At 32.2% G+C, this 72,089-nt stretch overlaps 2 protein-coding genes across 3 annotated transcripts in view; one reads left to right on the top strand and one right to left on the bottom strand.

Moving 5' to 3' along the window:
• LOC123710887 (myrosinase 1-like) overlaps positions 1 to 11,518 on the bottom strand; it is a 16,364-nt gene extending 4,846 nt beyond the window's left edge. The window contains exons 1-8 of one of the 2 annotated variants that reach the window (XM_045663174.1): positions 10,812 to 11,518; positions 9,885 to 10,015; positions 8,648 to 8,816; positions 6,415 to 6,685; positions 5,961 to 6,096; positions 5,544 to 5,641; positions 4,592 to 4,723; positions 485 to 658 (exon numbers count right to left, since the gene is read on the bottom strand). In XM_045663174.1, coding sequence (XP_045519130.1) covers positions 485 to 658; positions 4,592 to 4,723; positions 5,544 to 5,641; positions 5,961 to 6,096; positions 6,415 to 6,685; positions 8,648 to 8,816; positions 9,885 to 9,939 — 1,035 coding nt within the window. In that variant the 5' untranslated portion in view covers positions 9,940 to 10,015; positions 10,812 to 11,518. Of the gene's footprint in view, positions 1 to 484; positions 659 to 4,591; positions 4,724 to 5,543; positions 5,642 to 5,960; positions 6,097 to 6,414; positions 6,686 to 8,647; positions 8,817 to 9,884; positions 10,016 to 10,363; positions 10,420 to 10,811 lie in introns of those variants that run through there. The other variant, XM_045663173.1, reaches the window with a different exon arrangement.
• An 8,638-nt stretch (positions 11,519 to 20,156) lies between these two features.
• On the top strand, positions 20,157 to 44,324 carry LOC123710603 (disks large homolog 2-like). Its single transcript, XM_045662623.1, has 11 exons — positions 20,157 to 20,161; positions 25,056 to 25,309; positions 34,068 to 34,147; positions 36,496 to 36,678; positions 38,682 to 38,762; positions 39,057 to 39,257; positions 39,537 to 39,672; positions 40,136 to 40,205; positions 40,388 to 40,622; positions 41,046 to 41,200; positions 43,435 to 44,324. Exons 1-11 carry the CDS (start codon positions 20,157 to 20,159, stop codon positions 43,436 to 43,438), a joined length of 1,404 nt encoding a protein of 467 aa, XP_045518579.1. The 3' UTR covers positions 43,439 to 44,324.
• Positions 44,325 to 72,089: the final 27,765 nt, after the last annotated feature.

The raw sequence follows: 72,089 nt of genomic DNA, 5'->3' as shown, positions 1-72,089 counted from the left end.
ATATTTTTCTCCTTGACGTCTGTTGACCGTATAAACGGATGGTAGTGGGTACGATTAACCCAATAACTGTTTCGGGTTTAAAGATAATAAGTGAAGAACATCCTTAAAACACTACTCGAAAAGTTGGTTGATTACTTCATACTATATTGTCCAGGCTGTGCACAGTTTGATTAAAATATTTTATAAATAAACATAGCTTACGTTACTCCGGGACAATGTATAATGGTTTAATTTTTTTCTAAATTACTATAGATTTTGAGTTTATTAGTTAGAAACATACAAAATTCTTTCCTCATTATAACATTAATTCATATAAATAAAACAAGAATCAACAATGAATGAAGGCATAAATCTAAATCAAGCATAGAATATGAAAGTGATATTTGTATGCTTCTGTATTACCATGAATATAATACCGAAGAAAACTTCTCCGTATAATATTGCTATGGTATTTCTTAAAACAAGTTTATAAGAATTTACGTACTGCAAGCCATGGTGCTCCAGGTATCGGCCACTTTGGGTCCTGTTCCCCTTTAACTCCTGTATCATGGTCTAATGATGGTACAGCCCACCCGTCTTCCATTAAACTCGAGGATGCTAATATTGATGTATAGTGATTTAATCCGAAGAAATCGGAGCTGCCTCGTAACATTTCTACCTGAAAACGATAAAGTTTCGTATTAGACTAATTTGAGGAACATTTTTATATATTACTATCTGATTATTACATACATATTGTATCTGATTATATTATATTATATTAGTATTGGGTAATTTGAATTCTAAATACATCTTTGCTTATGTGTCCACTCTAGATAATGATTCACCTCGTAACTTATAACTGCAAAATTTTGACTAACATAATTTTATTTGGATTAAGTTGTATTAATAGTGAAAAATTATAAGTAATATCTTTACAAAAGCAATGCCTAAGTTAAAGTTAGTTTAAAGGCCGGCAACGAACTTGCGAGCCTTCTGGTAATGCTCGTGGCACTTAACATCAGGTGAGTTGTCCTGCCTCTTTGCCCATTGTTATATAAAACCATATTAACTGGTAACGAAAACGTAATGTATTATTTAAGATTGATGTTTAATGCAATAGACAAACGTGTAAATCGGAATCATTAAAGGCTTTATTGCCTTGTTATTCAAGGTGCTTAAAACTATTTCAAGGCTGCACACCAATCGAATAACTATGATCTCAAAGGACAAAATTATGTAATACGATCATTAGTTGCATAAGACTATAAAAAACGTTTATTTATCCAATTAGCTTAAAAAATGTATTGATCATTTCAATTTGAACCTAATGACGGCCAGATCTTTTACTTGAGACGTCTCAGGCCCGACCGGCAGCGAAATAGCTATTGTAATATAACAATTCAGATAGATTCTTTGAACAATTAATAAGTTCGAGTTGTCATAAACCAATTCGACCAAAACTTTTTTGATATATACGCGCGACTGTTTGTAACTGAGTAATTTACTGACGAGTTTATTTCCGACTATTAACACGTGGCATTTGCATAACTTAATGTATTTTATTTATATTTTCTGTAAGAAAGTGATTTAGTCTATGAAGTACATAATTTTTATGTCCGATCCATGACGTTTATTTCACAGTACGAACAAGTATAACGGTTTGCACACAAAGTAACAACCATTTGTTTGAAGTCTTAACAGCTTTCGAGCTGAGAATAGTTCGCTTTTGCTATTAGACTAACACAGCATTTATAAAATAGTTATAATAAATTTAGCGGAAGTAGTTTAATCCTCGTCCAGTAAACTAAATAGAAACTGGACAAAGTACACATAAGTATTATTCAAAATGTCATCCAAGTTGTTCCTAAATGCATCATGGTTGGATCGTGTTCGGCATAGCACCAATATTAATATGTTGATCCCAAAAACACACATATCTTAAACCATGGTCCATGCCCCTCTATAGGAGTTTTTAGTTTTGTTTACCAACGATTACTCACAGAGCAACTCGGGACCAGACCAAGACGGGATTGTCACTAAATCATTATCCTATACAGATATAATCTGAATTAAAATAAATTATTATTATTGTATGGACACATAGCACTTGCATCAGCTTCGCAAGAAAAAATTAACTTTATTATATAAAATTTTTTGGTATATGTAAATTTTATTAAGAGTCCTTTTAGAATCTTAAAGTAAAGTATCAAGTGATTTTCAGTTAATGTAAACTGTTAAAGTAATTAAAAAGACCTTTAAGTAGCGTCTTTAATTATTATTCCTAAAATTTTAGTTAATTTTAACAAGCTTACGGAAAATATTCAAAATATAAATCATTGCAGCATGTTTTATCAATTTTCTCCAGCCGGTGTGAAGTGAAACATTCACAGGTTTTTGATAAATAAACGAAAGAAAAATTAATATTGATTACGTCAAAATATGCACCTTTGGTATTTACGTGGACACTTTTAATAGTGGCTACAGTGGTACTAAATTGGTATAAATTTACCTAATCCATAAATTTCATCCTGAATATATATATATAATATTCTAGTGGCATATTAACCATTATTTTTTACCAAAAAAACTGACCAAATGGTGGTGGACTGTCCGACTTATAAAGCTTATCTGACACGCTAAACAAGCACAGATCGCAGGAAGATAAATTCTGCCACAGAAACGTCAAATAAATCAGTAAGTAAGATATGAATAGTACAAGAGGTGATACTGGTCCCGCCGGCTAGGGCTCCGACTTGCCCATAAATATCATGTGGATATTTCCGTAGTACTTGTCTCCCGGGCCTAGCGGGAGACACTGTGTGGTTTAAGTAAATAAAGTCCCTTTTTAGGACATTCCCGTGTGTGAAAAGACTCCTACGAGATACTAGATTTTTTTACAAAAACTTGGTACTTACAATATACAATAACAGTTAACCCGAAATCCATATAAAAAGGGAAATTCATGATTGTACTGCCAGAATTTTGAGGATTAAGTATCGCAGGCTTAAGCCACTACACCAATACTGCTAAGACAAATACACGATTACCTAACAAATTATTGAATGTTATTGTAAGACATGTCATGTTACATTCTCCCGGATATCTAACATTGATCTTGATTTGACATTCCTTAGTTAGAAGCAAAAAAGGCTATTTAAATAAACAAAAAAGTCTATACATTATATCCTCTGGCGTTTTTTTTACACGAATTACAATAAGTAGTGGTTGTTGTTATGTTAAATTAGTTGTATTAATGTTCTAAACTAATTCATAATACGTTCATCTAATCAGTTCGGAATTCTACATTCTGACTTATCAATTTTTACTTAAAACCTTTAAACGTGTTTTTAACAGTTTAAAAAAAAAAGGTTGTGGCGTCACTTGTTTATTTATTATTTTATTATTAAACTTTTAAATTTAATTTACCCATATAAAATAAAATAATAAATAAACAAGTGGCGCCACCACCTTTTTTGATCTGGGCCTCAGATTTCTGTATCTGTTTCATGATCATTTATCGATCTAATAGGCAAGTAGGTGATCGGCCTTCTGTGCCTGACACACGCCGGTGACTTTTTGGATCTAAGGCAAGTCAGATTCCGCATTATGTTTTTCATTACCGTTTGAGCGAATGTTAAATGTGCACATAGAAAGAAAGTCCACTGATGCACAGCCGGGAATCGAACCTATGACCTCAGGGATGTAGGTCGCACGTTGAAGCCACTAGGCCCACACTGCTCTAATGTTCTCAAAAACAAATGCAATATTAAAACAAAGTGTTAAAAAAACAAGTGAAACTCTTGTTTATAACCAACTTTCGATAAAGGACAACGCTTTCGAATGCCAACCTTAGTTGTGTATTCCATTTATTACAAGGTAATCACAGATGCTAAGTAAATGTCTTGATACCAGTCATTTCCACAATACCTAGGGCGATAAGTTAGGCCTGACATATATCGTATGAATACACGTGTTATCTGATGGATACTTGCTTTAAGTATACAAGTTTCCCATATCTACCGGCAATAATATCCCCGGGTTAGAGATCAAACTAAATAATTTTCTGCAAGAGCCAAGAGGGCTCAGAATGATACATATTCGTATTCCGCGAGGTATTTCAGCCAATTTACGTAAAATCATAAAGGTATTCCTAAATGCTATTTATACATTAGAGGAAGAATCCTACAACTATTAGTGAAAACTGTAAAAACCCGTGTATCGTGTGAGACAGATGGGGGGGGGAGGTCTTTGATTTCCTTATTGGGTGATTAGGTCAACAGTAATTATTTAGTTTTGTATACATTGTGTATGCTTGAAACCGAAATTTCGAGGATGCCTACAAAAAATTAATTCGTTTATGTATTATTATTTTTGACAGATTTGCTTGCTTTTGCTGACATTTGGGGGGATGTGCATCAAACCTGCTTACGTAACATTCGAAAGGCCCCTTTCATATCATATCTCAGAACAATTAATTTGGATTACAACTTTTAAAATCCCAGTTAAACCCTTAAGGATATAAAGAGCGATCTTGTGATAATTAGGCGGGGGCTTGCCCGACATGAACATTCATACGGATCTATTAAATGAATACCATACATTCACTTACCTCTTGCGGTGTGAAGACCGGCAGTCGTGACCTTGAAAAACCCTGACTGATACTCAAGTTGTTAATCCGTTCACGGACAAGGTCTGGGTAATTCCCTTCCTTTGAATAGATCGGATGGGCGTACTGACCCAACTGGAAATAAAACGAGATTTTAATATTATAAAGTAAATTGTTTAGAATGTATGAATATATAGCCAAATAATTTTTCATCTAATTTCTTGCAGACGAGGCCATAAAAATCCCTAACGAGGAACCTACTCCTCCAATCAAGTCGTTGTACAATTGTTTTTCATATTTTATGTATATAATAGATGCTACAATTGTGAAAAAACAATAAAATTAAATAAACCTTATGGATGGGGTCGCGTAATGTTAAATTCTGTTGAAGTATCTGTCATTTTGTGACTAATTAAATTTTTGGCTATGAATTATAAGGTATACTATAGTTTTACGTTTAATAAATTATGAGCAATGGCCGGGTTAAACCGGTCGAGTTGTGTACGTAGAAAAATCGTAGCGAATCTGGCATATATTAGACATAACAAACGACGACATATGTGTTTATTTCATCAAATTTTTTTTTATAAAATAGGTGGCAAACCGACAGGAGGCTCACCTGATGTTAAGTGATACCGCCGCCCATGGACACTCTCAATGCCAGAGGGCTCGCGAGTGCGTTGCCGGCCTTTTAAGAATTTGTACGCTCTTTTTTTTTTAAGGACCATAAGTCGAATTGGTTCGGAAATACTTCAGTGGGCTGGTTCCACATAGCGGTGGCGCGCGGCAAAAATTGCCTTGAAAAACGCTCAGTCGTGGAATCTATATAATATCTATGTAATAAAACATGATTAAAGATGCAGTCTGAGTCCAAGATGCATATATGTTTTTAGCGTCTTAAAGGTAAATACAGAAACAACTTAGTTATTCACTAATTGTTATTAAAAATTCCTACCCTCATTTGAAGATATCTTTCTGCGGCGGCAACATCGTCGGAATTCTTTTCGTCTTTGGGTTCGGCGAAGAAAGAATCCAGTGTAATTCCAATTATACCTGCAATGAACGCCTCCTTTTAATACACGCACGTCAAATCATAAGCATTATATACATTAAGGACTAAAAACTAAAGAATTTAAGGAGCATAGCTAAAATAAAGAATATAAATTTAGGTACTTCATACAATCCCAAGATTTAATAATATATTTTAGCGACTAGGTCTTTTCGCTTAAAAAAAAATTTTGACTCAGATAGAGCCAACTGGCGCTAGCGGCTTGTCAGAAAATTAGCATAAAACAAATAACTATTGTTTACGTAATAAAAACGAAGACGAATTGGTGTAACTTTTATCCTCTTACACGTTTATAAGTTTTACCTTTTTGGTAGGGTTTGAATTTTTTATCATATAGATGATACACCCTCGCGTGTCCCAGCAACATATAGTGGGAGCATAAATATTCGGCGACACCTTCAAACTTTACAGCGGGCACGAAGTAGTCGTTCCCGTAACCCTAAAAATTTATGATATTGTTTATTCAGGCGTGTTCCTTAAGCTAGCTATATCTCTATCCCTGAAGATGGCTGATCGACCTTGGCGATGCCGAGATACGTATTCAAATCTCGTCAATTAGTCTTTTGTTTTGTCGAACAATAATGGATTGACTAAAATAAGATTTAATAACTATAGACACTATAGTATAGTAAGTAAGTAAGTCACACACATGCTTCACAAGACTGATGGCCATCCTCGTAATGGAGAGGTACCAAAAGAAAAAGACTATAGTATCGTAAAATCATCTGATATAATGATAATACATAACACTACTTACATGATAACAGTGGATATGTATCTCATTAATCGTGGTCCAATATTTGACGACATCACCGAACAACCTGAATGCAACCCTCGCGTAGTCCTCAAAGTAATCAATAATTTTGGGATTAGCCCAGCCGCCAAGATCCATGAGAGGGGTTGGGAGGTCCCAATGGTAAAGGGTTACAACAGGTGTTATGTTTGCTTTCAATAGACCTTCAAATATCCGTCTGTAGTATTTAACACCTTCCTCGTTTATATAATCATCTGTTCCCTTTGGTAGAATTCTAAAAAATATATTGTATTGTTTTAGTAATTTCACTGCTTTTGATCTATTTTTTTACATTGTAATCAGTTTTATAGCTAATTGCAAACATTATTGTTTGTTATATTATTTAATACAGTCTTAACAATATTCTTAACCTATATAGTAATAATAATTATTATAAATATAAAACTACAACAAATTAGGTTTTAAGGTTAATTTTATAAAAATTCAACCATTGATAAAAAATTATGTCAATTTAATATTACAAAAATAAAAGGTAAAGTTTTAGCACAATAATTGGTATGCAACGGTAATCTAATTAGACCCAGTACTACCTAGGTCTAATTAATAATACCGAGAATAGTTCATTTATGAAGATTGAGTAACACGTGTGTTAATTTGGGCGCGAATTTGTGTTATATTTTCTTTAATTGCACAGGTTTGATAGATGTGTTTACCACTGCCATAGAATATGAAAATAACTTTTACCAACTCTTCTCCATCATCATCCGCTCATTTATTAGAGAAAGAATATAAAGAAACTTAATAGTACTATATAAATTCAATACAAGAAACTCGTATTTACAAACTTTGAAATATAATATTATAGAGTGGGGTGTTTACGAAAGACGATTCCATAAAAGCACTTTGGCATTAGCGAAACTTAAAACGAATTTCTCTTATGTAATGGTAAATTCAAAAGCCAGGTGAATTCAGTTGATATACTAGCAAAACCCTAAACAGATATTGCCATGAATAGACTTGTTATTTCTTTATATGGTCATTATATAAATTTGTTCCGCATTTTGCAACAGGCAATGTTGATTTCGTAAAAACTAAAGAAAAAAAAATACTTGTAAAAATGAGCCACAAAGTTATAAACACTACAATTTTTTATAACTTTTGTTTATTTTAAGAAAAGATAATGTGTGCAAATGGATATATACACTGTTGGCGCAATGAATCACATTTTTAAATGCTTTGCTTTGCATTCATGTTTTATATTGTAATTATTACTACAACGTGAGACCACTGTTCTAACATGTCTGACGTTGGGATCTAACATCCGGGAGTCGCTTTTGTAATGTTTGATTGGTATTTGTCAAATAAAAAAACGGATCAAGTTGCTCGGAAAGACATTGAAACGAAGTGCATAGTTGCGTATATGTTTTACTCACAACCATTTGGAGGTATAACCAAAAATAAAAACGTTTACGTAATATATGAGGTATTTATCATTGAACGCTTCCTCGCATGATTTCTAAAATGAGTAACTGTTTTTTGTCCTTATGTAACGTCTTTATTTCTTACGTTTACACATAATTGTTAATTTAAATTGTAACTTGTCTTAGTTGTGTCCAGCAGTCGTATTTAGTTTAATTAAAATAATGCTAAACGAAGTTAAATTTTTGAGCTTGAGCTGTCCCAACAGTTTTATTTATGCAGTTGTTGGTATTATCTACGTATATATTTAAAACCCGGGTGTGAGCATACATAACATTAGAACAACTATTATTATTGTTTGGATTATAAAATAAATTATCATGCATTTTTATGTTTTACATTGTAGTTTTAAATATACTTAAATTACTAACAAAGACGTAATCTCTCGTTAATGGAATACTTCAAAAATGTATCTACTTATGAAAACAACATAATATAATCATTCGTGCTGGTAAATAATTTATAAACCAATGATATCCTTTTTATTTTTGATTGTTTTTTATTACATATATAATAGCAGGAGAGTTCCAATTAAAGAATTTGTGTTGGATAGTCAACTAATCGAGAATTACTATGTAATAATGAATTATTATTATAATGTAAAAATTCACCCTTCTTATATATGTATAAGAATGGAGTTAAAGAATAGTGTATGAGTTATAGAACCACGCAAGTAATTTCGCTAGAATTATATTCGTTAACTCGAGGGACGTCTTAATATTATCGGAAATATAGCGTGACTAAAGGTTAATTGTACCTTGGCCATGATATAGACAGACGGTAATACTTTACTCCAAGGGATTCAACCATAATTATGTCTTGTTTATATTTGTGGTAGGAATCAGCAGCTACATCGCCATTTGACTTGTCCAACGTATAATCTGGGTGCTTGTGTATGTAAGTGTCCCACACACTTTCACCTTTGCCTGTATTGAAAGTATTATGTTACAGGAAGCATGAATAAATCAAGAATGAAATTAGTTGAGTTTTTTATTAATATCTACAAAATGATTGTAACCGAAACACTTGTATACTAAAGCGAGGCTATACAATTCACGTTGTCATTGTGGCATTGTTTTCTTATACGTATTAGAGGTGTGTCTCCGTTTTTTTATAAACACTAAATCAGTCTTATTGCAGGAAATTTAACAAAAGTACTTACAGTCTTTAGATCACAACGTTAAAACACTTTCACAAAACTAGACCAAATAGTACTTTAGTTAAGAGTTTTTTAAATAGTAGGAAAACGGAACAGTCCACAGTACGCTAGTACATATATTTAATTGAATAAGTTTTACATAATGAAAACATAAGAATTAAATTAGGTATTTTATTCCACTTTTTGATTAACTATATATATAAGCAACTTCACGCTTTATTGTAATTTTTTTCATATTTCAATATGTATATTATTTGGTAGTCTTTTAAATTCTTCATAAATAAACTTATTATTTTTTAATATTTATTCATGATTCTAAATAGATTAGGTGTTATACTAAAATATAAAGCCCACTAATTTTTAATCACCATAACAACTCAGGTTATAACTGCTTCCTTATAGACATTTTTGTTGCAAAAAGCAATCATAAGTTTTGTCTTATTTTTATTATTTAATTTATGCAAAACATAATCAATATAGAACGTTATCATATATTCAATAGTCTAGTCAAAAAATTATCAGGAAACAAAAAAGCATCGTATTGGTTAATTATACATTTGAATTAAAAACAATTACTATTCGTCCTTGCTCTACATTAAAATTCGTATCATATAATAAATTAAACGTAGAAACAATAACTAACCTTTTTGCAATAATGTGATACCTCTAAAAATCACTTAATCTTTAAACTATAGATATATGTATCGCTGTCAAATATACAACATGACATATAAAACATACATTCACCAGTGAAATCAAACATGAAATTCAAAATTAGAAATATCAATTCCTTCCCTGCCAACAGTTCTAAATCAATATTGGCTTAAGTACTCACCCCCAGCATTCCAACCACCTTCTATTTGAAATGCAGCCGTTGCAACTCCAAACATAAAATTGTCTGGAAACGTATAGTTGCTCAACCCAGATCTCACTAGCGCGCTCACTCCATTTGCTACACACAGCAGGCTGAAATTTACATATACTTTCCATTTATGAGCTTTTTAAATAATTTTAAAATGGGGATTTTAATCCTGCGAATTTTTGTTACATAGAAATGAATATGAATACGTTATTAGCGCGAATAAATTCATACCGCGCGTTTTATCCTTGAGTTTTTTTTATGGTATCACGATTACATTAACGTTATTGTTATAAGTGATAAGTTTATTATGAACATATTATACAATTATTTATAGACACTTTGTTTCTGTAGTGAAGAAAGAAATACTATCATAAACAATACCACAGATTAGATTAAAATACTAAATTAAAACACCAAAATACACATCACAAAATTAAATAATATTTATGAACCTGAAGCACGTTAATAGAGCTCCGCTCTGGGCGACTCGACACAGGCTCTGCATTTTACTAACTAAACTAAGATAATGTCAATCAGACAATTTAATTTAGCCGCCAATAACCTGACCTTCGGGGTTCCCCTTAAGCCTCTATAAACGGTACGACAAAACCGCGCGACAGTTCCACAAGAGACTGTTTGATTAATCATAAGTCATGCACGCCTTCAGGCAAAATTTATTTATTATAAACTACCCTCAACCTAACAGAAATATAATGTAGAAAATCCTATTAATTATATTGCAATCTTCCTTAACCACAAAAATAGATGCTGAGAATTAAAATTAAATCACGTAAAACTTTGAAAGTAATTCATTGATAGACGTTTATCACTTTAATTTTTATATTAGATTTACCTATCCATAACCTTTGAAATTATTAGAATGACTTAACTTGCACATACCCACGAAGTGTATTCTGTTATTGAAACGCACTGCATGAACCGCAGCGCAGCGTCCCACCACGCACTGCAGGCCGCGAACCGCTTGCCTTGCCACTTGTTACTTCGCAGAGTTCAGAACTTGTACCGCTAGCCTTATTACATAGCTTCCGCATGACACGGTATTTGGATTTTGTAAGGCACATATATAAAAGATCATATTACTATATGATCTTTTAAAAAATCCTCTTACGAGTAAACGCGATCCGTATCGTTGAGGAATACATTCACATTCCTCTTACTTGTCACTAAAAACTTTTATCTTGTAATTATAGTGATTTCTTCACTAGCACCACAACTTTGGCAAAATATATCAAAAATGTCTTCTACTTTGACACCTGGCTGATTCGGTCTGAACTCTCAATGCCTTAATCATAAAAAACGTGAATTGGCGTCGCCACCGTTTCCATGTATCGGCTCTACTGTCTGGACTCCACATTTAATTCTAACGCTGTTCATGTGTGTCTCGTTTTTCTTAGGTAATTTTAATACTGATAGTCCGATAATTGTATTGAGATGACACCTCCGTGTATGTAGCAGATTCAATGTAATGACTAACATTTAAAGACAGTTTAAACTATTTAAATCAAACCTGACGAGGCGCATTCAGACCACAACTGATTAATTATCAAATACCCTCATGTACACATAAATAATATTTTAACAAATTTCACCCTCAATGAGCTAAAATTCTTTTCAACGCGAGGCTAATAGGCGATGTGAATATCATGCAAGTATTTTATTACGCCTAATTTAAATCATATATTATATAAAACGAAACGTTTGACATATATCCTAATTAATATTATAATTTTGCTTAATGTTATTAATTTTTATTCTGACATTTTGATTTAAAGTGACACAAATGATAGAAACCGTTTGACATTTGAAAATCGAATATAGTCTATACGATATGAGGTTGATTTGTTGTCCACTTAGCCAATGAAATATGAAAAAGGTAAGGTTGTTTTTTTTTATAAATACTACTAGATCTTTTTTTATTTAATGTTGGCATGTACATGTTTAATTTGGTCTTAAGAGCATTAATACATCATATACCAATTCGACTTAGAGTCCTTCAAGAAAAGAGCTTACTAATTCTTAAATTCGCGAGCCCTCTAGAGTTTAGAGTGTCCATGGGCGGCTGTATAATTTATGATATTTACTATAAAGTTATGGCTGGTAGCCAGTAGAGCCAATGTTTCGTAACTTTGTACTTACTTGAACTTCAACCTTAACCTTCTATAACATGCACGTATTAAACAACTTCCTATTTTAATTTAATTTAAACTCGGACCACATTATGACCTTTAATTACATATACGTACTTTTAACGAGATGAAAATGCGCTTACTCACGCCCGCGCCATGGATGTCGGATTTGGGGATGGATTATGGGGCTGGGTCTACACTCAAATTCCTCTGCTGTTCAGAGATGACACACACTAAAAGCATCTCAGCCCTTCACACGGCCTTACCATGGGTTCTCGGAGTTCGCCAGGTATTCTACCCACGAATAGTAATGTTGTCACTGACCACTTGTGATTTCCATTCTCAGCCAGACGTATTGATACATTCTAACCTACACAGTCTCCTTTACAGTTCGATGCCCTCTGCATACTATAGAAATTCAAAAGTGCCCGTCATGTTCCGTGTTAGCACTCGTCCAGTACCGTACAACCCAAGCAAAGGCCGACAACTAATTTAAATGAAATTAAAACTTGCACTTGAACCGGGAATCGAACCCGTTACCCCTCATCTAGCAGCCATTTAATAAGACCTAGATATATGAGGTCTAATATATGCGAATGTAACATAAATCTTATTATTATATTCGTATATGTTGTACTTATAAATCGATTTTTTTTATTAAAAAAGGTTCTTGTTTATGCCAAGATTTACTAATCCATGGAACCTGGTACTGACATATATCCATGATTATGTAGTTTTGCAAAGTTAATAATGCTAGTCCAGAAGCGGATAATTGTAACATTACAATGTTAATCTATAATTTGATACAATACGTCTATTTATTTAAGCTACTAATTACAGGGTAATAATTGTCCGATACACTTTAAATGCATTCTTAGCAGTGTTGAAATTAATCAAATATTTATTGTAAACAAGTACTTAAAGCTATAATTAAATATATATAGTAAACGCTACTACGTTTACAAAGTTTCTTTAAACAATTTATTTCATTTATTACAAATGACTGATCAATTGGTGCATCTTTCGAATATAATAATAAAAATAAAAGCCTTTTAATTCTTACCGCTTATAAAACAAGAAGTTAGACTTAGATATTTCACTTACATACAATTATTAGTTTTGTTAATAATTGAGTTTGTATCCTAAATTTACTTGTGTTAGTTTTTCCTTAACCCTATACAATTAAACTATTATTCTTCATTCTATATGTAGGCCTCCTCCAAAGACAGCCAGTACTCTCTAGATTGGGCTTCTTGAATCCAGTAGGAACCAGTTTTTTATGTCACTAGATATTCTTCCGTTTTTGGTTTAACAATTTTCGCATTCCAGTCTTCCATGAGTATGAAGTCTTAATATGATATATCAATCGCTTTGTTTAGTGTATAATAGAAATTGTCAATCTCGTCCTTGTTAGATTTTTCCGTAGGGGCATAAACTTGTATTATTGACAACCGCGATCTCGCGAATATAATCAGTAGAAATCATAATTATAGAGATCAGATCAAAGATTTGCAATATATGTAGTAGTTAGTTTCTTTAGCTAAACATATATTATTATTTATATTTTATTTATTTTATTCTATATTTTATAAAACAGGAGGCAAAAGGGCAAGAGGCTGATCTGATGTTCTGTCATGGACACATACATTGCCAGAGGGCTCGCAAGTACGTTGCCGGCATTTTAAGATTGGATACGAATTGGTTCCGAAATACTTCAATGAGTAGCTGGTTCCACATAGTGTTGCGTATGTCTTGAAAAAGGCTCAGTTGTAAATTCTCCCATATGTTTTATATACAAAGTATATTTGTTTAAATACTTAAATCGTTTAATTAAGTTGCATTAAAAATATTTTATTGCTAATAAAGATAGCGATATGAAGCGACGACTCTTACAATTATAGACGAAATGAATTGTTTTCCTACAGATAACATCATCCAATATCTTACTTTTAAATTTGTGAAAATACAATGAATCTGAATAAATTTTGTAATACCAAATTACCAGTAATAATAATATGAGATTATATCGAAACCACGTGCTGACTACTTACACACTAATGTTTTTATTTTGAAGTTAATTTAGTTGCAGAGATCTAACTACTTTCTTATTATAATGTACTTATTTAAGAACTACATTATTATTCTATATTCTAGAAAATTCCTATAAGTAAAACCCAAGTCATAGCCAACCAATTGATAATGAGAATTACCGGTCTCGGATGAATATTGCTTTATTTTCAGTGGTTATAATGTTCGATGTACTGATTAATTTACAGGCAAATGTTTGTTGTTTGTATTTATTGTATCTACCACCAAGAAGATACACTTGATGTCCAGGGGCACTACCTAACTTTCCTCAAAGAGCGTTGTTTTTTTGAACGAACTCATCTTTACCGATTCCTTACTACAATAGCTATTGTATAACAGTAAAGTAATGACCCGTAAATAAACTGAAGTTAGGGCTTGTAGTTTTAGTGCATAAAGTTCGTCCTTGTCTACATGAGGTCTGATATCTTTTTCACAGAGCGTATGGAAGCGATCTTGTCATGGCAACATTTTAGATGAAAATGTTTTTGGTGGATTACCAATAATTGTGTGGAAAAAATGAGGTCGTATTAATATTACGACACTCAAAAGCCGGGTGCCCGTGACGTTCCCTCACGTGGGTTGGGAATAAATCAAAGGTAAGTGCGAAGGTAATGATTTATTTCAACTCTTTGGCCCGAGTCTGATTTCTTTATTCTCCGAATCTATTACGAAATTATATGCTTACAGTACAGTTAATGTGTATTCTATTTTTTATATAAGACGAAATAAAAAACGCGGAAGTAGGTCTTATAGAATGTTATCTTAATCATTGTAATTGCGAGTGGGCACTACCTACTTCCTTATTATTACTTATTGTTACCAACGCGATTGGACTTCATACATGGAAAGTCTAAAAGATAAAAGTTGATTTACATTTGAATTTACACAATACATTAGTAATTTAAATTATAGTAAATATATGGTATAAAAAACAGAGGAATTTAAAAAATCATGTTCAAAATAATAGTTTTGTTAAAGAGATAACAGCAATTTCTGCTGCGCACCATTACTATGTGGAACTAGCTGTCCACTGAAGTATTTTCGAACCAATTCGACTTAGGGTCCTTCAGGAAAAGAGGGTACTAATTCATAAAAGGTCTGCAGTGCGCTTGCGAACCTTGCAGTGCGAGTGTCCATGGGCGGCGGGGCGGTATCGGCTACCTTTTTGCCTCTTGTAACATAAAAAAACGTGACTTGAGTTATAATTTACATTTCTTCAGATTCTACAAAAAAATACGACTTAAAAATATTTTTTGTTCCAGCAATGTATTTGTTTTCCTGGTTAACAAAACTATCAAAGCTGTTTTATATTACAAGAATATTTTTTGGTAAATAAATCACACTCAAATCACAAAAAAATTAAAGGTATGGAAACAATAATTCATTTCAAGCATTACTTTCGACATAAGGGTTCCCAATAGAATAGTTTTATAAGAGAACATAATAAAGATTTGGATGAAATCCAAAAAGTATTTTAATAAAATCTTGAAATTCTGGTTGGCTCGGTAACGGATGTGAAATGTTCAGAATTTACTTTTAAAATGATTTCACGTGTATGATTTCGAGGGAGCTAAATTAATATTTTAATATATTTGAAATCGGCTCTCAATACAATTTTAAATTTAATACATATTAAATTTATGAAAGGAACAACGATGTCTCAAGTTGAAATATTATAAATTCTTGCACTGAAATCGGTGGATGGGTGGGGGATTTCGCGCTATTTTGCATCCGTTGCAAAACTAAGTTATGGTAATCTGACTATAAGTTACAAGATTTAGCAAGTGATTCTTTCAATTTTATTGGGAAGATAGCATACTTTTCCCGTTAACTTTAGTATCAGCTTTAAATTGATGATCGCTTAACTGAATTACGTAATATTAAACTTTACTGGCCGATTTATATTAAAGACGGAAATTTAAAATCACTAAAAGTGTTTACACATTTGTATAAAAGAACAATTCTTTCTCGGGAAATAAACTTGTCAAGAAACAAAACACGTTGCGAGTGCTGGCATAAGATTTATTGTTACCAAGTAGGTACACAACGCTGGTGGATTTGTGGCTGACAAATGTTGATAGTATTGTGTTATTCGATAATTTATATCAGTTAAGAACATTTCCATAGACAGCTATGTATCTCTTAATACCTATTTATTAGAGTATATAGAAATAGAACAGTGTTAGGTCGTTGTTTAAGCGATCAATTTTTAACCATGACGTCATTCATTTGGCTCCGGCTGTGCATAGGTGGTTTATTGTTTCTCTGTAATCAACCCTAGTAAATGAAAACCCATTGAGGAAATCGATGATTTAAAAACAGACGCTTACTGCAAAAACTAATTTCTAAAATAATATATTTAAAAATCTAACGTTGTTGTAGTTGTTCGTTTTATTACATTTTATATATCGATTATTTACACTCTTAAACTCTCAGGATAATAATAACTAAAAATGAATATATAGAACACTAAATTAAATCTTAAAAATAAAAAATATATATAAATCTATTTTTTTTATTATTATCTGTCTGTAAAATGTAACTTTAATTAATATTTATAAAGATATACCTAGATTTTATATAGATATAGATTTTATATATTTTAGATTTTATATATTTTAGATTTTATAAGGCATTCAAATATGAGGTTTAAACATACCGGTCGTACATAGAAGTGAGGTAGTATTTTGTAGTAAAATATTTTATAAATTTATCAGACCGATGCTGCATGCATGTAATGAAAAATTTATATCCCCAATAATTCATAGCGCGGTGACAGCAGCCACTAGATGGCAGATGCGACTTGCGTTCACTATTCGAATAATCTAGGGTAGAACAATAATTTGGTTAAAGCGACTCGTCTGACATCATATTTATTACTTTTTATTTATTACTTGGCACTGATATAGGAGACAAATTGTAAATATATTGTTTGCCCTTACTCTGTCAGTTGTAGGGTGTAGTATATATTATCTGTATCGTCTAAGATAAATGTATTAGCAGTATCACAGAAGTGCTAGCCTTGCCTAAGTATGCGATTATCTACCATAGGTCGGTTTGATCTTCCGCCGTGCATGGATTAATTCTTCTATATATATATATGCAAAATCTTTAGTAGGATTTGAACGACGAGCTTAACAGCAGGCCTGCTGGATTGGAAGCTCGGATCAGAGGTGGATCCAATTTGCAATCAAAGGGGGAGCTACCTAAATCAAAATCCAGAAGAATACCTCAGAGAACTGATTCAGCAAAATTTTACTGATGACGAGGTCTAGGGTTCGACCCTACCATCATACACCACGACACTATAGCAATTAATGTTTATCAAGAATTTCTCTTCAAAATCTAATCTGCATCTGGCCTTTAAATGAATGCATATTGAAAGCAGAGTTTAAGCCAGTTTCTGACCGTTACGATTATGGGAATAAGCCGACCGAAACATATCCCTAGTCGCCCATATTGTACCGTAAGATATTTCTATCTTCAAGCTCATGTAAATCGCGTGTGATTTATAATTTTGAATTAATTCCCCCCTAAGGATCGTCTGCGTATCGCATCCATGAATATTTATAGAGATTTATTAGTACTAACATGTTAATAACTGAATATGTAAGATAATTAAAGGGCTTATGAGGAATTTGTTCTATTAGACATAGAAGCAAAACCTATGAGTATCCTAACTTTGAAACAGCCTCTAATAGAGTCGTCCACTATACATCTACAAAATGTTACTAAAGGACTGATTTGATGTGGTGTTCCTACGTACGTGGTACGAGTTAAATCTTTACTAAAAAGCTGACGGAACAATTCATTCTTAATGAGGCTGAGTATGGCAGTAGGTAATGTCTTTGTTGATTATCCTTAAATCACCAATTAACAAGGTTTTGTTGATTACTAATAATAATAACATAATAAAATATAATTAAGTGAAGTAGGTAGGTAAGTATTATAGTTTAACCGGAAATCAAACCCAGTAGTTCCGCCTTATTTGCAGCATAATATACCAATCAAGTAATAAATATGTCGTTAAATAATTATATTTTTCTAAGGAATATTATAAAAGAGGTCGTGCGTTCAAATCACGGATGTGAACCAATAGATTTCTTTATATGTGCGCAATTAGCAGGAGCAAGTCTGTGATTAAGTATCGTGAGGAAACTGGCGAGTCTCAAACTAAAAAATTTACGACATTTGTAAGACACCGAAGTTTGACAAGTGACTGACTGTCTATAAAATAAAAATTATCAATTATTATTATTTTAGTATTGATAAAAACTCCAAACATTTTCCAAATCTTGGACTCAATCTTGAAATCATCTCCAAACTTTGGACTTTTGAATAAAAGCTTAACATTATTGTAACTGCAGAGCTAAACAATACCGACAACAAAATACAACTGTTGATATCGACAATTGCAAAAGCATTTCACAAATCTCTCGAATGTTTTGTTTAATTACCAAACATCTGCAGATTCTTCCACTCATGCTTCAGGCGCATCAAGCCGCATGCGTGAAGTACTTAACCGTATCAGAGCTTTCAGTTGCGAGGAAGATTCTGAGCGGAAAGCACGTTTTGCTCTCCCCAAAAATCACGCGATCGCGGAACTGGCAGTAATTATGAAAACTGTAGAGGCGTTGCGGTGATGCCATAAAGTGCGTGAGTGAACTTTTCGTACGTGATTAATGACGTTTTAAATCGAAGTGTCTTAAATTAGAATTTTGACACGTTTCATAATGTAAGGTTGGTAGGATTTAAATATGGAACTTTAGTTTTAGGCTCAAGTGGTCAGGAGTAAATTACTCTACGTATATGAACTGAGAATTGATTGATGGAGTTGCTGTTAGGATAAAAAATGTGAATTTGAATCCGATAAATTGTTAAATACTTAGCACGTGTACAAATAATATACATCTATTGTAGATTCTAATGCCTATATACCGGCATATGTATCAATAGCTAAACCAGTTATCAACGGTTATAAACTTAATATGTTAATGTTGACATTATATTAATTAATTTTTTGTAATCATTCTTAGAAGAAAGTTTGACCTCTGCCATTCAATGACATAGTGCACTGGATTTGACCGAGATAATCGCAGGCTTAAATCTTTTGAATGCCAATACAGCCTCCATAACTCAATTGTTCAGTCGTAATAATTTATTGTAATTGCTCCAAATTTTGAATATCGAAGACACACAAAAAGTATTAGGCTTTAATAATTTTTAATAATACAGTAAAATGTTGCTCTACTGAATTCTGATACTGGTAATTAAAAGAAACATATAATATTTAAAATAATGTGATATTTGTGCTTTATAATCTGCATAATCACGGTAATTAATATATAACGTGCGATGTTATCTGATATTTATAGTAATTTAATTTAAACGACGGTGCAGTTCATGCATAATTTACTACGGTATATAAATAGAACAGATACTGAAAAGTAAATATTTTTTGAAAAGCTTGTACAAAATCCACATAGTTTTCGTAAGGTTTTAATGTCTATGTCCATGTCTTCATCTCTAGCATATCCATGCAATTAACAAAGTATTTCTCTATACAAAATTGCCTAAGATACACTAGTACTATATACATTGTGTATAGACTTTTGGGACTAATAAATTATCTAAATTTTCCTTAAACGTATTGATTGCGCATAAAGGATAAGAATTGAACTGTGGATTGAAGCGACCCCAGCTACTAGACCAACACTGTTCATTTCTGTCATATAAGCCACGTTATAAATCTATGTACTACCAGTTATATCTTCACTATAAATATTACTCGTCATGTTAATCCATTCTGAATTATTTGCATATTCTTTTAAGTTTCAGCGGGCTTGAAGTCGAAGGTCATAAAAAAGGGATTACATTAAAACAAGTTTTATGTACATTTCTTTGGCACGTTACTCAGCCAAAATGTGGTTTAATGTAAAATGAGTTGGTAGATTAAGCTTTGTTTGTTGATTTAGTTTATGGTGTGTATTGATTCCTTTAAATTCAAAAAATGAGGTAATACACTTTAAGGTCTCTTTTGGGTATTGTTATTGTTAATTTTAATACCTTTAGACGGAAATGTAACACTTTCTTTGCAAATTTACGATTTATTTATTTATAAGGTACATGGAAAACATAAATGTGTATAGAGTAACTTCTTTGTTTGTCTATCATACAACATTTATATTATGACAAAGAGTCAAATATAATTAAGCTATCTTCATTGATATACGGAAAATGCAATTCATTAATTTCCCTTAACTAATTGCCTCTAATTGTTTATTTAATATTTTGTATTTCATAAATAACTTTTATTTAAAAGCGTACATGCACCTTTTAAAATTTGAAAATAGAATACATATATATTAAAGAAGAAAAATATAAATAAAAAGCACATTTAAAATGAAATTCTATATAAGACATTGAAATGCAAAGACAATTACTTTAATGCAAAATTAGCTTTAATCGTAGTGACAGCTAAACACGGTAAACAAAACAAAAAAGTCTAAGTTTAATCTAATTACAAAACACTAACAGACATTTGTTGATAAATGGACTCCCCATGATTAATTTAAGCAAAAATTTACTACTAAAGCTAAGCTAAAAGCTGTATTTTCTATTCCATGAAACCATAGCTCATCATTTATCACGTACTTTTTATAATCGACCTTAACGAAATACCTCAATATATCAGCTGAAACATTCTCATTTTGTTAAATTCAGTAAAGTGCTTGCTTACGACAAGAGGCAAGATTATCTAGACTGCACACTTAAATGGCTACGGTGCAAAGTGGCCTTGGGCTGTTTTCATCCAAGAGCCTTATGTCACTGTCCTAAGTTATATTAAACTTATATTTTAAAGCGAAATATTAACATTCTTGTGATAAATACGCTTTTAGTTTGGTTATATATAGCTATCACTATTATTTGTCCTTTTCGTGCTTTGTCGGCACGTCTCGGAATCGGTAATACTTCCTCTATATTTATGACCTCGGTCATGGTAAGCAGATCTACTAACGCAGTATTGTTATTCCAGGATTTCGCTTGTGGAATTTCAGTAAGGAGCTTTATGTCAGACATGTTTATTTGAAAACAATATTTATGTTTTTAAATAACTGTATATTGTAATTTTACTTCACTGGTTTTTAACACTTCAAAACGTACGACATTTGAAACTGCATTTACTCAATATAGTAATATTTTGTTTTAAATAACGATACTACAAACTTTTAAAATTTACATATATTTATATATAGCTGAATATTACATTGATTAAATAAAGGAATATATAGAACTAACAGGTAAATAGAAAAGTTCGTAATCAATCTAACTTCCAAGTTGAAAAGCTCATACGTCATTCAATCCTTGTCACATCGACAAAGGTTATCCATTTTTCTCCACCAAAAAAGTATTTTGAAAATAATAAAATTTTGATATTACCTTCTACGGCTTTAAATGAATTACATTTCATTATTATATATTATATTATACATTAACTGAAACGATTGTATACATGCAATCTTTTAAAACTTCCACTCCTTAATAAAATATAAAATGAAAGGCTTTTGGACGTTTAAACTATATCCATAACGAAAGTTTATTTAAGTGTTTTGTTTATTCTTGTACACTTCTTTATCGTAATTATAATTAGTATTTAAAACACTATACGTAACTATGTACAAAATTTAGTTTTAAAATAAGCTCCATTACAAACTTATTTATAGAACATTAGCAAAGCCATATGAACCCTAAAAGTTAAACTACTCCCAGTGGAGAGATTTCAGCGTATTTCTGTCATAATTTTCATTATGCGTGTGATACTCCGTAGAATTAAATCCATAGAGACTTCATGCCCAAACACTTAAATCTTCTAATCCTAAATCCATCTGAAAAACTTTTTACATTAATAGCAGCAATTTTTCAAAGATAAAAGTGAAAATAAATTGCTATTTAAATTATGCACTGCGAGCGAATTATAAGACCCTTTTTATCTTAATTCTCGCAACGCTATCTCAAAAAATATAAATACGATTGAAAATGTGGTTCATAATATCGGATATTTTCTTATAATTCGTTATAGGGTTTTGGTGATTTGTAACAAATTTTTCATGAGTCCTTCAGCGTAAGAAGTACCATTTATATCGGGTCTGCAATTTATGGCGTCCATTCATCATTTTATCGAGTCACCCCTGTCACACGTTACGTCGACTACTTAAGTCTCATAAGTTATAATTCCCAACAGAGTTGGGCAGTACAGTTCGAAGGTCAAGGAGATTCTATTATTCATTTTGTGCTAACATTTTGCCCTTATGTGTATTATGTCTGGCAGGATAATTTTTGCCATCTTTAGCGTATGTCAGTGGGTGTGGCAGTCATAAAACCTAATTAGGTTGCATTAGTCTTTGCCTTAGTTACGCCTAGGGGGTCTTCTTAGAACTTTGCTCCTCGCCAAGTTTCGGACACGTCAAGACAAAGAAACACATTTGGGAATAATCAAAATTAAACAAAACAACATACCGAATTTCATTTTGCGTTCTTACGAGCAGGAAGGTTTCCAGTTATATGTTAACTTCAAAACATCCTGTTTAATACGAGTTATAGATATTTCAAAAAAAAAATATTACCTAAATTTCCCAAAATAAAGTATGTCACGATGACTCGTTAAACACCCAAAATTGCTTGGATATTGAATTTCACATCTCGCTGATTAAAATTAACATTAAGCACATTATACTTATTCATTTCTAAAACGGCGCATTTTCTGGTAGCATTTTCATATCTCTACAACCGCGGTCATTTCTCAAGTAAACTGTGTCATTTTTCCTGTTTTTCCTCGCTTTTCACTCATTCTTTAGATGCTTCAGAAAGTTTCTATTGTTAGTACTAATGTTTCGGCATTCACTGTTTCCGCACTTCGTAATTAGATGTGAAAAGAAATTGAAGATAAAACAAGATAAAAGAATTGCTTGTATTTTGTAGAAATTTTAAACTTATATTTGTTTAAGACTTCAAAGCGGTGTTAGTCCAGACTCTAGATGTGCGATTCTCAACCCTAATGCTCATGCATTACAACCTTGGCGATGCACCAATAGATTTTGTTTCTAAGAACACAATTATTGCTTGTTCGTTCTGTAAAGGGATACTTACGCGATAAATCGACATGACTTAAACCAAAACTTTTACTCGTGTTTAAAAATAAATGGACTAGATACAGAATTGTAGTCAGCGTTTTAAATTTTCAATGGCGATATCTAAGTCGTTGCATATTGATTTAGTGTAGGCAACAAACTTATATACTACATAAACTCCTTTAGTTCTTGTATTGAACTTGTTTAGCCAAGTTCACATTTTAAGGATCGTCATGCTCGCTTAAATTACTTGTGGTGGCGTCCATGCCTCGGGCTGTGTCTTTCCCTGTAATATAGCGGGGGCCTGATGGCTGGCCATGCGTCTACTTGTGGTACCTGGTCGGACTTGAATTCGTATATGCGGTGATGCTAGTTATTTCAACTATGTATTTGCGTGTTGTTCCCACGACAAAGTGCGTCCTCCAATTTCACTGTTATTAGAGGAGAAATTTTTGTTCTTTTTTTATTATTTTTTATTATAAATAAACTATTAATTACTCATGATGTCATGTCTCATTGTGTAATACAAAAAAATGGCGATTAAAAAGAGTGGTGGAGAGTTTATTGCCAGTTCTTGTCGTCCGTTCTACGCCCTTGATTTGAGAACTGGCAGTAAATGTAAAATTAGAAGCATTTAATATGTATTTTTTTATTGAGGTTCATAAGTGTCCATTGTGTTACCTAAATGTAAAAATTATTGTATAATATCTAAATGTGCTTTAAAAATTGTTTGCGGTGTTTTGCGGCGAAATAGTTAGACTTTATTTCCGTCACCATCTATGACAAATAATTCTTGCTTTCTACAATTTGGTGAAAGTAAAACGGGCACAAATCTTTTAAAGTAATAATTTGGAGAATGTCTAAAGTACAGTACACTTTTCATTCCCGCTCTTAATATCGGTAATGTAGTATCTGTAAGATGCTCGCTGTGGAAAGTCTTTCATATCTAGGTAAGATATGGACACTAAGTCGGCGCCTCCAACATTGTGAGGAGGAGATACATGTATATAAAAGTCATTATCAGTTTGCTACAAGATGTCACTTTAGATGATATTTATAATGGCTTAATTTTACATTGTTAACAAAACAAAGTAAATATAAACCCCTATTACAAAAACACTTGTAACCATATTTTAGAACAAAAGTTATATAGTCTTGTTTAGTTTGATATTTCTATCAACGAATTCTCTTCAAAATCAAAACTAACTCTCTTTGGCTACTCGGGTTATCTTTCACTCTAAATTAGTCCTTACAATCAGAATGGCACCGGAGTTAACCTCGAAACAACCGAAAGACACTGACATCCCGCATCGCTACTTGAAAAACATCGTCCAATTCTGAACAGTCAAACTGTTAATTATAAAACCACAATTAATATTCACCAATTATTTAAAGTAACCATAATTTCATAAAATAACAAAAAATCAACGTAATAAGAAGAACCAAACCACGGGGCCAGGCTAGCAATATCTTGGGAAATGTTGAACTCAATCGTATTGGCTTACAAAATTGGCAACAAGTGTTATTTATATTTTAATTAGTAACTTTTGATTTGTTCTTTTTGTAATTACATCGTTGTAGACTATAAATACATTGGTAGATATAGTAACGAATCCGTTATACTATTTTACAAACCTTTACATACTAATATCGTATATTCACATATCGAGGGATTCCTTTCAGTTCAAAATTTAAATGTTTTCAAGTGCGTTCGGAATATGAAACTTAAAAATGAATCTTCTAACTACAGTGAAGTGAGCTAGTGATGGTGAGTGACACAGCATGACCACATGGATGGCGCTGTTCGGGCTTGTGTGGCTGCTGCGTGTGCGCGGCTCCCTTTGCGGATGTTCCGCGTGCAAACGGGCCAGGCTCGATCAACCGGAAGAAAGCCCACGCGCCAGCCCTGAAGACCGTGCGCCTTTTGACGTCATCGCCCTACAACACTACACTCGTGACGTCACAGTCCAAACGGATTTTGAGGATGACGAAGTCGAGGATCTCGATAAGATCGAGTTGCAAATTACTGAAGAATGTGAGTAAAATCTATTATCTATGGTATATTATAAAGGCAGTAGAGTTTGTTTGTTTGTTAGGAACTACTGGTGCAAATAAAAAAACATGTTTGGGCTGAATAGTCCATTTATAACATTACGAATTAACGCGAATAAAACTAACTAGCATAAGAATTCTGTAATACGCTAAGAGAAAATATGTATAAACGAGAATTTTAATATTTTTCGTTATCCAAACTACATTTAAGATTAGCTATGATGAATACAAAAATGTACAGAAAAACAGAAATATTTTCAGTAGCTTACAGTTTATATTAGAATATTACAAGCTGGCTTAGAATTCAGACATTTCAACATAATTACACGCAAACATTCAGCAAACGTAATATTTTTACGAAAAAATACGAGCTTCAAATACAATATTTTACGAAAGGAAAAGGGTTTGTTAAAGATAAATGTTCAGTTGCCGTAAGCGATTTTAGGAAGGTTGCGTGAGAAATATTATATAGGATAAATACTTTAAACTATCTAGTTACCAGAATTATCACTTCAATTGTTCTATATTATTTAGAAAGAAGAAAGAAAGAATAACTTTATTATACATAATATACAGCATTTTTATATAAAGTAAAGTGCACTGTCCCCCACACTAGGATTAGTAAGTGTATGTAATCTGAGTTTTAAAATGTTAGTGATAATTATGTTTTTTAAGGAAGTGGTTAAAGATTTCTAAAGTGCTTGGAGTATACATTTACAATGCAATATTATAATTTATTCTGAAAGCGGGCCTGGCTTAGCTTTAAGGAGTGACTCTCATGCCTGAGGTTGTAGGTTCGATCCCCGGCTGTGCACCGATGTATGCATGTAGCACTCGCTCGTACGGCAAGGAAACACATCGAGAGGAAACCAGCGTGCCTTAAAAGGTGACGGTGTGTGTCAGGCACAGTCCTCGCCGATTAAGAGACCAAAAGGTTGCGTGGTTTTCTTATACACCTTACTATTCTAAAGTGGGTTATTACATAATTATTGTTAATTTGATTTTCCAAATAGATATTAAAAATGAATTTCATTGTGTGATCCTGTGGTGATTTCTTTGCCTTTATTTCATTCGAAAGGGTTAATTTCCTAAGCAGAAATGTATGTACCTCATACCCCACGGCAGTTAAGGGAATCATAAATAGAAAATATATAATACGCTACGGCTTTGTAAAGATACCACAGCTTTTATAAAGGAAATAATAAAACTTACGGAAGTAATAATTTGAAGGTTTCAAATAAAGAACAACAAGTGTTCTGACATATGTTCTAAAACGTATTAATCATTGTGCGTTACTTCCGCTCAACCTAGAAATGTCACAGTTCATGTGTGACTTTAAGAATGTGATTTAATGTTGTGAAATGATAAGATCATTCCCGCATTTTTTGCATTCAAGTCACGCGCAGTATTTTTATAGTCCTGTACATTATTTTTTTGTTGCACTCATAGATATGGTTAATATATAGCCTATCGCAGTTATCATAAACAATAAATCTGTTTAAAAAATCTTTATTATACACAAAAAGGATATTTAGGTAAAAATAATGTGCATTAGCCCCTACACTAGGATTCCCGATGTCATGGACAGCCAGTTTCTACCTTTTGACATGTTTACGGTACTTGAATAATTTCTACATAACACTTATATTTTATTATTAAAACTATTTTTGAACAATAAGAATAATTTCTGTTTCAGCATAGGACAGATTGAGAAGATGTTGTTTAAGATTGTCAGTGAATGTATAAAATTTTAGATCGTTAGTCAAAATTAAGTCGTATTGCACTCTGTTCACAAAAGTTTACATTTGTCTCTTTTCGCCAAATTTTCAAGCTGTGATAAAAAAACAGATAAGGTTTAATTGTACATAAACAAAACTTTTGATAACTCTACAAAGTAATCTTGGAAGAGAAAACACTCAACGATGAGTTTGACAAAGTACTTAACCATAAGCGTGGCGTAATGGCAGTTCCTTTCAATTTACTTGTAAACCAAAAACTTGGCGATTTTAAAGAGTGGCAGTTCTCAGCTTATCTCATTTTGTCCGTTATTTTCTTCTCCTATCTTCTATTTTTTATATTGTTTAAGTGTGTACTTATCTATATGGTTAAATAAATATTGATTTGGTTTGACTAAAAGTTAATAAAATGATTGCATTCGTATGCATAATCTAATGAGTATAATCTTTGTGTATTCACCCGTTAACTTTATGAGAAATACAGTAAAAAATACCTTATTGATATCAAAATATTATTATTTATACGTGAACAACAAGTTGGAGGTAGGATATACATTAATAATTAAGAAAAAGTTTTTTTATAAAAAATCTTGTATAGCATTAACTCAGCAAAACTTCTATGAAATGTATCCAGCATCATTTCAATAAAACTTTACATTTAAAATAGCAGTTGTACGGTGCTACAGTTATAAAACTACTGAGCATACACGGTCCCATTACAAACATATGTTTTCCCTAAGGCAGTGTTCATAATAGTATTGTCTTTTGTTTTCTTTAAGTGTTCATAATGTTTGCCGGAGCCCCATAAAGTAAGATTAGCTGCTATTATAATAAAAGTAGTTTTCAAATCTGCATACAAGAGTCCATAGGAATAAATAAATTTAAGACATTAGAAACCTGGCCAATCCAGAGTATTTATTCCTTCTAAAATTACCGAGATAATAGAAAAAATCTAGGAATTTTTTAACCTCTTTCCCCATTGATTGTGGAATGGTTGATTTTAGTTAGTTGGTGGTATTTGTCTCATTAAATATTTGTTAACCATTAATATAACTATAAACTGACATCATATGTTTTATTAATTTTAACTACCAACTATTGTTTAGTTAAAACAAAACATTGGCAGAATTCTCTCGGTTAATTGGGATCAAAGTTTGTGCATAGTTCCCAGTTGTCTGTAAAGTATTCTCATAGAATTGTTTGTATGGACCTCGGAGTAAAAGCTAGTCTCATTTTGTCCGTAGTGAGCGACTTGTCTAGTATGAGTATATTTCTATTAAAATCGAATTTTACAAATTAATATACGATTTAGGATACTTATTAGATATACTACAAAATATTAGTTTAAATCTATTAAACCTTCCCTATTATAATACCTTCCACTCGTGGCGTCGTGTCAAGTGGATATCATTCCTAGGTCGTGAGTTCTGATTAAGAAAAAATATCAATAGAAGAGGGAGGGAGGAGAAGGGAGGATGGCTACCTAATTGGAGGATTGCACCAAATCCTATAACCCCTTTATTTAGGCGTGGGGCGGACAAAATTGTGTATATTTCATGTTTTTGGGTCAGATCAGCGTTTTGGGAGTTACAACTCTTTAGGTACATTCAACATAATATAATATTTTTACTAAAAAATATTATAGGGGCACGTTATTTTAAAACTCCATTGGAACAGCACCCTGGACTGAACATCCTAAATAAACGAGCAATGGAGTTGGTTAACAGAAATTGCGGGACAAAAATTCCTTTTCGTTCTCCCGAATCTGCTTTAAAACTATTTACACGGATATAAAGCGAAGTGCGATAAAAGACTTTATGTAACAGACAAAAGCCGAATCCGTACAGTTAGTTCAAATGTCCCTCTTAGTTTTATGCTTCAGAAAACATGGACAGTGTATATTTCGTATCCCTTATGTTTTGATTTCTAAGTTAAACTTTAATAATTTAAAACATAAATGAAGCATGACCGATGTATCAACGCATTATTTAAACAGATAAACAGATAAACAAATTAAATGATCATATCTTTAATTTTAAAACTTTGTATTAAAGGATCAGGAATAAATGATTTAAGACTTATCTAAATCAAAAATTTGCAATACAAATACGTATTTTAAAAACAATTGCTCCCATAAAATTAAAATCACAATATAAAGAGGACTACAGAAAGCTATTTGCATTTTTCAAAATTATACCTATACAACTAGTGCAACTAGGATTATTAAATGAAAACTACTTTACAGAAAATTACCTCAAAACAATTAAAACTCACTATCACTATTCAACACGTAGAAAATTAAAAAACGAATTTCTATTACCCAAATACAATAATTTATATGGGAAAAAAATATTAGATTACATTATTCCAAATTTAATAAACTCGTTACCAGCGACACTTCTTACTAATATAACAAGAAACAATTAAATTTAAATTTAAAAAATACTAAATAAGTCAAACAATTATAAATTATGCATAACAAAAATTATGCTATATACGTCATTAAATCATATTCGAATATAGGAACTCATCCTGTATGTGAATGAGAATTCTCGACAAGAACAGGTTTCTTGCATCGGCTATCTATGGCGCGTCAGTGTTTCGATTTGTTTATGACGTTTTACGTGCAATTTTAACTCGTTTGAATGGTTTGATTGTTATAAATTTACAATGATTTAAATATGTTCGACGTCCTGGTGGATAGAAAAACTGTGTACAGTTTGTGTTTCCACCACACCAACTTCCTTTATATTAAGAACACTTATACAATAAATAATAAAAAATAAAAAAAAAACTAAATGTAAGTGTTCACTTAGTACGAGTGAATCCGCAATCAATACTAGAAGTAGTATTTATTAATAAAAAATTGATGCATATTGAAGCGTATTTTTGGCACGTGATGCCAATATTCTAGTGTAATTAAATGTTATATTATATTAAAAATTGTAACTTTTCTCGTAGTAAATGCTCTGTCTAATCAGAACTTGTAAATATACACTTTAGCAGTATTCTGTAAATCCCATATACAATAGACTCGTCATAGTTGCTGCAATTATTACAGTAAAGAAACTATTGAATAAAATATTACAAAGTAGTTCACGGGGAAATGAGAAATAATTAAAACTTACGAAGAAGGCTATAAAAAGTTCGACAATGCGCAAAACAGGGTAAAAAATTCAAACGAAGTTTCACTTCCTTTATTTTCAGTACGTGAACTGTAAAGTTAATCCCTTTTTTAAAGTTTTCTTGAAGAGAAAAGTCCCATCTTCGCTTTTCTCAATTTTGCCCCTGTGATATTTCTATTTAGGTTAATGGTGAAGGGCTCAAAGACGTTAAACCATGCTTAGGATTTGAATTTTTTTTCCTGTCCTGTCATTTTTTATTTGTAGGGAATAAGATGTAAATTCTCTACTATTGTATTAGCGATAAGTGAGAGACAAATAACCTTTTGATGTTAAGATAAGAGAACGAGAAGTATTATAGTCCAGACAACTAAACGATTAAGAACAATCAAGACTTGATTACGCTTTCTTAGTGTATATTTAATAATGATATATATAAAATAAACCAGATTTTTAAATGTATTTAGTGATCATTTGGTATTTCTAATAGGCAAGTAGTAAAGTTACAAACGCTTTAACTTTTGCTCAAAAACTGAAATGGCATTGGGCTGGCCATGTAGCGAGAATCTCTAGTAGAAAGTGGACCAAACGAATTACCCAACGAAAAGGACCACCAGGCAAGAGGCGGAAGGGGAAACCCTTAGACCGCTGGGAAGATGACCTGAAAAGATCAGCTGGCATAAACTGGCACTCCATAGCACAAGACCGACAAGAATGGGTATCTTTGGAGGAGGCCTTTACCCAAAACGGGGTTCATGTTAATTCATAAATAAATAATGTATGTATATTACTCACATAATCTAAGCTAACATACTAACAAAAATCAATATTTTTGTTTACTGTAATATAGCAACTACCAAATATTGTAAAACAGGAAATAAAAAGGCCTATTATTATTATTAATATATTAATAGGCAAGTAGGTGATCAGCCTTCTGTGAATGACACACGCCGACAAAATTTGAGTCTCCGGCAAGCCGGTTTATTCACGATTATTTCTTCACCACACGAGCGATTATTTGCACACTTAGAAAGTCCATAAATACACAGCCACTGACCTGAACGCTGAAGCCACTAGCCCAACTCTGATCTAGTAGCTTCGTATTCTACTAAACAAATAAATATTATGGTAACTTGTAAACTATAATGCATAAATAGAGAAAAATACTAACAGAAGCGGAAAACTTGTTTAGGTAAATGTGAAATTGCTATCTATGTATTAACATACATTAATATAATTTAGGTTAGACTGGATGTCTATCGTGTGTGGAAATAATGTGGTTTTAAAGATTAAAACTAAAAGAAGTATTGGGTTTTCCTATACAATTATATATTTTTTCTGACATATTTTATTTTAATTATCTAATTAGTGACACTCTCATTCGTAATGCATGCATTGCCGGCCTTTAACACTAACTTAAATTTGGTAGTTGATATGTATGGATGTTGTGTATGTATATGTTATTGAGATGTATGAGAAGGAAAACGGCGATAATCACTCGTATTTAAAAGGCCACACGCATACATTTTTATTTTTTAACTTTTTATTTTGTTTAACACCATACATATGAAACGATTTCCAGGAACTCTAGTAAGGAAAAAACAATCTAAAAGTAAAGTGTAAGAATTGCAAAACTAATCGCATTGTAACAGACGAAAAACCTGAATTACGATTCCAATTCAAATATTTGGTCTTCGTACTACTTAATTCTCGGTTCTTTAAGAGAAGGAAACAGTCATCTTTATTATACTGAAAAGAATATTTAGTCTCAAATAGTTGGGAACCTTTTCCAATTAGATAAAGGATATATTTGTATGGATAAAGACCATTAATTAGGTTAACATTGAGAAATTTAAAATATTTGCAATTGATAAATATTAAGATAATCGTTTAGTTGAAACAATTCAAATATTAATTGTTTTAAATAATAAGAGGTATACATTTTTAATTTATCCGAATTTCTTTTTTAATAATCAGGTAGGAGATCAGCCTTCTGTGCCTGATATACGCGGTCAAGTTTAAAGTATAATTGTTAATTTAAGGCATGCTGGTATCCTAACAATGTCTTCCTTCACCAGCGACTGTTAAGTTGAAAGAAACATCCATTAGTGATTATCACTAACAGGGCTAACACTCCTCTGAAAATATAAAATTAATCAACGGTGCTACAACCTTTTTAGGTCTGATCTAATTTCATGATATTTCGTTAATATTATAGACCAGCCTTTTGTTTCTGACGCACGCCGTCGTCTAGGGCAAGCCGGTTTCCTCAGATGTTTTCCTTCACCCTTCGATCGAATGTTAAATACGCATATAGAAAGTCCATTGGTGCACATCCGGGGATCGAACCTACGACCTTAGGGATAAGAGTCGCACGCTGGACCACTAGGCCAACACTGCTCTCTCTGGCATATAGCTCTATATGGCATAGTTAAATAAAATACAGTATTACTTTCGTATTAGAGCCACTGGCAGTATCATTCACTCACTCCGCTGGCTCTGCGACCCAAAATATTTCCACAACCCGTAATTATTTAATCACGTTACGGTGAAATTCTATTTATCTATTATTTGGCCATTACCTTTGACATTCTAGGACCTTATCATTAATTACTTTAGCTACAATCGTAAAAGGCTGCATTACAGGCCATTAATTTCCTTTTAGTAAAAGTGCATTCAGATTAATGAGAAACTAGGACGCCGCGAGCCATATAAAATTATTTGTAATAAAAAATATATCTTGCTTCATTTTGGATATGATATTGTTACGAAGACGGGTCAACTGCAATGTTTCTAGATTTTTCCACTACTTAGAGAACTTTTCAGTAGGCTGAAATATGATTTCTGACCCTTTCAGGAGAGGGTCAATCACATATTAGAAAATTGTAATTTCCATAATGTTACCCTAGTTTTCAGGAAGCTGAAACCTTTTTTCAGTCAGTTTCAGAACGTGTGTAGTCGAGTGATGCAGTTTTCAGGAGACCCTTTAAGAAATCTAAGGCTTTTCTATCCGATCCCCTAGCTCGTAACAATATTTTATACTATACGCATGTGAATAACATAAATATATATTCGTTTATAAATTCATTCGTTAATAATTTCATGAAACATTTACCTTAGCTGTTAGCCAAACCACGCATTACTAAAATTGCAAAATCAGCACAATGGATGTTCATAGCTCCATGGAGGGTACGTCATATGATGATTTTGTATAAAGGTCGGCGACACCCTTGTAGGTTTTCTAGCGGTTTTTTTCTTTAGGCGACAGTTAATAATCGGTTTGTATGTACAGTGTATTTTCCATTCAACAACATTTATTGTTCAGTTTAAATTTATATGGAGGATTGAAAGCTTAAGTCTACGATGTGTGTCAAGCTATCCGCATCAAATATGCTATAGCTAAGAAATAATTTCAGTTCTGCTCCTTATTTGAAATCTTATAGCACAACAGTAATTTTTGTACCTAGAATAAAAAGAATCCATGCAACATTTGAAGTGAAGATTTAAAGTATAGATACTACGATACAAAATATAGGAATACATTGCATTTTGTCGAACCAAAATCGTGTAAGTATAATATTTGTTCATGGCTGGCACCCGGAATGAAAACCAATTATTTTAAAAATCCAAATACCAAACATAAAACAAACCACTTACCTACCAACGCTTGAGCTATAGAAGATTAAAAAACCTCTGACCCATATATGTGTGGTTTTACTTCCACTATTACTGATTTATGAATGTATAGCAATGAATACTATTGCTATTCTCATTAAAAATATTCAAAACAAAGGGCCTCAAGAATTGTTTCAATACAACGTTTGTTTCAATAAAATCTTTCATTTAATAAATACAGAAAATACATTCAACTTATTATTTCCAGCGAATGCGAGCAACTTTGAGGGCGGTCGTGAACAAACGCAGAGCCCAGAAGGCGGACACCACGTCACAGGAAACAGTCAGGTTCGATAAATTACTTTACCTACGAACAATATCAGTGTTATTTTAACATTATTTTGTGGGCTCCTTTGTGCTATCAATACCACATACAAATACCGAGTTGCTTTGTTTATTAATAGCAACATCATATTTCTCAATGTATACGTAGTTTAAAGGGCAATATTAAGTCTTCTATGGACATATGACCGAAAGTAATAATTGCCACAATACAATCCTGGCAACGAATTTAAATCAATACTCAAATATTACAGACAATGTTTGGTTTTAAACCAAATACAGTAATTAGGTAGTATTGTGTTGTGAAATCAGAGTGTGAACCTGTGAATCCCATGCCCTTGTTCAAAACCACAATATTTATGAGTTTAATTGTGTTCTAGGAGAACTTCACTTCTGGTTAATATAAGTAAGTTTATATAAACAAATAAGGGATGTCTGCACCATGAGAAGTTTACAAACGCTTTCCTTTATTTGAAAGTTTCAAGAACCTCGTTTTATAAAGTTAACCTCATGATGATAATTAAATGTTTAAAGGTTTCGCCACTTTAAGAGGTAGAAATGACATAGTGAATGATTTTTCTAACTGAATTTTCAATATTAAAACTTATGTTGGGTAATTTAACCTTTTAATGTAATACAATCTGTATGGGATATGTCATATCACAGGAATATAATAAAAAAATTGCAATACTATCAATTTTTATTCTACTATATATTTTTGGTTTATCGCACTAGTTTGAAATATTTTTGTGCAAGAAAGGTTATATTACGTTACTTCGGACTTTAATGTTAATTTTATGTGAAAACACCAAGCATATTTAATCCTAACTGGGTCATAAATTACTCCGCTTTAACCCTTGTTCTATCTTTTAATATTTTTAGACTTAATTTTGTAAATACCAGTACGTACTGTAATTGTACTTTCTCGATTATTTGATTCATAACAAGTTCATGAGAATTGAAAATATTAAGTTTTAAATATTTACTTTATTATTAGTACATATTAATAGTTTGAAAATGTATATTATTATGATGAGAGAAACTTGAAATATAGGCTTAGTTATTAAGATCAATCATAGTCGTGCGTGCCGGGGGTTGCATCAATGGAATTTTTTTCTATGGTTTAATTATATGTTGAAGAATATACGAGTATAGTAATTAAAGCCAACAATATATGACCAAACTTTCCTAACCAAATTTCTGAAGTAATAAAATAAATTGATAGTTTATTCATTACAATAATATAAAGAAATGATTTATAGCTTTAAAAAATAAACAAAAAACATTCACTATCAATACCGCGAATGAGAAATTGCTCGATATTAAATTCGATTAATCAGATACAGCGATTATTTGAAAATCTAAATTATAATCGGCTAATGATCATTATTTACCAAATATGCCTGTAAAATGCCAGTGTAATCTGTTGCATTACAGAGAGCGGTCGTTTAATTAGAGCTTTGTTGAAAATCTAGTTATCAATTTACCCGCTATTCCCTTTAGACTGCCTACGGCCGTTAAAGCTTATTTCAAAATTAGTGGAAACTACCTTTGAATGCTAGAACAAAACAGCCCGAACGATAACAAACGTTTTGATGAGATAGTAATGTTACTAGTTTTTAAAAAAACGTGTGCTTTTGTTAAATAAAAACATTAAACTAATATAACATAACAATAAAATATAATTCATGGCTGTTAAAACAATAGTAAGTCGAAATTGACTTTTGATTCGATATTGCTACCTACGAACTACAACTACTTACAAATTAAATGCTTTTTACTTGATTTCTTAGTTAGTATTCTAAAATCTGGTGAATGATTTTTCAGATAATTAAATGTAATATTATTAAATTTCAATACTAATAATACTCCAGTTGCGCTCCAGCCATATTCAGCCTAAGGTTGCATTTGGTTCTTAGATAATTTTTGTCGTAGACTTTCGTTTTTTTTAGTTGACATGCTGCGGTTTTGCTCACTATTTTTGTCTCATCGTAGGAGATAATTGCGCAAATAGTACGGAAAATTTTACACAGCCGTGGATGGAACGCACTTAGGGTTAAAAGTTCCCCGTTTAATTCAACTGCTTACACGTAAATTGAATATTAACGATTGTGGATCTTCAGACTCGGTACATACATTATATTTTAGTTTATGGAATTTTATCATAGATCGATAATTAATCGATATGTAAAGAATGCTGATTACTTAAAACAGTAGTTAACTAACCATAAAATATTCCAGTTGCTTGGTTTTAGAAACCATAATAAATATGTTGACTGTAAGTACAATTTAAATTTGTTCCAATGCGTCTTTTGATACTACGTATGGGGAACAATATTCCAATTTCCTTTCAGTTTTCACAAGACTCGGACGATATTTGGGAGACTATTGAGGTGACATTGGAGCGTGGAGCGTCAGGACTAGGTCTTAGTATAGCAAGTGGTGAGAGCGAGGGCGACGTCAGCATAACACGGATCGCACCCGTGGGCGCTGCAAAGAACGATGGACGCCTGCAAATTGGAGACATCTTATTGCAGGTAATCTTTGAAAGTTTTTGGGACCTAATTTAAACCTAGATGTAACCATACAGACGAGAGTACTACTACATATGTCAACCTTCAATAATGAATTGATTTAATGATGAACAATGAGTCACCATCGCGTTCGGTCTTAGGACTCGTATTTTCCCTCGCTCCAAGTCTTTCCGGTCCTCTTTGCCTCTTTTATAACTGTGTGACACTAGTTCGCAACGCACTTAGAAGACTCAAATCATTATGTTTAATAGTTATCTATCAACTCGATTGATCTTTCACTGATGAAGTCTGTTGTAAAACAATCAGAACGTAACATTTATACACCTCAAAGAAGTTTAAACAAAGGTGTAATAGGTGTTCCATACATGGTGCGTACATTCAACGATATCTGGATCTGGAAAATCTAAATAATATTGTGTTCTGATTTCTTCTGTTTATTACAATAAATAAATGTTTATTATATAATATTAAATCTCCCTGTCTTAAGTTATTATTCTGATCAAATAATATTTTTTGTGAAGTAATAAAAATAAACGATTCCTTAATTTTAAGATAATATAAAATTTAAGCTGCCATAAAATCTGAATATAGTCGTCAAATAAAACTGTATAATAAAACAAAAATATTATCAAGTGAAGATAAAGTTTCGCTAAAGCGTGAGATTCGTTTTATCAAAATTTTATAGGCAAAGTCGTAAAAAGTACGTGACTAGAGAAAATAACTCGACATATGATTTTATACATGATCGAATGTACTAAGTTAACGAATTATATTAGATTCACAAACATTTGTTCCGAAATTAAAAACTGGTTTTGTCACAACCCTATAATCGCGTTAGGCACATTTCTATGTTTCATTCATTAAATATATAAAGAATGTTCTCGGAGTGACCTGTACAAACCATATTTATATATTGATCATATGCATAGTTTTAAAGATAGTTACACCTACCATAGAATCAATTAGAAGGCTTTTCTGAATCCTTGAATGAATCCTTTATTATCCAAGCTAAGCTACGATATCACCATGTTTTACAGCATATTTTTAACAAAATTTTTAATTTCATAATTTCAAAACACGTATGATTGAGACATTATAATAATAGTTTAGTACAATTGATGCGCATATATTTGTATCAAAATTGTTGCTAGTAAAATTCGATTAAATGTAAATATTTGTTACACAATATAATTTTACATTCTCATTACCCTATAGTTTGATTTAAAGAGACAACAACAATTAAATGTGAAACAATCCTTCAACTGTTAAGCCTTTTGGAAGCTCATTTCCTTAATATTACAAAGTACTTACTCGAGTTCACAATTTACCCTGCGTACGTTTGAACGAGAAGATCCATAAAACGGTGTAAGTGATCTCCGCTGTTACTTGAATTAACTAGTAGAGGATCGTATTCGAGGAAAGAGCCTTGTTTCCATAATAAACCCTTATGTTTATTCATCGGAAGATCATAAGCTTCTGAAAGCCAACATTGAAATCGTAAGAGGAAAGACCAAATGTTATAGCGACTCAATCAAAATTATTAATGCTGCCTGCTTTGAGATTATATTATGAATTCAGCCCACATTGATCCTTTGATTTTAAATCTTGGGATTACGAAAATAAGCAAGACTGAATTTACGTGTGCCGCCATAACATGTTTTTAACAAGTTAATAAAAATAAAATAAGTGAATAACAAGGTGTTTTTTGCTCCAAATAGAAAATACTATTTATTTTTACCAATTAAATATCATTTTCATACTAAGCACTAAATAGTTCACGTAAAATAACACATATATCCGAGTGTCCTGTAATCTCAGGCTGACAATCCATATACGTATATTTCCTTGATAAGAACAATACCATCTAGAGAATCTTACGAAGACGGGACGGGTCAACTAAAGGCTAATACGTTTTGTAGAACACGTCAGATGTACAAGTGATGTGTATACAAATATTGTTTTGCCAGTGACATCTCATCTATACTAAATATTTTACTTATTCATAGGTCAACGACGTCTCTGTCGAGAATGCACCACACTCGGTAGCGGTGGACGTTTTACAAAATGCAGGAAACATTGTGAGACTAGTAAGTACCTCTAGAGTGTAAGTGCCTCTTTTATTCACTCTTCCCTTAACTGCAACGTGCGCATTATCTCATAAGAGAAGACAATATTATAAGAATGTCATTGTTGAGTTCGCTCTTTTAATGAGGTACGCACGTTCCCTTTGTTTTTGAGAGAATTGTAATGTTTTCATTTCGAATAAGACATAATTTTACCCAACCGTAAGATTTTGATTTAAATAAAGAATGAGTTGTGGACCCAATTCCCGCTTGAAAGTTATTATGAGGGAAGCCTTGTAAATTTTTGTTATTTGTCAGAGAGTTCGGAGAGCTCGCAGGCCAAGGGTGGTGACACTGTATAGAGGCGTGCGCGGTTTGGGCCTGGGTATAGCGGGCGGAGCGGACGATGCCGCGGGTGGAGGTGGTGTCTTTATATCGCACATCGCTGCAGGTGGCGCTGCCCATCACGACGGCAGACTGAAACTGGGAGATAAAATCCTGGCTGTCAGGGATGAGGATGTACGTTATATTATCCATAATATGGTATATCTAACCTAACCAATTTCCAGACGTACTGTCCTATAGAATATGTTAATTTAACTGTTCTATTTAATTTTTTTTTAATTTTACTTAATGCATACCATGCATCTTGAACACAAATCTATTATTTTTGATTAATGTATTAAAAACTATTTTTCGGTATAAAATTTTAAATGTGTGTGCATCTTTTTAAAAGTGCCTGAATGTCTAAAGGAATAAATAATGCTTAATTCTTATTCTTATTATTGTAAACAATAGGGTATAGAAACATCTTTAATCGGAGCAACTCACGCAAAAGCAGTAGCAGCTTTGAGAAGAACAGGTGAACATGTGACCCTAGTGCTTTTACCCGCTACAATACCACCAGTAGTGAGAACCGCTCCGCTATACTCAAGTAAGCACCTTTATACTCCTAGATACCACTTAATTAGAAAGTTCAACACAAATTGAATCTACCTTTGTTTAGACTAACTATGATATTCCACTGAAACTAGAGCCTTACAGTTTCTAGAAATTATTTAAATACGGCAAATACCAAAACAATTAGTAATTTAATTTTTCCGACTTTCCGTAATTATAAGTTTATAATAATAATACATAGCCTTAATCCGTTTAAAAAGTGTTTTCATAATGTGTAAAAGCTTTGTTAACAAAAGACAATAGTTAGCAATAAGTTATTCATGAAATATATTAATTTACGTCTTATATTAAATAGTTTCTGCTACTTAAATTCTAGTAATTTTCAGTAGTTTTTCCTAACTTTGATGTTTTATAATTTGCCGTTCTACTTTCCAGTTAGTTCGTTGTGTATTCGTAGAATGTTTTCACGTTTTTCCAAATTGAATTTTTACTAACAGCACGAACACAAGCAACGTCATGTTCCACGCTTCACGAGCTTTCGGAAGAGGATCCGACTAAAATACCAAGGTATTCACTAAAATTGTAATTGGTAGCGCAGGACATCTGTCACTATATTAACAAAATAAAATTAAAATTTCCTACAATAACCAGTTAATTTTAACTTACATATATCCAGAGCTGGAAAACAAAGTAATTAACGCTTTAATTTGAAAATTTAAATTAAAGCGAATAGTGACTTGCATTTTCAGATGTGTGCGAATGGTACGGCTCGTCCGTTCTGGATCACGTTTAGGAATGGATATAGTAGGTGGTTTAGGTGATGCTGAACGGGGGAGTGATGATGACGCTTGTGGGGTCTTTGTGTCTGGAGTGGCTATGGGAGGAGCTGCCCAGGGAATGTTGCACAAGGGAGACAGGATATTGAGCGTTGATGGACGGGACCTAACACGAGCCACGCATGAACAAGCTGCTGCAGCTTTGAAGGTATAATAAAAAGGGTAGCAAATGATTACGTATTACTTATTTTCATACTCTAATGTGGTATTTATATATATATGGGCGTGGCAAATATGTTAATCGACCCAAATCGATTGTCTAAGTTTTGTTTTGTTTGTTGTTAATCACGTTAAACTTTATCGAACATTTTGTTGTTCTTCGTTAAGCGTTCTATATATATCTATTTCAATGTATTTATATTTAATTTTAAAATCGAAATATATATATAGTAACATTTATTTATTTTTAAATAATAAATCAATTAACAACTGTCAATAAAATTTATAATTTATTTTTTAGCTTAATTCCAAGATTTTTCTTATGATAAACAATTTTATTTTACTTTATACATTTTAATTAATGTTTAGGATTACAAATTAGCTATTATATATACATGGTTTGGTTTTGCAGTACTCGGGTGGTGCTGTAACCGTAGCAGCTCAATACCAGCCGGAGCAGTATGAAAGGCTGCGTGCACGCATCCGAGCGATCAACGCTTCTGTATCGCCGCACGCACACCGCGTCCATGTTCCTGTACAACCTGACTTGCATACTATTTATCCTAGGTAAGAAGAATAGTCCTTAATAAATGATATAAACGAGAAAAAAATTGGCGCCTCCTAGAGTCTGCTTGGGATATTATTAGATACACGACTATAATTCTGTTATAAAATATCTGACATTTCAAGCTAAAAATAGAGTTCTAAAACACACAGTGAGTAACCACAATGACAAACGTTTTACTAATTTTCTGACTCCTGAAGGTTCTTGAAAGGTTTCAAATGAAGCCACAGCAAATGTAGGGCAATCCACAGTCACCAAAATCTTTAATGGTATGTTTAATCAGAGGGCTTGGTAATTTAATAAAATAACTATTGTACGTATCGAAATGTACGTTGATTTATTGTCAATGTTTCACTTTATTTGTGTAATTTATCATAGAGAATCTTACATTGGACTTATTTTATTTACTGGCAACTTATTTGTATAGACAAGTAAACCGAGAAATAAAATACGACCACGACCAAGATATATTGTTATCTATTTGTTAATTACTTACTAAAGAGTATCAGAAACTGTTTACCTTAAAACTAACAAAAAAGACATCACGAATCACATTTCGGCATTACCTAACACTGGTCAGGTCTGGTCGTAAGCTTGCTTATCTTACAGATCTAGCTGCATAAATTCACAAAGTAAAGAGTATGTATTATATAACTAGCGACAAAACAATACTATTGTTACACAATATATTCTATAACTAAAGAAAGACAATGATGAAATGTATAGTTTGGGGTACAGCAGCTGATAGTTTATATTCAGACACGAGCCTTTACTCATTATAACCCAATCACAATAATGTAACCCAATAGATTTTGTTGCGTGCGATCCCACAGTTGCAACAGCGCAACGGATATTGGAAAAACTACTTACATAGAATTTGCTTACAAACACAAAGGGTGTCAGAGGTATAATCGGTATCGCTATTGGAAGTTACAAAGTGAGGCATAATCTTAATATAAATCTCATGTCACGATGTTTGTCCGCGATGGACTCCTAAACTACTTAACCGATTTTAAATTAAATTGGCACACCGTGAGCAGTCTGGTTCAACTTAAGAGATAGGATAGCTTAGATCTTTAATTATAGTCGCTATTTTATTTTATTGCAAATTATTTGTCTATAATTAATTGACAGTCACAATTATCTGTTAACTCCAAAAGATTCTAAGAGATGTCGATACTTTTCGACTGGATTGAGTAAGTAATCAATAGATGGAACGGCACTGCTATGGTAAACCGACAAACGTGTCACATAAGCTACAATTCAATATCATGATTACCACGTGTTATTGAGGCTAAAGTATAAATTAAATTTATTTTGTAGTAAACGAAATACCGTGAAATTCAGTTAGTTCTACTTTTTTAGTTTTTGGTGTAAGCATAGCCAACCACGTGTTACTTAGACCGAAGTGTAAATCAAATTCAAATTATAGTGACGATAATACAGTGAAATTATTATTTCGTGTCACGGTATTAAGGCTAACTCAAACCACATTAAGGAGAAACGAAGTTTGCGCGGGTAGCTAGTTATAATATAGTTATTTCACAAAACAAGCTACTATTGCGAATTTATTACATCACATACAAAACAATACATACTCAGAAAATAAACAACTCATGTTGTGTGTTGTGTTGAGTGTTATAAATAAATGCATTTACATGATAATATTCAAGCCTACATACTCACGATATCTAAGTATACCTTGCCTATTGAATATAATGTCTGTGTCCGCTTAATACCTCATTAGGGGATCAAAGCACATACGATATTGCACATGCTAGTGCATAATTTATATGAACTCTAGACAACATAGCATCGTAGTAGAACAGTTTTTTGTATATCATAATTGATTAATTGGTCCAATTGGTAAGTCATCAATTACACACTAGACCAGGGTTATTATTGTTTTTTTTTTGTTTATTAATATGTAGGTTTATGAAAAGCTGCATGGCTTAGTGCTGGTTATTTACTGGTCCTCTGTCTTCAGACCCTCAAAAAAGGCACTCGCATCCCCATTGCATTTCTTTCACTGTAGTATATTCGAATGATAGTATATTAAAATATTGTGACACCAACCACTATGGTTCACTATTTTTGGACAATTTATTATAATGTGTTGTCTACGATTCAAAGTAAATACATTTTTAAGTCCTTCATAACTAATCTTTATAACCATTTAATGACTGTTAATCAATGTAAAATATTCCTTCTATTCAAAAACATGTTTTGTCTACAGGTAACAAAAGACTGTCTTTGAAATGGAAAAGGATTAATGACTGAAGACGATTAGTTCTTAAGAGGTTGGGATTATGAGACATTATAATGTATACATGATAATTTAGTAAAACCTAGGTGTGATAGTGAAATGTTTATTTTCTGTTTAGTTATCTTAACCTAAGTTATGGTCTCTAACTAGTCGATACACTGTTATTATTAACATATGACTTTCCTGTTATTATTTAGTAGAGTATTTGTACGAAATAAAAAAAATGCTATATCGCTATTGCGTTGACATGACTTTTGTACTATAAAATACTGGGAAATAATAGCGAACAAAAATACGAATCACAAGACAAATATATATACACTTGAAATCTACTTAAACCACTTCCCACAAGTCAGAGTAAGCTACAAATCTCGTAGCATTAAGCTTTTTAGAGGACCTAATGAAGTCATCTACGCTGCTACAGTGCTACGAAGTGAATTCACGCGTACTTCCTGTTGTTTTTTTTTATAAAATACAACATGCAGATACTAAGTTTCGTTTAAAGAATCTTATTATTTACTGCCGCTTCCACAAGACGGGTCCCTTTAGATTGTATTTTAAAATAACTTACCAGGATTTAAACTTATTTAAAAATCAATTCTAAATACATTGAAGATAGTCCGCTTAAACATACGTTACAAAGTTTAACAAAGCTCTGCCATATCTGTTTACATTTGTGAACCTTTTCTGCGGTTCCCTTTGATATGAAAATTAGATTAAATGATAACATTTATATAACGCGCCGTTTGCAATGATTATTTTATTATAACTATTTACATTTCATCACATCAGCCTCATTGTAATAATATTTTAGAAAAAGATCTGTAATACGTGAATGTGCGTTTAGTATAATGAACAATTATTTTTTTATTGTTAAGAACCAACATATTGTAATCATTGTTAGAAAGGCTAAAATGAGTTTGTAAATATTTGAAAATTATTGATGTTATGTAAAGTACTATAAAGTTACTGTAAGTATTGTAAAGTTTTGGAACTGTGATATTAAAATAATATGTGTGTAAAGTTTATTACTTATAAAATAAACAGTTTTTGACGTCTGTATTATTTATTTGAAACCCAAGTACTTAATGAAGAAAATGTAAATACGTTCACGAAAATACTCGATTGTCAACTTAAGCGAAGCGCCTGCCTTGGGGTCGTTCCAAAATAAATCGTTTTAAAGGTAAATAGAGAATTTTGTGGAATTTTCATTAAATATTTCCTTTAGAATGTAGTCACATAGACTTTACGATAATTGATCTCTCGTAATTTAGTGTTAGCGACGACCCTTGATTCTGAAACGTTAGTAAGCCGTTTCGCGTTTTAAGCGTGATAAACATCAAAATTAACGCAGTATTTTCTAGTCAATTTCTAAATTCAGTTATTTTTCAAACTTCAGCTTCTTAATTTAAAATTGACTGCAATTAATAAACGTAAGATCTGATGGAGGTCATTTGAGAATACTGAGTATTTTCCTTAATTAAGTGGCTAGTGATATATAAGATTATTTAGCGATAACGTGCTAAATAAGAAAAGCTCTTTGCTTTGATTAAAAATATTTTTCTAATGTCTAGCAATAATGATTGTAAGTATGTTTAACATCTTTTTATTACAGTCATACTAAGACAGTATTAATGTGTATTTTCAACTGGTTATATAAAAGAAAATATACATTTTATCACTTGAATCATTATAAGTTCCAATTCCAAAGAGTTTTTAACGTATAAAATAATTTTATCTTACAAAATAATATAATTACGCTTGAACTACAGACAAACAAAGAGACAGTTTCCTAGAAACAAAACTATGCTACCTAACGGCGGACTGGCCTTTATCACACTGAAGGTGTAATTTAACAAAGGGTTAACTAAAGTCTATACGAGAATATGCCTTTTCTGATTTTGAATGGCTAATGTAAATCGTAAGACTAGTAAAGTCCGGCAACGCATTTGCGGACTTTCGTGAGTACTTAGTAGACGATACTTGACTTAATTACTACCGACGATCCCCGTAAAAACAGACGTATTCGACCATTTACACTATTCATTAATGTATTCAATAATATACGTTAGTAAACAGTGGTACGACTCTTCACTATGTTTCTATCGTAGTTATAGTTTGTATTGCTTAAAATGTTGGTAAAACTTTCTTATTTATATATTATGACGCAAATGTACATAAATATGCAATAAGGTTGAGCCGTGTTTACGATATTGTAACAATAAAAGCTAACAAAAAGATGTGTTCCTCTCTTGATTGATACGGATGAAGATCACAAAGCCGCAAGAAATGCGATATACGACGTGATATGTGTGAAAAATTGACACACTGATACTTTCCTGTAAGCTTTGAATATATGGCTTAGGATGGAACTTTATCGCATAAGGTTTTTAACATAGACGAGATTTATTGTTATTGTACTAGAAACAAATTATATTTGTATATTTATTCCAAAGCTTTTTAATGTGTTTTTTTCTGTAGTGATCCATATAAAATTAAAACTATATTTTAAACAAATTTCTGAAGTGCAAACCTCGAAACTAGATTGCTGTGTTAACACACAAGTGTAATGACACATTTACTAAAATACATAACAGAACATGTGATATTTGTAAACCTAGGCCAGATACTTTATCTATCTTTTTTATGGACATATTGAATACTGTACTAATAAGTTAACATAACATATATTTATTTAATTACTGTACTAAACCACATCAATTACCATTAAATTTTCATGTATTAAGAAGTTATAATCTTCCATTTAGTACTTCAAGGAGTCTCGACAACCAAAAACCATTTATCCAATTTATAGAAGAGGCGGCAAACGGACTGGCTCACCTGATGTTGTCATACCGCGTGGACACACACTACCAGACAGCTCGCAAGTGTTTTGCCATCTTTAAAAACTACTACGCTCTTATCTTAAAGTTTAAATTTATTATTTAATATCAATCTAATATAAAAAATAAAATATAATCGCCACTTAAGCACAGTAAGATTGTGCGTACGGCAGTGGAATATAAGGACAGGCTGGCAGTTAATTGTAAATAATGTCTTCCAATTTAATGGAACGAATAACAATATATTTGTTCCGGAGCCGTAATCCATTAAAGTTCGGCATCATTAAGCCTGTTTACCATCTATATAATGGAATATGAACCCACCTATGATTAACTTAGTTAATTAATAATATTATTTTACCACTATTTTGTAAGTATTTTAAAGTTGTAAATTTACAGTAAGCATGATTGCAAATGGCCATAGATGGCATTTATGCTGACATTTTAAATTTAATTGGGAAACGAACGCTAATATATGTCGGCCTCGTGTTTCTTCTCGGGTAAATAAAACGAGTCAATTCAGAATCAAAGTTTCAATATAGCATAAGAAGTAAAAGCCCTAAGATCCATTAAACGCAAAAGCTTAGATCTTTTAAACGCAAGGATTATAATGCGTCTAACATTTGTATTTATAAAAATATCCACAAAATAACGGTATAGTCGAAACTTGAACTGGAGGATTTTAGTACTGATTCCTTAGCTATCATTACCCTATTATATTAAACAATCATGTATATAAGCAACTACAATCTATATGATTGCAATAAACAAACCCCCATAACTAGGGGTTATATATATGTCGACTCGGATTTAAAGGTGTATTTTGATTACAAATCACAAATGATGAAATTAGGTTTTTAAGTAACTTAATTTCAATATATCAACGATGGATTATCTGGTATATTTGAAATATTATGATTAAATTAATATACACTTAAATAAATAGTATTTAAAAAAATAGTCATAGTTAAGTTTGTGAGCTGTGTTGGCATAGTGGCTTCAGCATGCGATACTTATCCCTGAGGCCGTAGGTTCGATCCCAGGCTATGCACCAATGGATTTTCTTTCTATATCCACATTTAACATTAGCTCGAACGGTGAAGGAAAACATCGTGAGGAAATAAGCTTTCCTTAGACTCAAAAAAGTCAACGGCGTGCGTCATGATAATGAAACAGACACAGGAATATAAGGTTAACCTAAAAAGGTTGCACCATTGGTTTATTTATTTTTCATAGTCAAGTATCTTTTATTTCAGAAATATTAATAAATAGCTTATGTGAATTACAAAAATTTCAAGCATCGTAGTCACTTGCAATATAAATGCTTCAAATGTAAGTTACTAGGTTAGTGACTATAACATGCATTGATTCTGCGAGGCTGTACACAAATCCTTTGAAATACGATTTACTGAGCAAAGCTATAATTACTGACTGCGCTTAAGAGTAAATGATCAACGCTGTCGAAGGTAATTTGTGTTGCGTCGAAGTTTGACGCAGTAACTCTAGTTGGTTCACATCAAAGCAAAACTTCTTGTCTACCTGCCAAGATTTCAGTAATGTGAAACGGGGAGCTGTGGCTTTGAAATTAACTGCAAGTTTTTTAACTTTATAATAAAAAATATTATATAATTTCCTGTTTAGATGTCTAGTTTCTAGAACCGTCGTTATGGTCGTTAAGTTTGAGAACGTTGTAATTTAATATTATAACCTTTTTTTTTTAAGGAAAAACGCCTGTAAATATGATTAAATCTCAAGTGAATTTTTAATTTATTTATTGTACAATTGCAATGTAAAATAATACATTTCAATTTACGCCAAAACAAACGGATAGAAACCATTTAGAGAATTGCAAGAAAATATTATCGCCAGCAAAATTACACACATACATGAGAAATTCATATTAAAATCATCGCTTTGCAGGGCACATCTTTGATGATAAGAAGTCTAAACAAGCTAAATAGTTCTATTGTCGCTCATACGTTGAATAGCAGGCGCAATTGAATTTACAATTATGAAAATGAATTTAGCTGTAATACTTCCATATCTATGAATGCTCGTCTATTAGAAGTTGCGTATACATAATTCAGGTATGATTAAATTCACATTTGACATGTAGGTGTGAATCATTAGCGAACAATTTTCAGTAATTATGTCGGTAATAGTATTGTCGCGTTGTGATTACGTACCTTAGCGTTATGACGAATGAATTCAAATGTGAAAATAATTAATGTTAATACAATATTTTATCTAAATGACACATAGCATGCAGCAAAGCAGCAAGCATGCGGGATTATTGTTCAAGAGACTGGAATAAACCCAATCAAGAGACGAGCTCTGAAATTGTCATATCTAGAGAATTGACACCCCCTCCTGCTCGTTGGCCAATTTTAACCATTTTTGTAAAATGCACCAAATATAGACATTTAACACGAGATTCTAATAAACTTTGTAAATAAAATGATTTCTTTAATAAAGGGAACGTAGGATTTGATACCGAGGTTTATCTTAGTGAAGTTGGGACAATTTATTACTTAGGCACCTGACGCCACGTTCCTAACCACAATTTTGTCTACGTGTCAGAAGACCACAAATAAACTGAAGTTTTACCACGGAATTCAATTAAACAAATATAACTTAAGCTAGGTAAGAAGTGTTTATTATTTTTAATTCAGATTTGGATTGGTTATTTTGGGTTTATATACGTGGGTAACACTGAAAATGTTTAGAAACATTGCTAATGAAAATTTTGAATTTCAATTTTAGATCTCTTTGGAAACCTAATGTAATATATTGCATTTATTTGTCATTTGTTTTTGTAAATTGGCGGCAAATCTAAAACTCTTGTTACACGTGGAAATGAATCTAACGTGAGAAAATTTTTGGTCAATGATTTATTATGCCTTTCGTTGTAGGCTTACTCAACAAAATAGTTTTTGTGAGTACTTTTTTGTTGAGTAAGCCTATTACTCAACAAAAAAGCTATCATAGGCTGCGATTAGCATTTCTTAATGAAGCCCCATCTCGTGCCACTATTTACAATTGGTTTAACGAGTTTAAGCGTGAAAGTAGCAATCTCAATGATGAACCACGCGGGGGACGTCCTTTAACAGCGACTACGGAAGATAACATCAGTGCTGTGCGACACATTATAAAGGAAGATAAGAGAGTGACCCAGTGGTATGAGTCTAGTTCAAAACATATTACGCGAACATTTAGGCATCAGGAAGCTTTATACCAGATGAATTCCCCATACTTAAACCGAAGACCCGAAACACCTTCGCATGAAATGATGAATATTTGACTATGGGAGTTGTCAATATAATGAGTCATCCGCCATACAGTCCTGACCTGCCGCCCTGCGACTTTTATTTATTCCCAAGAACTAAAGATACAATTCGAGGTATTCGCTTTAGGAGCCCTGAAGATGCGGTGAAAGCGATTGAAAATGCCAGAGAAGAGACCCTTAAGGAAGAATGGTCTCACTGCTTTTATCAGTGGTTCCATCGAATGCGACGATGTGTAGAGAGGGACGCAGATACTACTTAGAAAATAAAGTATTGGCAAATATATTAAGCCGTTTTTCATTTTCTAAACATTTCAGTTTTACCTAGGTACATATTAAATTTCTCAGGTAAATAAAATATACGTAATGAGAAATCAAGTTCTTTAAACATTAGAAACATTATTTTAAAAATTAAACCCTTTTTAATTTTACATATATATTTAATTTAACATGTATATAATTTTAATTGCTCGCCGAAAACAGGAGAAAGTGGAGGAAGTTGTGTCGCGCCACTAACAGATATGAATAGTGCGACTGAAGAAAAAATATTTAATCTTGATATGGCTTTTAACTTTTGAGACATTTATCGTGAAGCCTAAAAACATATACACAACGAAAGCAACACGTTAAGCACGGATGGTCTATTCTCAAGTATAAGACGATCGCAATTCTGGACTTGCGCGCGGCGATGTCATCTTGGTGAAACGAACCAACTTTAGAGAGTTTGCGCCATTGCTTGCGTATTTCCTCACAGAACTTTATTACTAGTCTTGCATAGTGGTTGTAATAATGGCTCCATGATTATTGCATTCGACCATTACCACTGGCTGTGCTAGAAGAGGTTGTATAGACAATTATGGACACTTGGTAAGTATTTCTGCTGCTATAAAACAAACAGTAACATACGTCAAGATAGTCAACTTTTTACAAATCTATCAGTCATTACCGATGTAGGGCGTCCTATGTTAATGTATGTTCTACCTTGAACTCAGTATAAAAACGCAAATGTCTTGATTTAAAAAAAAATGAACGGCGCTACAAACTTTTTAGGTCTGGGCCTCAGATTTCTGTATCTGTTTCATGATCATTTGTTAATCGAATAGGCAAGTAGGTGATCAGCCTTCTGTGCCTGACACATGCCGTAGAATTTTTTGGGTCTAAGGCAAGTCGGTTTCCTCACGATGTTTTCCTTCACCGTTCGAGCTTATGTTAAATGCGCACGTAGAAAGAAAATCCATTGGTGCACAGCTGGGGACCGAACCTACGACCTCAGAGATGAGAGTCGCACATAGTGGTAGTGTGCGGCAAAAACTATCTTTAAAAAAACGCTCAATTGTGGATGAACAAAGGTCGAGGTGATACGGGGCGTCCTCTGCCTCGAAGTCCGATGACGAAACTCAACTGCAAATATTTTTTTATTAATATCTAATTTCCGTAATCATGTGGACATTTTTAATTAATATAAAGAATGTCTTCTGTTTTTATTTAAACTCATCCAAAAATTAAAAAAAAAACGACAAATTATGGCAGTAATTAGGTTGAATTCAAAAGCGAAATTTTAAACAAATATTGCAATTAGTTGTAGCTAAGATAACGAAAATAATTGGTGTTGTCGAAATCAAAGTACACCCGATCTGGGATTACACGGCTTTGATCAGTGAACAGCCTTGTTTCGTTGGGTTTAATCTAATTACTCCAATGTTTCAACCCCTTCAAAGTGACAATATATAATTTAAAGTAAATAATTCATTCAGTCAAAATAATTTATTCAGTTAACCTTCAACTTAACTGAATAAATTATTTTTTTATATAATAAATTCATGTTAATTGAAATTCTAGTTGGTTTGTATAAATAAAGAAAATATCTGTTTAAAAACTTTCTTTATAAATAGAGTTTGTCCGTATTTAATAAATCCTCAATACTCTATTTGCAACCTAATGTATCATTAGAAAACTTTGAACACGAAAACAGCATTAGCTGGAATCATTCCGAATGTTCTTCTATTCTCAAAGGAGAATCGCGTAAAATCTCAACACGAAATGTGGAATTACTGTTGAAGTTTTTATTAAATGCTGCAGGTGTTGTTTGATACTATGATTATAAATTGTTCTGTATCTACCTAGCTGTACATTACTCAGATTTATTTTTTTACTTTGTGCCACCTACTGAGCACAAAAAGCGGCTGTGCCTGCTATCTGTCGGATATCCGTCCCAAAGGGGCATAAGAGTTATGGTTGTCTGCGAAAAACATAAGTCTTAATAGAAATATCCGGAAAATATTGAAACGTTGTGTTAACAAACGAACGCCCTTAATATGTCATGTAGTTTGACAAAGGCGAAGCTAAGCTAAATAAGTTGAACATATACTATTACCATAAGCTTTTAGCTAAATCAAAAAAGCTATGTCAAAAATGGAAGCCGAAGGTTTTTCTTGAAATGGTTTTCGAAAACAAATCACGACATATAAAAATATATAGATTATCTCATCGCGACAATCGAAATGGTTCATTTTAAAAATTAATACCAAAGTAAACTTATGTATCGAAGTCAATTACGGTCGAAGAGTAAAGATTAAGCTTCTAGTTGCAAATCTATTTTCTAAAAACATTTGTGAACCAGTTAGAACAAGAAATATTGATTGCAGTTCTCGACAATTCATTACTCTTGGATCCAATAAATCACTCGTTTAGAGAAATTCAGTTTATACAATGGATTCATTTTATTAGATTTTATATTGCCAGTTATTTTGTTGAGACTACGGTAAGGGAAAACTTAAATAAATATATAAGGACCGTAAGTAATAGAGTATGCGCCAATAATAACAATAAAGCTTTATTTTGTTTCATAAAAACACAAACACATATACGTCACAATACAATAGTAAGTAAAAAAACAAAATTTTGCATTTATATAGACATCTCACGGGCCTACTCCAAGGCATTCCACAGTTATCTCACTTTTGCTATCTCCAGCCTTCGCCCACCGTCGTCGCAATTTCGTACGTTCAACAGCTTCTGGAACTTGTGCCTCATTGCCCCATTTCACGAGTCTTGGTGTCCACCTGTCATCGTTGTACCTGGCCACTTATCCAGCTCATTTCCATTTTCTTTGAAGGTAGAGAGTTAGTGGATCAGCGATCTTTCTTCTTCGCATATCTGTATTTTTAATACTGTTTTCTTTACTTGATGCCAAGATTTCTTCTCTCTATTCTTCTTTGTGTTGTCTTGCTTTTGATCAAACGTCCATGTCTGACAAAATTTCTGCATCCATAGCAATCTTTTTAGTTGGTAATGGGAAATACCTGATTTTTAATTTCTTTAAAAATTTCATTTATATTATATATTAGCCGAAATGTGTATTTTATGGAGTAAAACTCTCAGAGAAAAATAGCTATTTCACCCGGGTCTAGATTATATGTTGGTTATAACAGCTCCAGTTATGTAACCTTACCTTAGTTAATTTACATATTAAATAAGTTAAATGGTTACGATAAATTATAAGATAACATTCCAGTTCCTAAAATACTAAATATGCTAACAAGTAATATAGTTGATACTTATAGGTAACATATGTGTTATTTATTTGTTAAAACTTCGTTGCATACAGAATTATAATACAATTGACACAATTGAATAAAGAGGAGGGCAACTGACCAGCCTTATCGCTTTCAAGCAATCTTATTCAAGCAGCTAAGTAAGACGTTTTTTTAAAAATTAGATAAGATAAGCAAGAAGTGCAAAAATACATAAGAAATATATTTAGACAAAACAAAGCAATTAAAAAATGTAAACAGTGATCAGGACAATATTAAAAAAAGACACATGAATCACGATAATTTTAGTTTTAATAACCGAAAAATGTCTTAATTTACATTGTAATGACATGCTTACTTTATGTTATTTATTAGCTGTTCTGATCCATCAGAGACACTTGACAAACTAACAAATTGTCGTATTTATTTAAACAAACCTCCAGCAACTGCCACTCAACTTAAATCTCAGTCAATAGATTTCATAAGGTTTGCTTTATGCACTGTACATAAGAAGGATTGACACACAACCTACAAGGAAAGCACAATTATATATATTTATGTCTTTGACGTAACTAACATTTTATTGTACTTCCTATGTGGCTTGACTTGGGTTGACAATTTAGTCCTCAAAACTAGTCAAACAGAGATAGAGAGAAGTTTCTCTAATTAAAGGGTTATTATATAACAAGGGGCCAACACAGGGGCCGCACACGTAACTCATATTGGAGGGATCGATAACGTCGATCTCTTTTCGTGAATTCAAATTATAACAACAATATCCCTAACATTAGAAGCGCTAATAGTAAACTTATATTGTTTCGATTCGAAGAGCTGTGTTGGCCTAGTGATTTCAGCGTGCGACTCTCATCTCTGGTCGCAGGTTCGAGCCTCGGCTGTACACCAATGGACTTGTGTCTGTGTGCGCATTTAACACCTGCTCATACGACGAAGAAAAAAAACGATGTTGTGTGTGTCAGGCACAGGTTGATCCCCTACTTGTTTATTAGAAATTATCACAGAACAGATACAAAAATGAAGACCATACATAAAAGGTTGTAGCGCCTTGAATTGAACCAATAAAAATCAATAAACAACTTTATATGTCTGTGGTAAAGAGAAACAGTATTTCAATCATTTACTGATAAAATCGGATTGAGGCACCGTCCAAATGGAATTCGTCTATTTCAGTAATTCCCATTGGTCTTGAATCATGATAATGTCGAATAGTTAAGCTTCTGCATACTGGTTTTTGTAGTATATATATAATTCTATAAGTAGATATGGTTGAACCTGGGACCGGGTGGAGGTTTTTAATCATTAGTTTATCTCTGATCGATAGAAGAGGAGAATGTGGTTCTTGTTTATTTATAGTAAGTTCTAATAAGCAATATAATTGTGTCTCAGGCGTTTTAACTTTATTCCTGCTGATAGAGATTTTGCTTTCAATTTATTTTATTATTATTAATTACTTAAGATGTCATTTGTAACACGGTGTAATGGTTGCAGCTCCTTATGTAAAACAAAAACTTGGCGATTAAAAAGAGTGGCGGAGAGATTATTGCCAGTTCTTCTCTTCCGTTCTACGATCTTTATTTGAGAGCTGGTAATGAATGTAAAATTAGAAGAATTTCATATACATATCTGTTTTTGACGTTCATAAGTGTACATTGTGTTACCTATATGAATAAATGATTTTAAATGTCTGAACTTTCTCTTTCCAATATTAGATGTCACGTAGCATACGTCTACGATATAATGTTTCGGCTGGTGCTCATCTTACTAGCGCTCACCTTACTGGAGCTTAAACAAAGTCCTTGCGGGAATCATCATTTCTCGCGATAAGATTTTTTGCTTACTAATGGTGTCAAAGATAAAAATAACAGCCTTTGCAGTTCTAACAGCACGCGGCCGCCCCGTTTTTTTGTGGTCCTCGACAGCTGATGTGTTGTTGTATCTTTTAATAGGAATATACGAACATACGGCTGATACCAAGCTTTTGAAGTGTCTGGAATATGACCGACGGCTCCATACCTACTTTGTGCAAGGCGATCACTGCAATTTTATTTTTAACACCCCATTCCATATTGTAATTGGATAATTAACACAAAAACATGTGTGAAACGGCACAAAATCAAAAGAAGTTTAAAGTATATACGTGTTCCACATTCAAAAATAGAACTTATGGCTAGACTAGTTACATATTAAATATACGTTTTTCTTTCTAACTGGCCTGTATTAGTTCCATAACCAATACACTCTTTGCTAGTTTTTTGAACATAGACCAAAAAATAGACAAATCTTACAGATACAAAATTATGAACATACTTAATGATACACTTTGGTCCATTCCTAGTATGTGAACTTACCGTAGAATATATTACTAAATTATATCTTTATTTAAAAGTGTGGTTATTCTAAGACAGTAATCCAGTGACTCTCCCACCATTTAGGGGACATTTGATCGATAATTGGCTTTAATTGTTAAAGTTATCAGCTTCCTGTGTTATCTATTTTAGAAAAAAAGGTTTCCTCTGTACCCATACAAAAGTGAATCAATTGGAGCTGGCACATATGCTCATGTGATGCAGAGGCTTTATAATGCTCTTTATCGTAAGATACTGTTGATGATGATAAAGGTGACTTAACACGAATAGCTACATTTAAATCTTAAGTTTCTCAAGCATTTTAACAGCATGTTTTGTCAAACATGACGAATAGTTCAAGTTTATGACAAATACTTATTTTTACACAATCTGCATGACTTTATCTGTGGAATAAAAAGTAGACACCATTTTCTTTAGACCACGTCTGTAAAAGAAAACTAAAATAACAAGCAGCAAAAGTTTTATATGGCATTAAAATAAAACTGAAAATGTTTACAACAGTTTCGAGAACAAATAAAGTAAGTCGCAAGTTTAGAATTTAATTTAACTGGAACCCTTGTGAGACGATCTTTAAATTTTTAATTTGGTGCTATAGTTTGGTAACAAATATGTCCAAGCTCGTAAAACAGAGAATGAGGAACAAAGACATGATCTAATAAATAACAAATGCGGTGCTGTTGACAGACCACGTTATAGTTTTATAAATAGAAGTCCTCGTATTAGATAAGCTCAGGTGACTCGAAGTCGGGAAACTTTTAAATGTATAATGAGTTTGTGAGAAATTCATAATTTAATTTACTACACTTAGTGAATCATGAAAATAAACTTTTGGTAGCTTATTTTGATTAAATTATCATATATAATTTAAATTTGTTTTATAAATTGGGAATAACTAGGGGCAGAAAATGAATGTTGCTACATAAGGTTCAAGAAACTGTTTAGAAAATTTACTACATTTAATGGCTCTCAGTACTTACTTGCATCAAATAATACAATAGTTTGATAACATAGTTTAACGAATTTATAACAGTTAAATATCTATAAAAAGGTTATCTATAAAAATCAGTTCGATTAAATCAATAATCTTGTTCATCGTCCTGAAATAAATTTTATTAAAATTGAAGATATAATAAAATAGCAAATAGCAAACATGTTCTAATTAAAGAATTTCAGTTATATTTTTAACTATTTCTCATGTAAACACTGTTAAAAAGTTCTTGTACGGAGGGAGGAAACGACTTAGTGGTATATATTACATAACACTTAAGATAATTATTTCATATAATATAACCGTACAATCCATAACGTAAATGTACATATCATATACATGTAAATAAGAATAAAATAACTTATACAAATTAAAATGAGTACATACGTGCTGCCACTTGCAATATTGAATATTCTCTATAAATCTCGTACAAATACAGATGATACAATCTAGTTTCATTAAATTATGGACGAATATTAAACAATATTCTAGGAAACAATTCAAATTCCGCTGTTTCAATTGAGTACACTATAACGGGATTATTTTCACATGAAATGAATGGAGTAATGTAATTCTGTAAAATTCATGTAAATGTTTGTTTCTTTGAGTGTCTCTTTAGAAACAAGTGACGATGTTGTTTAATTGGGTCATTACAATGTACTAATAGTTATCAGTAAGCTCCTAGGTGAAGAATTATCAATCTGGCAACAAGGCGCCAGAAAGTTATGGCTACGTTGGAGTTACGATAAGGCGTGGCAAGAAACACGAGTGTCGATGACAATAAATGTTGATGGAAACTTATAATATGTATATATGGATGATTACGTATAATTTAACAACACTATACGCCTTTTTTCCAAAAGGGAACATAAACAATGGATTTTCAGTTGCTATGGTCCTGACTGATATACCTCTCTCGCTACATATACTTTCATGACATTCACCATACATGCTCGTATCTTATGGATACTTTTGACTTTTCCCTTCTCTCATATGTTCTGGTTAGTCCAAGTATGTGCGACGAGTCGAGATCGAGTAGGCCTTACTCGACCTAACCGTCACGATTGTCTTGTATATCTCGTGAGACGCTTCTCAGTCATTCTTTCTACATAGCCATATCACCTAAGCATTCCCTTTCGAATCCTTGACTCCACTTTTATACCACATTATAAAAATGTGAAATAGTCCTCAAAATTTATTACAACAAAAATTGTACACGTAGTAGTTATTGAATACAGTACGATATCAAATTGTCAAGGTTCTCTGGAAGTGCCTCTCATAATTTCGTTAACACACGACTCCAGTGCACAAACAATAAGTAGAATCGAATATTAACGACAGCAATTCGTAGACAACTGGAGCAGCTTCGTAGCGGAAACGGAAGTACAGTTCGAATTTTTTGTAGTAAATTATACTAATTAATGGAACGTCGATGCATTCGAGCTTTAAAGGCTGACTTTGTCTGGGTAGCTAGAGGTCGATTCTGTACTTGCTGGAAGAAGTTGCTTGTATGTCTTGTCTTGTGACTTTAGACGCAACCTTTAGAAATGAAGAACGTGACTTATTTGTGATGTATTTTCATGATACCACAAAAGAGCATTCTACTGTTCATTATGTTACTATATAATGATAACAAAAAATCACAGGGTTGCCGAAGCGTACATTTTCGCAAAACACTTATGCATAGTATTAACCATGGTGGCGCTGAATTATTTTCATCCTTCAATTCACCAGAGCTTACCTGTCAGCTCCAAAAGTAGGATTTAATTTATAACAATTTCTCTTGTTTATAAGTTAATTAATTCAATGAAGAGACCATTAAAAATTCCAAAAGGAAAACTGTATTATATTAACACCTACCCAATTTATTCTGAGAAATATGTCAAAAGTGTTATAAATTTTGCACACGTTCATTAGGGCCCGAGAACCGCTCCTGCTTTTAGCGACACACGTTGGCATTTTGTAATAAGATTTCCTTAATTTAACAGTGCCCTATTCTGTTAGACTATAATCATTTCTTCAAAAGAATTACATTCAATTTGAAATTCAGCCAGCATTATTATTTTTGTTGTCCTTCTCGACTGCATTATCTAAGTCGCAACAACATGAACTATACGTAATGATAAATATTTAATTCCAACATACAAGTATATAGTATTTACAATATTCTTAAATAAGTACTGCTAATTATGAAAAATAAATGCTAATTTCCTCACTGTATTGCGATACTTATTCGTTAAGAGAGGAAAACACCAGCATTGAGGTCACCGGTACTATCTACCAGGCGCCAACTAAAATCTTTAATGAGCACCTGTGCACTTAAACCCCATGGTCCAAGAGTCTCTACTTCAAAATAAATGAATTAATAAAATATTCTGATATAGTATAGCTTAAATCACCATTTACTAATAGTTACTGTAACCCAACTCAGGTAATGTGATAGTTTTCAACTCGACGTTAGTTAAATAACGTGTTTGTTTTGAAATTTGCTTAATATTATTACAATGAATGTGCTATATAGTAGTTATTTGATATCCACATTATACTACTTCAACATTTTCCAAAATAATTACTATTAGCTATCAAAGAAGACTCACAACTATGTAAATTATATAAATGAAGATGGCGTTTATAAAAATCTTATAATCTCGTAGAACTATAAATGCCCTCAACTAATTCGCTTCTAGCTTAAAGAATCTTCGTATATAAAAGCACTGTTTAATTCTAAAAACTTTTTAACTCACCATATTTCTTGAAAGGAGTACAAAATTCCTGTGAACATAAATCTTTAGACCGCAAGATCTTTCAACGGGACTACATTATGTAAATATAAAGAAAACTTTACCTGAGCTACGAAAAAGGCATACATTATCGCGTACTAAAAATAAGCATTGCTTAAATGTACGATAAGATTTAAACGTAAGATGTACTTGACCGAATAAAAATTAAAACATTTCGAAGTGGTAAGTTTCAGTCGCTTGGTAAGTATGTACCAAAGTGTTTCCCCTATGTCAAATTAAATTCGTTTTTGCCGTTTTTGTTTTTACTAACAGACTACCTTTAACAAAATTTTCTATACTTTAAAGTTGACAAATATCGGAAATATATTTTTGAAATTTTTTATATTACATATTTTCTTGAGGGTATTACAATTGTCCAATCACTTGACACGGCTGACCGCCATAGTTTATTACTAGACTGGTTGGCTGGGTTCGAGTTTTATAGTTTAATTTTTTTTAAACCAAATATGAAGTGTCTCAATTTGATTTTTGTAGTATGAGTGAATGTAATGTAATGTTAATAAATTTTATCTTAACTTACCTCTCAACAACCATCATAATATGAAATGCACTTCACAGGATATAAACAAGTATAATAAGCAGCATTATCTCTTTTTATGTTCCTAAAACCACAAAATAAATGTTATGCTATACATTTATTTTATATCTCTCAAAGGACTATCTCAGTTTGAGGAGGACAATAATCGCTCTCATTATTTACCCTGGAGTTTTGGTAATTTGTGCCGGCGTTGCAGACAGCTAAATTGAATTGAATGAAAAAATAACATTAATGCTAATTCCGAGGGGTGTACAATATGAAAATCGGGGACAGAAAAGATTAATTATGCAGTGCCTAGAAGGAATGTAAAGTTATTGTAAGGGTTGGAAATTTTTTCACATTTCTTTTATAATGCTTAATTTATTAGAACTTTTAACTTTATTAGATCTAATTAAGATCTCGAAAATCTTTTCAAGCGTCCCTTTTTAAGTATGAATTTTTTAATTTGATACTAAGTTTTTAACGCTTCCTAATATTTCATTGATTTGTTACACAGGATACATCCTCTGACAACCTCCATACCCTTTTGTATGATGAATTAACAAAATTTTCAACAAATTATACCGTCGTTATAAGAGTCGAATACAATCAATCAAAGGACTAATGAATCACTTTCATGCGTGTCTCGGGTTCGAATTTCTTAATCTAAGGTGCACAAGAGTGCAAGCTTACCACGTAATATTAAAAGTTCTCGTACCCTATTTCAATATGAGCGCTACGCACAACAAGATATTGTATTTCGTATCTTGATGACAAATTTGTAACTTAAAAATTAGTAGAGGGAGAACGTAACGAAAACCCAAGGAAGTTGTTAGTCTGTTATTGGTCAAAAAGACGTAATTACGTATCTCTTACTAAACAAGAGATGCTGTAGACCAAACAATTGAACGGATCCCCAACTATTTTCTTCTTTTGTTTTACCCCCTCAACCTCAGATATGCTGCTGTAATATTTATCACCTATTTAAATTTACTAAACTCACCAAACCCATTTTACACGTTTGATCTTTTTTATTAAAAATAATCTAGATGATGTGTCTCTCTCTGTTAGTTACCAGAAGAACACGAATTGGAGTTCGCAGTTCGCAGTTAACACAATATTTATATAGTTCCTGATAGTCTTTAAAAAGAGTTCTAGACATTTCAGTCCAGAAAATTTTATTTTAAAGCATAACATACTTTACCAACTTCCTGTTTGAAAGCATTCTTTTGGATTTCCAATGGAGATTTCATTAAAACAACACATACAAATGAAATAGCTTACTATAACGCTTTTGTGCTCTGCTGGTAAGTGCTCTGCTAACTTCATAGACACATAGATGACAGACATAACATACATAAACATACATTGACAGATGATATACACAGCGCATAAAGTTTATTTCGTATTTTTAATTAATAAATACTAAATCTATTAGGTATTTGTATACACACTACATATAAGCTTCAGAAGCAGTTATATAACTGGACAATAATCTCTTAATCCCATTGGCTCTACCTATCACCGCCGAGACCAAGACTGTTTTATTGGACGTTATCTCTCCTTGCACTTGGCTGCATGACAACATATACGGTAATACAAAATTGTTTTGAGTACTATACAATTTATATGCAGGAGGTGGCTCGGATTTCTGTTTCTACACACTAACTGGACAAATACGTCAAACAAATGTGTCGATTTCAGTTTATAATTATCTGACAAAAGTTCAGTTCCTATACTGTTACAAATAGTTAGTCTTTTAGTAAATATTTTAAGGGCAGTGTTGGCCTCGTGGATTCAGCGTGCGACTCTCATCCTTGAGGTCATAGGTTCGATCCTCGGCAGTGCACCAATGGACTTTCTTTCTATGAATTTAACATTCTCTCGAACGGTAAAGGAAAATATCGTGAGGAAACCGGCTTGCCTTAGACCTAGAAAGGTCTTACTTGCCTATTAAATTAACAAATGATCATGTAACAGATATAGAAATCTGAGGCCCAGACCTAAAATGCTTGTAGCGCCATTGATTTGTATTAGTAAATATTTTAATCTATTACTAATTCATGTCGTCTTGTTCTATAAAATATATCCAATAATTTACGCTCTTCATCATAAGGTAAGATCGTTAACCAGCCAAGGGTTTTTGATAAATACTCAGCTTTGCCTTTTTAATAGATCATATGTTTTCAAATCTGCTTTGATAATACGGTGAGAATAATTTATATTAGAGGTAGAGTATATAATGTTGGAGAGACTGGGGCTGCGAGTGCCAAATAATCACACTAGGCGTATTAAGCGCAATTGCAAGCAAAGCTGCGAGCGTGTACTAATTTACTTTGGAAATAAATCATTTATACGTATCTTATGTATCAATACGTGAGTATGCGTTATAAACAATGAAACCAAAATAGTATTATACTTTTAGCTGTTTTTTAAAAAATATATGAATACTAACAATTTGATTTGTAAATTGTTTATTGGAAAATAAAATAATGTGTTCAAACTAATGACGCGCAAATTGTTTTGTTTAATTATTCCATTGTATTTAAAACGTTAAATTAATATAAAATCGCCGTTTCGATAACACTGTTATGTTAAATAATTGCCCTACAATGACGGTGGGTGATTTTCGAATTTTTTCAATACAATTATTGAATTCAAACTTAAATTAAAATTTCTTTCCGTACGATTTGAATTGAATCCATTCAAGTATAACATGGTATTAGTGATTTTATATAACTTAGTCACTTCATCAGAATTTAAGGCTATTACATTGTGGAATAATCTGCCTACGGAATCACTATTACTGTTGTCCGTTAAAAAGTCGCTAATTTATAGAGCTGCTGACACTATTGTCCCGACATATATCATTGTCATATTTTGAACACTGCTTGTATTTAAGTGTAAATTTTAAGTAAACTAATATAAAACTGCCAATGTTGTTTTGAGATATTGTTTGTGATATAAAAAAGTATTTATACTATAACTTTAAGTTACAGAAGTTATGTATTATTTAGGTACAACTGACTGTGGTGAAGGAAAATATTTTGCGAAAACATGTCGTGTCTTAAACCTTACAATGAGAATGTATTTCTTAATAGAAGTTTTAGATCTTCGAAAATCGACTTGTCACGTACAGAAGTTAGATCCACTACTTGTAAAACTAATATTAATTTACGTTACTCTAAAAACATTACATCTGTGGAATCGAAAACATGAATTTCGCTTATTAAGCTGGCAACACTTTAGAACATATTAAACATTCAGATTTTCAACTTGTCACTTGTCTATGCCAAGAATAATAATGTCGTAAATTCTTAAATGGCAGTTCAGGAGTGAGACCAAACTTTACTAAACTAATAAGGATCTATAAAAGTTCCTCTCGTCGGATAATTTATGATTTCTTCGCAATCGCACTACGACTTTTATTCGCTATTATGCAATTTAAATGTTTAGTAATAATCAAATATAATTATTTCATTATTATTATTATAACGTTTAAAATTCCGAGAATGAAATATAAAAAAGTTTATATATCATTTTTGTAGATATTATTGTGATAACAGTTTATACTAGTAATAAGTCACATTCGAGTACTTTAATACATTGTGAATCAATTTGTATAATTTATGAACGTGGTACAAAAAATGTATTTATTTATAAGAGGTTGCCTACGTTCGGTACAATGTTACATTGGTACTAGAACAGTAAAATACAGTTATTAATGTGCCAAGTAGTTATGGGCAAGCATATCATACACGTAGGGATGATTAAAAAAATTCAACCAAATTATTTCATTATAAAAAACTAAACGAAAATCGATTTTACAGTGTGAGGGGTCCAAATATACACATTAGTCGAACAATAACGTAGACACCACTATTGTTCGACTTAGATCTTGTGTTTAGCCGTGTGTGTAATATTAGATTTTTTCAAATCAATAACTTATTCCTAGTCTACATTCACTTAATACTAAAATTATGAACAATTACGCAATTCGATTATAAAAGGCTAAAGTTGACAAACGAGCATCCTTCATTATCAATTTTTAGAAAATGAATTAACAAAATGTTTCCATACTGTTTTTAATGCGATATATTTTAGTACTATTTAAAGTAATCTTAATCCTTATCCGGTAGAAGTGGGCTGTATCGCGAGAAAAATATTCTTTATTTCAGAGGTTGGCCTGGACATCCTGTAATCATCAATGGGCATCAATGTAAAAAGAGCGGTGTTATAAGTTGAGCCCTTTATGTGTGTTTGCCTGTGGTGTCGTAGTACCTAAACGAATTACGACCGATTACGACTGACCTGGTCGAGCCGGTGCTTAGCTGCTTTAGGAAGATTCGTTAAGGCGTTTCAATGTCTCAGCTCTTTGGTCAGTCGTGGCAAAAGTGTCGGGAGACTTTTTATGATTCTTAAATATTTTAAGGAATACTTTAGCATGCGAATGTTGATTATGTGGTAGGAATTGCCGAACCGCGCAAAACCAGATGCAACAATGAATATTTTCGATCCCCGAGGGAAATATACGTCTGAAGGGCAATACAACCAAGCCAATGCTCAAATTAAATTTACTACCGCAACCTCCACCAGATCGTACCGATAAAACGGTTCTTATATTACGATAAATAATTTTTATGTTGTTGTTTTTTCATTGTACACAAAATATGGACGTTTGGGAAAAGAAATTGTATTGAAAGTTATATTACGGGCCTGTACAAAACCATCAATAGGTATTGCATGAGTAACAAATATTTAAAGAAAACAATTTTTACCGGATTGGAGCTATGTATTATTATAAACTTATAATTATTTTCATAATTTAAATTTTTTCCGACGTTTCGCGTGCTTTACAGCGTGCGTGGTCACGGTGACTGAAGACAAAAGGTGTTCAATGTCAAAAAGTTGTAGCACAGTCACAGCTGTAGAGAAATTTGTATTATGTGTATGGTGTGTTAAGGGGTGTTGCATCAACTATAATAATAAGTTTATAATAATACATAGCTGCAATCCGGAAAAAAGCGTTTTATTTAAATGTGTAAAAGCTATGTTTATAAAAGACAATACTATGAACGAATATTTAAATAAGAACCATTTATGTGTATTTCATTGAATCCGTTTCATAATTGTTTGTTCCTGACACATGGTATGGAATTTTTGGGTTCTAAGAGATGCCGGTTCCATCACAATGTCTGCCATATGTATTATTGCACAGCCGTGATTCGAACCTCAACGTTTTTTTTGAAGTTAGGGAAAAAGATGATACTACATTTTTACGCTGAGCGCGCACACAATAGACACCTTGAAGTAAGCGTAGTCAATTATGTAGATATAATTTTTTTTTGATATAATAAACGTTTTTAACTAGAAAATGCGTTGTAATAAAATTTTCAATGTATTAAATACCTTTTTCTATTGTTACTGTTTATTCTACATAAAAATATATATATATCTTGTTACGCCAAATATTACGAGGGCCCACAGAGTGACACGTTTAGATCAACACTGCACTAATCGCATGAATAACATTGCGATACAATTTCAAGCGCAGATTTAGTTGGTCATCTGTTAAATTGACATCGATTTTGACTGATCAGAGTGAATCTTCGCTCGCAGCACCCAATTCGGGTATCAAATTGTTTGTAATAGATTCATTTATTACATCAAAATATCCAACGAATTGGAAAATTTATCTATCAATAGTCTATCATTAATTTATTTAACATACTAATATTTAGGAGTAAGCAAGAATTTTAGTTTTTATTTTCATAGTTTAATACTGTTAGCGTTTATGGCGTTATAAGGTTTTCAATACGAAAGAATCTTAATAATATATGTGAATGGGTAAACGAGAATTTAATTTTACAGATGGTCGACTCAGAATGACATGGGTATATTGTAATGTTATTGCATTGTCGCAAAGAAAATAACCATAGCAAAGTAAATATACATTTTTATTCACGCATAACTAAACTCCCAGCTTATTAAAATGAAACTATTTGTATGTATTGTCGTTTTTTAAATAAGCACGTATTATCTTTTCCCTTATTAGAAGGTCTACCAACTACTCACCTCTTAAGAAAGTTGGTAAATTAATCAGAACAACTTCTACAAAGTACGTACACGTTCCGATAACTAGGAAACGTTTGTGGTAGAGTTGACCGGTAGAGTGGAAGGCACGAGACCCCGAGGCCGGTCTCCTACTCACTGGGCCAACCAAGTTAAGACCATAACAAGCCTTAGGCACTAAGGCTTGGCGAAGACACGGGGGAATAGTTGAAGCTATGCAACACCAACGCGACTTTTAGTAATGAAGAACGTAACTAAGGAAGAAGACAACAACCCCATTGGAGATTTACGGGACTTAACTTGCCCATTCGGCGGTGAAAATCGTAAAAACTACTAAAATTATGACATAAATCAGCCTGATTACCTATTTGCCTACACAAAAACAAGATTTAGGCAGAAATGTGCCTGTTTTATGATTCATGAACATGGTCGTAAAAATAATTTAGTTTAGCTTAATTTTATTAAATCTTATATATTTCTTATACATATATCACAAACAATTATGTGTTTGTGATATTTGTATAAGAAATAGTGAATTGTAGAACCTTCGTATTTCCTAATTAACAATTTCGCTATATTCGTATTTGTGGTTCATAACTTAATGATCTCATTTGGGTTGGGGCTGATACAAAATTGTGTTTATTTGGGACTGGTTTGTATTAGCGTCGTTAGAAATTTGACTCAACTCAGACGTTAATGTTATTAGGTTGTCACATAATAGGTAATACTCATAGGATTATTTAATTATTACGGCTTTTACTGACTAATTACTAAATTTAAATGTTCGCAAATAACTTTACAAGATTCATATATCAATATTTGATCATAGAAAAATGTTATTATACGTTATTGATTCGCGTAGGTTTCATATACGTGGGTTGGTCTGTAATTTTATTATTATAATTATTAGTATTATAATAATAATTTGGCTTTATGCGTTGGTTTATCTCCGTCCCCATATGGCGAGGGGGCCGATGGTTGGCCATGCGTCGTTCTCGTGAACGGGTGCCACTTGAGCTGACTGGTGGGATTTTGATATTAGCTTCCTTTATTCAACTTGATAATATGTGTTTGCGTGTTGTTGCCACAGTTATGTAAGTGTATGCTCCAATTTCTCGGAGAGGTTAGAGATGAAACGTTCATTTTAATTTAATCATTATTTGCAGGTTACAGACATTTAGTAAAAATACTTTGTCTACTTAAAAGATTGACAGAATGTTTAATACCAGTTATTTTCGTCTGTTTTGATAACTGGTAAATGTAACTTAGTTATTATTTCTATCTTTCATAAGTGTACATTAAAATTTATACCTACATGTATAAAAGGCTATAATGAATAACTTTTCAATTTCACATACCAATTTATCTTCAAAGATTTTTCGAAATCAATCACCATTTTCCATTTAACATATAATAATAACTAGTGTGGCCATAAATACTGTTACATAAAAACTTTTCTTTTTTACACCTTTTTAATTATTTTGAATTTGAAACACGTATATTCTTTTAAAAACTTCTTTAGATTTTGTGCCATTGCACACATGTTTTTGTGGTAATTATCAATGTACAATATGGAATGAGGCGTTAAAGAAAAAGAAATTGAAAATTTTCAAAAAATGATCAAGTGTACGCTCACAGATATAAATAAGTTGCTCGAGTGGTCGGAAAGGTACATCGTGATTATCATCCTGCGTCAGCAATGGTTTGGTGGGGCGTGTCTTATCAAGAAGTCACAAAACAATTTTTTTGTGGAAAAGGAGTGTAAGCTTCAGCAGCATTCTGCATCTGGTCACAAGGAATAAACTAACCAAGCCTGGCTCGAAACCAAAGTCCGGACTTTACAAGATCTGAAGACTGGCCTTCATCTAACCCAGACCACAGCCCTTTTGACTTCAAATTGTGGTCAGTTTTATGGGACATGGCCTCCTGAAAGACACAGAGACATTGCGTCTTATAAGAATCTTTGGAGAAAGTACTGGCGAAATGTCCCTTGGAAAAGTGAGTAAATCAATAGATTCGTGGCCAAACAGATTAAAGGCCTGTTTAAAAGCCAAAGGTTGCCATTTCGAATATAATTTATTTTTTATTTTTTGCGGAGACTTTAATTAATATGTAGGTATATATTTTAATAATATATCATTAACTCATTTAAAAAAAATGCATTTTCATTTATAACAGAATTTATGACTGGACACTGACTAACGTAATCAGTGGCGCCACAACACTATATGGGCCTTGGCCTCAGATTGCATCTGTTTGTTGGATAATTATATTATTTTTCATAGACAAGTAGGATTTTTGGATTTTAGACATGCCCCTTGAAACTCCCACATGAGGAAATACTTGTGTATACCATGATTTCCTTTACTGGTGGAGCGAGCGTTAAATGTTCACAGCCGAGGCGAAATTCCAACCTCTGAGATGGGTGTCGCAAGCTAAAGTCACAAGGCCAACACTGCACCATTGAAGATATAGAAATGAATATTAGTTACGATCAACATTAAAGTTTTCAATTATAAATATGGAAAAGTTCATTTTAAAATTGCAAACATAAAATTCAATATTAGGTATCACAGTATATATACGTGTATGCTAAACTGGCCTGTCCAAGTTTTAGAAACTGTGCATTGTGAAGCGTAGTTCAGGCAGGTGGTATCCGAAAAACTTGTACCAGCGAAAATGATATTCGGCATTTTGGCATACAGTTTTTGACATTCCATTTATTCGAATATTAGTTGATACAAGAGTTTTTCTAAGCCATTGGTTGCGAAAATTCCAAATTAGTTTCAGGGTAAGCTTGCTACTAGTTGCTGCTCAAAAAACATAATGATTTGTGGATTGCAGAACTTTTTCACTATTTTGTAAATTTTTGTATTCAATGTAACAATATACAACACACATATTTAACCTTTACAATTTTCAAAGCTTAAATGTTTGGAAACGCGACAAAGTGCTGAAATTCTAAATGCAAATTTAAGTTATAGGTTTGAAGCTCTGCTGTCTGTCTCCAGGCATGATATTATTAAGTTTACACAATCTTAAGTGGCCCAAAGGAACAGACTGACAGCTCTTGCTTTGAGCGTTTGGACCTGTACAGTAAGTAATTGATATCCACTTCTAAACTTTAAAGTATTGATTAAATCTGTGCATATTGATTAACTTTACCAAGCTACACAGCAACTGTAAATTTATTCTTCAGTAATTTATTAATGACTGCGATTATAAATAAATAACCATGATAAATCGTCTAACGACAAAACCCACGTTCGATGTAGTCGCAAACATTACGTCGAGAGTTTGTGTGCAGTCGAAAAAAAACGATACAAAACAAGATACAATAAATCTAGTATAGACGCTGCTTTTTGAATTAATTACAAATTCGTCGAATTAATTTACATATTCAAACTCTATTATGTGGCTTCACAGGGCTGTAATTGGTCGTGTAGGTGTAGACACTAAACCGGAACGTGCTGTAAACCACGTTCGCATACTTCAGCTAACAAAGAAATAGCCACTTACAAAGCCCGCTTTGCTACTTTAATTCTTTAACCCTCTCAAACGGGCCTTGAATTACTGCTTAGCAGTTTAATGTTAATAAAATACGTTCATTGGTTATATATCATTGAGTTTTGTTTGTTGGCACATGAGTACGATAGCTAGACTAAATAAGTTATGTTGGTTAATATAATTACTAAGTGTCGTAGCTAGATGCCGCTGCACGTTTGCTTTCTTAAAAGTCTTGATTGTATCTCAAATTTAATTAACTTATACTATGGTTTCCCACGAGCTTCATTACACCTAATCACAATATAATAGTAACTAAGCTTACACATAACAAATATATAAACGAAATGTTTTGGAACAACCTTAAAAAAACATAGCTTTCTCAAGAGACAAGATTTCTGCACCTATTTCATAGTAAGAAGTTATAGTTATAGTTATCAGGCTTATGTATATTTGGTATGTATGTATGGACTCATGCAACCCAATGTATAGTTTAGACTGGACTTATATATATACCCTTAGACAGAACAAAAGAATTAAAATTAAACAAAGTTTTTACTCTAAAAAGGATCACCTTGAATAATTGGCAATTTTGTTGTGTACAACTTATTAAAATTATATTAAAAATTGATTTAAAATAGCACTTCACCTTAAATACAATACTATTATGTATCTTTATTTTTGTGTTAATTTTAACAATTACCAGATTTACGACCAAACAAAAATAACTGTTAATTTCAGGCTGAAACAATTTTGTTATGCATAAAACGGTCTTTCCTGTAATAGCTAATTAGGATTACGTTTAATGAATGAATAATCTGTCTCTTTTACATAATAGACATTGTAAATACTAGTTACAAGGGTTTAATTATTGGTATTTAAATCTTTGTACAATTATTGCATAATTTTTCAGTCTGAAGAATGTTAGAAAAACAACAACTTAAGTGAGTTACAATTTTTTTGCGATTACTGTGGTCTTCATTGCGAGGTACGTAAGTGCATTTTCACCGTACAGAAATTAATTAATAAAAACTGTACCGTATTATAAAAATTCCATTATATTAAAATACACAGAAAAATTCCGAACTCACAATATAGGGGTACAATGAATAAATATGTCATAAAAATTCGGTCCTGAGCTCGGAGGTCAACTGGGGTTTGTCTGTCAACCTTTGTCACCTTATGACATTCATATTCCTATTTAGAAAGATCATTAAATAATCATTTAAAAGTTCACGGGTCAAAATATTCTGACAAGTGATGGTTTTTGTTGCTATAAACCTTCGTACCTACTGATATAGCGCTTCAAAACCTTAGTTTGACAGGTCAGGACAGGACAGACATAGGTAATATACAGGAAGCGGTTCGGTTTTACATATTAATTAGTATTAAAAAGTCTTGTGTATAATGCAGGTGTAATATTGATCATCAAGTTTACACTACTAGCGTAATCTGAAAAAAAACTAAAACAAAAGTGGTTACCAAAAAAGTGATTTGACTGCATTGCGGTTTTGATTGTTGCGTCATTACATTAATAAAATCGACCAGTAAGCATTTATATATAACCTATAAATTTAATATGTACTTTAATTATGTATAAAGTTTTCAGTTTTTTATGAAACGACTTTATATTAAGAAAGGCTGTGGGGCTTCCGCGTGCGAATCTTATCCCTCGAGGTATCTATTGTTGTGTATAAAAAATAGCATAACAATATTTTATTGGTATTAAATGAATGTTAATTTATAAAATTACTATTTATATAGTGTAAGAATTGGCGTCGTTCCAGCTACTAATTGATTTTTCTCTTAATTGTTTGTGAAGGGAAACGCTCTTTGACAACGTGGCACCGCTAACGTACATTGATTGATGTAGCAAGTTGTTTATTTTTTTGAAATGTATAAAAAGAGTAACTTTGATAGACAAAAAATTGTGTGTCTTAATATATTGGAACAATTGTTTATGATCCATTAAAATGGTATTTATGTATTATTAATGGTATAATGGTAGCATTGGAGCAACAAATTTCAAATTGGAATAATATGCTAGTGACTGGATATATTTCAAAAAACGGCGTAGCAAAAAGCAATTGTGAATCGTTGATGACAAATTTCGTGGAAGTTACCTTCGATCTGTAACATATTAAATCATCATAGTATTGTTTCCTTTATTATTTTTATATCTATATTGTATATAAAGATCGAAATCATTATATAATTTCTTTGGAATTATTTAATTATATTTGTTATAGAAGATCTAATCTTGTATCATCAAAAAAAAAAACAACGCCTAAAACAGTGTAAAATAGTCCTAAATGTAAATTATAAGTGGTAATTTCAAATATTATTATGATAATTATCAAAGTGGTATCAAATTGAATGACACTTGGTAAACTCTAAGCAATTTGGGTAAGCGAGTTTTCTAAACATTATTTTGAACTACGTCGAGAACTCGTAACTTGTTAACTTTTAATGTTTGCATATTTTATTTATTATTATAATATATTATTCCAATTTACTTGCAAATATCCTGCTTTGGGTTAGTTAGTACGTTTCTTAAATTGGTTGGGTTTACATGTAGGTTAGGTTAAAATTTTTAAATTTATTTTATTTATTCTCAATGGTTTTTAATCAATATATAGTGAGGCTTAAAAGCTAAGCAAAAATTAAACACAAAAGGGTAAAGCTACAAGAGGGAAAGAA

Source organism: Pieris brassicae, chromosome 6 (genome assembly GCF_905147105.1).
Source record: "Pieris brassicae chromosome 6, ilPieBrab1.1, whole genome shotgun sequence".
Taxonomy (NCBI): Eukaryota; Metazoa; Arthropoda; class Insecta; order Lepidoptera; family Pieridae; genus Pieris; species Pieris brassicae.
Note: the sequence above shows the minus strand (reverse complement) of the source record. Positions and strands in the feature narration are given on the sequence as shown.

Coding starts and splice junctions, on each gene's coding strand:
- LOC123710603 (XM_045662623.1), top strand. Junction 36,679..38,681: donor TTGGAGACATCTTATTGCAG/GTAATCTTTGAA, acceptor ACTTATTCATAG/GTCAACGACGTCTCTGTCGA. Junction 40,623..41,045: donor AAGCTGCTGCAGCTTTGAAG/GTATAATAAAAA, acceptor TTGGTTTTGCAG/TACTCGGGTGGTGCTGTAAC.